Raw genomic sequence first — 58,301 nt, forward strand, 5'->3', positions numbered from 1 at the left:
CCCGACACAAAACAAAGATAGGAAGAATAATAAGAGAGCACTATGGCTCCATCAGAGCTCTTTAATGACCTGAAACTCAAAAAGGAATACTACAGAAAGTGGAAAGATGGCCAAATTGCTAAGGAGGAGTACAAAGGAATAGTACAAGCTGGTAGGGACAAATCAGAAAGGCCAAGGCATAAAATGAGTTACACCTAGCAAGAGACATAAAAGGCAATAAGAAGAGGTTATTTAAATACATTAGGAGCAAGAGAAAGATCTTGGAAGGTGTTGGTCCTCTACTTAGCGGGGAAGGAAAGAAAATCACATCCAAAAGGCTGAGGGCCTAAGGCCTGTTTTGCTTCAGTCTTCACTAAAAGGTTACGGTGACCAAACACTCAACACACTTACCACTAACAACAGCGGGGAAGGAACAAGCCGAAATAGGGGACGAACAGGTTAAAGTCTATTTAGAGGAGTTACATGTATTCAGGTTGGCAGGGCCTGATGAAATTCATCCCAGGCTACTTAAGGCTCTAGTTGAAGCAATCTTGGAGCTGTTAGCAATAATCTTCGGGCACTTGGGGAGGACAGGTACAGTCCCAGAGGACTGGAGAAGGGCAGACATAGCCCCTTTCTTTAAAAAGGAGAGCAAAGAGGACCCAGGGAATTATAGACCAGTCAGCCTAACTTTGATACCTGGTTTCAGAATAGCAGCCGTGTTAGTCTGTATCCGCAGAAAGAAAGGGAGTACTTGTGGCACCTTAGAGACTAACAAATTTATTTGAGCATAAGCTTTGATGCTGGAACAAATTATTGAACAATCAGTTTGAAAGAACCTGGAGAATAATAGGGTTCTAAGTAAAAACCAACATGGATTTGTCAAGAAAATCATGGCAAACCAACCGAACTTCCTCCTTTGACAGGGTCACTGGCCCAGTGGCTGGGGGAAGCAGTGGACGGGATATATCTGGATGTCAGTAAGGCTTTTGGCACAGTCCCACGTGACATTCTCCTAAACAAACTAGGGCAATGTGCTCTAGATGAAATTACTAGCCGGTGGGTGCACAACTGGCTGAAAGGCCGTACCCTAAGAGTAGTTATCCAGGGTTCACTGTCAAACTGGAAGTGTGTATCTGGTGGGGTTCTGCAGGGGTCAGTCCTGGGTCTGGCACTATTCAATATTTTTAGTCATGACGTGGATAATGGAATGGAGAGGATGCTTATGAAATGTGCAGATGACATCAAGCTGGGAAAGGTCACAAGCACTTTGGAGGCAGGATTAGAATCCAAAGCGACCTTGAGAACTGCAGAACTGGTCTGAAATCAACAAGACGAATTCAATAGAGACAAGTGCAAAGTACCACACATAGGGAGGAAAACTCAGATGCACAAGTACAAACGGGGGACTAACTGTCTCGGTGACAGTGCTGCTGAAAAGGACCTGGGGGTTGAATATTGAATATGAGTCAACAATGTCATGCAGTTGAGAAAAAGGCTATTCTCATTCTGAGTGTCTTAACAGGAGCGTCGTATGGAAGACATGGGAGGTCACTGTCCCGCTCTGCTCAGCACTGGCGAGGCCTCAGCTGGACTCCTGTGTCCCGTTCTGGGCGCCACACTTTAGGAAAGATGCAGATAAATTGGAGAGAGTCCAGAGGAGAGCAACAAACCTGATGAAAGGTTTAGAAAACCCGCCGTCTGAGGAAAGGTTAAAAACCAGGGCATGCTTAGTCTGGAGAAAAGGCAACTGAGGGGCCCTGAGAACAAGCTTCCAATATGCTAAGGGCTGTTGTAAACAGGACGGGGATCAATAGCTCTCCATGTCTACAGACAGTAGGCCAAGGGGTCACTCCGCAGCCGGGGAGATTTAGGTTAGAGATTGGGGCGTTGGCTACACTACCACTTTTGTTTCGAACACTTTTGTTGGTCAGGGGTGTGAAAAAAACACGTCTGACAGACATAAGTGTCAGCGACAGAAGCGCTGTGTGGACAACGCTGTGTTGGCAGGAGAGGCTCTTCCAGCGACACAGCTACCAATGCTCGCGGGGGGTGGTTTAATTGTGCTGACAGGAGCGCTCTCTCCTGCTGGCAAAGAGCGGCTCCACAGCAGACTTTACAGTCTGGTACACTGTGCTGCAGTCAGGTCCATAGTGTAGACATAGCCTAGGGAAAACTTTCTCTCTGCGTCATTGAATTCTGGAATAGGCTCCCAAGGGAGGTTGTGGAATCCCCATCGGTGACCCTCGGTACACCCTGATTCACACCGTAACACATTACTGGAATAATATCTGTACAAAATATGCCTCATGAGCGATCACATGAAAGCTAATAATGCGCCGGTTGTTAGTATCAGTGTAAAAGGCAAGAGTTAATGTTCCATGTGAAGTTAGGGATTCCCTCTGTTTGATGTTACTTGACCAAGTTTAAGACAAGACAAGCCACCCTAGGTAAAGGTGATAAACAGGGCTGTCCTAGACAGAGGAATGTGGGTTTACCTCAATTTACATATTAGCAGTAAACAAAGCCATCGAGCTAACATAGCTGGGGTTATCCTGATCCTGAACTCGAGAGACAAAGAATTATTAACACGGCTCCTGCACCCAAAGAGACACAGGAGACTGAATCCCCAGCAGGCCTGGGATGTAAACCAGAGGCATTTGGAATATAAGGAACAGAAAGCGACTCCATCTTTATCCTTCATTTAAGGAGACAAAGAATTCTTCTGTCGGCAGCCCTCTGATAAGGCTGCCTTTTTTATGCTTACCTGTGGGCTTTTGTCAGCTTCCCCTTGAACCTAGCTTAGAGCCCTCCTCGCTAGGTTTCTGAGTCTGTGTCCTCCATCTCCTCCCACTGACCTCCTGCCTGGAACAGCATCCCATGGTCACGGAAGCCAAAGCCCTCCTATCAAGGTTTCTTCCCCACTCTGAACTCTAGGGTACAGATGTGGGGACCTGCATGAAAGACCCCCTAAGCTTATTCTTACCAGCTTAGGTTAAACGCTGCCACCACCAAAGTGTTACACAAAGAACAGGGGAAGTGCCCATTTGGAAACGTCTCCCCCCGAAAATATCCCCCCAAGCACTACACCCCCTTTCCTGGGGAAGGCTTGATAAAAATCCTCACCAATTTGAATAGGTGAACACAGACCCAAACTCTTGGGTCTTAAGAACAATGAAAAAGCAATCAGGTTCTTAAAAGAGAATTTTAATTAAAGAAAAAGTAAAAGAATCACCTCTGTAAAATCAGGATGGTAAATACCTTACAGGGTAATCAGATTCAAAACCTAGAGAATCCCTCTAGGCAAAACCTTAAGTTACAAAAAGACTCAAAAACAGGAATCTACATTCCATCCAGCATAACTTATTTTATCAGCCATATAAACAAAACAGAATCTAACGCATCTCTAACTAGATTACTTACTGACTCTTTACAGGAGTTCTGACCTGCATTCCTGCTCTGGTCCCGGCAAAAGCATCACACAGACAGAGAGAACCTTTGTTTCTTCCCCCCAGCTTTGAAAGTATCTTGTCTCCTCATTGGTCATTTTGGTCAGGTGCCAGCGAGGTTATCTTAGCTTCTTAACCCTTTACAGGTGAAAGGGTTTTTCCTCTGGCCAGGAGGGATTTAAAGGTGTTTACCCTTCCCTTTATATTTATGACACCTCCCATGGACACCATCTGCACAGCCATGAGTTCGTCTCCAGCACACTTGGGCTCCCGCCTGGCCCTTGCCCTCAACCAGGAGGATGGACAAGAACAACCTGTGTCCCTGACTCCCAGGGAGTTGGTATCTACAATCATCTCCAAATCAGTGTCACTTCCTTCCAGACTGTAATTCGCCATTATGTATGTATGACCTCCATTCTTTGTCCCTAGATGTGTGACGTTGTGATTGGCCATATTGACCCATGCTGTTGATTGTGCCCAGCTGTCCAACCAATCCAGATTGCTCTGTGAAGGGGTTCGGTCCTTGTCACTATTTACCGCCTCACCCCAAGCCTTACGTCATCTGGAAACTCTCTGAGCAATGATTGGTTTTCTTCCAAATTATTAATAAAAATATTAGATAGTGTTGGGCCAAAAACCAGTCCCCGGGGACTCCACTAGAAACACCCCCACTTGTTGGTTATTCCCCATTAACAGTTACATTTTGAGATCTATCAGTTGGCCAGTTTTTACTCCTTTTAATATGTGTTGCACTGATTTTATACAGTGCATGTATTTAAATCAGAATATTGTGCAGTAATGAGTCAAGTGCCTCACACAAATCCATGTATAGTAGGTCAACACCAATCCCTTTTTCAGACCCACTTGTAACCTTGTCAAAGAATGATCTCAAGTTTGTCTAACAAGACCTGCTTTCTAGGAAACTATATTGACTGGTATTAATTACATGGTCATAGTGATAGTCTCATATCAGCTGTTCAATAATTTTCCCTGGGTGTGATGTCAGACTCACTGACCTATAGTGACCTGGGTCATCCTGTTTACCCTTTTAAAATAATTACACAACTTTAGCTTTCTTTCAGTCCTCTGGAACTTCACCAATTTTCCAAGACTTACAAAAAATGAATACCATTGATTTGGAGAGCTCCTTGGCCAGCTCTTTTAAAACTCTAGGGTGCAAGTTATCTGGAATGGCTGATTTTAAAATGGTTAGCTTCAGCAGGTGCTGGCAGGGGAGACCTGCTGGGGTCAGGAGGGTGTTGCGCTCACCGTTGGCTGAGGTTTATGGCCCTTCCCAGGGCAGAGCGCGGGGCCAGGCTCCTAGGCCGTGGGTATTAGGCCCATGCCCAGGAGACCAGCCCTTGTCTGACCCTCGTGCTTTTTCCTACATCCCCTTTCCACCCTCTGCTCTGCACCAATTGCATCAGGCGCTCTCCAGTCACCACCTCTCCCCTTCACCATCCCCCGTCCCTCAGGTCTCCCCCCCGCTCGTCCCTCTCCAAGGTATTTCAGTGCTTGCTGGGCTCTCCACCCCTCTGACAAAGCCCAGGCCCTACCTTACTGCATCAGGAGAGATCTGCACTGCAGGTGGTCTCGGGGGTGCAGGGCAGGAGCTCACCAGCAGCCCATCACATTCCTCCCCTGCTGACTGGCAGCTGCTGCAGCCAATGGAAAGCTCAGGCTGATTGTGATGTCAGGGCAGTGCACTGGGAGGTTACAAACTCTTGACGTGCCACTCGGAGGGTCATAGAGGTGAAGGCCAGGAGGGACCTTTAGATCACAAAATCTGACCCCCTCTCTAGCCCAGGCCATTCCCTGCCTGCCGCCCAGGGACTTGTCCGGCCAAAGCATCATCCAGGAAGGCACCAGCCGGATGGGAAGCCAGCCAGTTGGCAGTGCCCGTGGCTAATCACCCGCACTGTTACTTTGGGCCTCGTTTCTCATTAGAATAGTCTGGCTTCAGCTTCCAGCCCTTGGCTCTGGTTCTGCCTGGCTCCCCTAGACTAAAGAGCCCGTTAGCACCCACTGTGTTCTCCCCGAAGGTCCTGACACACTCCAGGCAAGGCACATCTCGAGCTTCGTCTCGAAAAGCTAAACGGATGGAGCTCTGTAAGTCTCTCGTGGCAAGCCGTTAGCGCTGGCCCTCAGTCATTTCTGGGGCTCTTTTCTGTCCCGTCTCCAATTTTGCTACATCCCTAGAGAGGATCCTCCTTTCAGGACATGCCTTTCCGTTCCTTGTGGGCGTCACCCTCGCTATTAACCCTTTCGCTGCTGACGTGTGTTACTGTTTTTATTTATTATCCAGACATTGCCCTACTTGTGCAGAACCCCTGACAAGAGACGTGCTCCATCGGGTCACACAGGACACCTAGTCCTGAGCCCCCAGAGACACTGGACATGCTCGAATGCCCTGCTGAAATTCACAGCACCCAAACCCAGGTTGTTGTATGAACTAATAGGTTCTATGGTGGTCGGTTTGTGGAGCTGGAAATTATTGTTCTGAGCCTGGATCTTTTGTCCTGTGTTTCTAGCGCACCTGTATCCTTGGGGTGGAGACGCGAGGTCAGCCACTGCTGGCTGGGTTGGTGAGTGCCAACATGCACCGCTCCAGGACGCTCCCAGAGTCCCCCTGGCACGGACAAGGTGCTTTTCCGAGGGCGCTGGCGCTGCCTGCTGGAGTCTCAGGTGAGCTCGGATGGGCACTGCCAGACACCCAGCACACACGGCGCTGACAGGGCGTGGGGAGGCTGACGTCCCTTGTGTGAGGCTCCTAGAATGAGTGGGGGAGGGAATCACTTCTATTGGACCCGTTTCTGTAGGTGAGAGGGACAGAGCTCTGCCTCAGGCCTGCTGAAGAGATCTGTGAAAGCTGCTCTCTCTCACCTACAGCCGTGGGTCCAATAAAAGCTATTCCCTGCCCCACCTTGTCTCTCTAACATCCTGGGGCCGACACGGCTACCCCCCTAGAACGGGCTGTTCCTTTTTGTAACCTCTCCATGAGTGGTTTCAAAGCTGTTTAGATTCCAGCAGCCGTTCCTCCCAAGAGCACAGTTGCTAGGAGCCAGGGGGCATTTTGGGACAGTCTCCCTTTGACGGGGTGACACAGAGCGAGTCAGCCCAGGGGACAGAGCAGAGAAGGGGTGGAGAGCACTTAGGTTAAAGGAAAAGAGAAACAGGAAAGGACGCTAGCAAGCAGCCATCGGTCCTGTGGGGGTCCGAGCTCTCAGGATCGGCCCCTGCAGCGCTCTCCCTCCCTCCCGGCTGACAATGTCATCGCTAACGGCTGTCCAGGAGATAGGGGAGCTCAGACAGACTCTCCCACCCAACCTGACTGCCTCATGGAAGGAATTACTATTGCCAGAAGGGTGACAGTGGATGGCCTATGAATCAAAGGTCAAAGGTCAGGGGAAGACCTCTCCCCTCCCCCTGTATTCTTAACCCCATATTGAAGGAGTGAACCGGGTTCCAAGGTGCCAGGGTACTGGAACATGGAAATGGATGGATACAGTCAGTCCTCTCATCGCCAGTATCTGTGTTGTACGAGGTCCCGTGTGAAAGGTATCGGAGGTGACATGGGAGGCAAAGGGAAAAGCTAACCAGCAGAGATGGACGAGAAGACCTGGGAGAGCAATGAAGAGACCAGGGAAGGTTATTTCTTAGCAGCACCACGGAGGAGGGTTCCGTGTCCCCAGCCGATATATAGTGTTGGATTGGGCCCATGATCTGTGGGGCCCATGCGCTGGTCCCAGCATCCCGACCCCAGGGATCTACACAGCCCACCGGTTCCCCTCTTCCCCTCCATCTGATTCTCCCTGTCACTCATGACCCAGTCGGCATTGTCTAGGGTTAGGGTCTGTGCGTGTCACTGGGAGCCCCTCGCCCAGAGCGGTGCCGGGGGATGAGACAATGGCACAGCGGCTCTGTCTCGAGCCAGTGAAGTGCGTTCGGCAGCTGGCAGATTGTAGAGTTCAGCCTGGCAGACAACGGGGGTTGCGTCCACTTCCTTCCTGTGGCTGCACCAGGCGTGGGATGAAGGGGCATAGCTCAGATTGGGAACAGGTAAATGGATGCAGCAAACTAAAGCCCTACAACGTGACTGGAGGAACTGTTTTATTTAAGGTGGACAATCGCCCCAAGTGCATCAGTGAGGAAGACATCAGGCTGATTCCCAGCCATCCAAACAGGACATTTACCCTCTAGTATTCATCACCTTCCTCTTCCTCTCCTTCTCCATCCACACTGTCTGTCCCCACCTCCTCGTAATCCTTCTCCAGGGCAGCCATGTCCTCCCGGGCCTCTGAGAACTCCCCCTCCTCCATGCCCTCTCCCACGTACCAGTGCACGAAGGCCCGCTTGGCGTACATCAGGTCAAACTTGTGGTCCAGCCGAGCCCAGGCCTCGGCAATGGCCGTGGTGTTGCTCAGCATGCACACGGCCCGCTGCACCTTGGCCAGGTCGCCGCCGGGAACCACCGTCGGGGGCTGGTAGTTGATGCCAACCTTGAAGCCAGTTGGGCACCAGTCTACGAACTGGATGCTGCGCTTGGTTTTGATGGTGGCAATGGCAGCGTTGACATCTTTGGGCACCACGTCCCCGCGATACAAGAGGCAGCAGGCCATGTATTTCCCGTGGCGCGGGTCACACTTCACCATCTGGTTGGCTGGCTCAAAGCAAGCGTTTGTGATCTCAGCCACAGAGAGCTGCTCATGGTAGGCCTTCTCTGCAGAGATGACGGGGGCGTAGGTGGCCAGCGGGAAGTGGATGCGCGGGTAGGGCACCAGGTTGGTCTGGAACTCTGTCAGATCCACATTGAGGGCACCATCGAATCGGAGGGAGGCGGTGATGGAGGACACAATCTGACCTATTAGCCGGTTGAGGTTGGTGTAGGTGGGGCGCTCGATGTCCAGGTTCCTGCGGCAGATGTCGTAGATGGCCTCGTTGTCGACCATGAAGGCGCAGTCCGAGTGCTCCAGGGTGGTGTGGGTCGTCAGGATGGAGTTGTAGGGCTCCACCACCGCGGTGGAGATCTGAGGTGCGGGGTAGATGGAGAACTCCAGCTTGGACTTCTTGCCATAGTCAACGGAGAGACGCTCCATCAGCAGGGAGGTGAATCCGGAGCCGGTGCCGCCCCCGAAGCTGTGGAAGATGAGGAAGCCCTGGAGCCCCGTGCACTGGTCGGCCTGCGGGGATCCAGGAAAGAGAGAGGGCTCAGCCTGGGAAAGGGGCAGGCAGCCGGGAGTGAGATGTGTGTCCCAGCTCGGCTCTCCCAGGCCGTGTAGCAGAGCAGCCTGTATTGCTCAGCACCCCGCCAGGGGCTCAGTCGTCCCATCCGTTGTGCAGTAGGGCCCCAGGATTTCACAGCTGTGCTGTGAGATGACAGGAGGGCTCCGGAGGACTTTCAGTGCTCAGGAGCCCGTGGGGGAAGGTGGAAGTGTTCCAGCAGAAAGAGATTTATGGAAAATGTGTCGGCTTCCAGGACCCCCATACTGACTCACTGTCACCCGCTCTCTGTCTTTCACCCCTTGTCTGTCTTTATCCTGACTCGTGAAAGCCCCCTACACACACCCCCAACTCACCTTCTGCTCCCAGAGCCCCATTACTAATCCTCGCTTTAGTCTCCTTCTCACCATGCCGGGCCCGGGGCTTCTCTCTGCCAATACCACTAACCTCCCGGCTCACCTAGGAGCATGCTGGTGTGAGTTATGGTGGCACCAGCATGGCTTCGGCATTGGATGCGCAGTCGCGCCAGCACCGCTGAAAGCAAGCAGAGGCTGGAGGCACAGAGCCTGTCCACCGGCTCCTTTCCCTGTGTGGATGGAGAACCCATCCCCTCTCATCGTCCCCCGTCCCAGGCTCTGCCATCCTGGGCCTCCCAGGCCAGAGCCTGTCCTGGAGCTGCACTTCTCTGCCTCTTCCCTGACAGCAGGTTGGGGTCCGCTGCCCTGGGAGTGAAGGGACCTGTTCTAGCTCCCTGGGAAGGGGTGAGACAGCTCCAGCCAGTGCCCGAGACAGCTTGAATTCACGGCACACACTTGGGCACCGAGTTCCCCTGCACCCTGAGGGCATGGACAGAACCCAGATGAAGGCTGCATTAGCAGGTCACTGTGACCCTGAGGGCCGCACCTACCTGCCGTACAATGGTGCGGAGTCTAGCCATCCTCATATTCCAGACTGAGGTGTGGCCTGGGCAGGCAGTTGCAGGTCTCAGCCTTGCAGCCTTCCAGCTAGATCCAAGCAGAGAGGCCATTCACCTCTCAGTGGATCCCTGCATGCTGGGCCCTGCAGACTCCGCAGTCCAGCTGCATGTTGGCCACCACTGCTCTTGCCCCAGGCTGATGGAGGAAGCTGGTGGTGCCCAGCGAATGTGTGGGCAGCAGAAGCTGATTTTGCTCCTTCACCATCCAACCACCACTCGGCATTATCTCCACCTGGAATCCGAGAGCTTCCCAGAACCCTGCCTGCCCTAGCGTCTTTACCAGCTTCCGGATCCTGTCCAGCACCAGGTCGATGATCTCCTTGCCAATGGTGTAGTGCCCGCGGGCATAGTTATTGGCAGCATCTTCCTTGCCGGTGATGAGCTGCTCTGGGTGGAAGAGCTGGCGGTAAGTGCCGGTCCGAACCTCGTCTGGAATTCACAGCACAGCCCGGTTAGCGCCCGCCCCACCTGGAGGAACCTCGGTGCCCGTGCACACCTGAGCAGGGCTGCATGGGTTAGCGAGTGAGAGATGAAGGGCTCACGTAGCTTTGTTCCCAGCAGCTGTTCCTGTGACACTGACCAGCCCATGGACCCTGACGTTCCCGCCCTAGATGTTTGTTGCCCCTGCCGGCCCCACAGAGGGCTCATAAACCTGCTCTGTGCTATCTGATTCCAGAGGGTGGCCCAAAGAGTCAGAGCCGGGATGCAGAGCCTTTCGCGCCAGGCCAGTGGGGCTGGGTGGCTCAGTGGATTGTGACCGGTGAGTGCAAACGCCGAGGCAGGCCGTGCTCGCACAGGGATCACTAGGTCCCCAGCCCCATCCCTCCCCCCGGCACTCAGCACTCACCAATCACTGTGGGTTCCAGGTCCACAAAGACGGCTCTGGGGACGTGCTTCCCGGCGCCCGTCTCGCTGAAGAAGGTGTTGAAGGAGTCATCCCCTCCCCCAATGGTCTTGTCGCTGGGCATCTGCCCGTCCGGCTGGATGCCGTGCTCCAGACAGTACAGCTCCCAGCAGGCATTGCCGATCTGCACGCCGGCCTGGCCGACGTGGACAGAAATGCACTCCCGCTGGGGGCGAAGAACAAGGAACCGTCGTGGGATGGGGGGCCCAGCTGCTGTCTGTGGGGCATGCCGTGCAAGGACAGGACCCGCTGCAGACAGTCTCTGGGCGTGAGGGATCCCGAGACCAGGGAGAGCCACCCACCATCCTCGCCCACCTCAAACTGGGCTCGGGGGGGGGCAGGGAGAAATTGGCCAGCTGCTTGTGCATCAGAAAACCGGATTTGTTCACTGGCCTCTCCCCGGTTCTGGTGCTGCTTCCTCCAAGTTGCTCGCTGCAGCCCGGGGTTATCTTTCCTCTCCATCCCTCTGCTTCCCTGCCGGGCGCTGCCATCCTGCCTCTCGGCCCGGCACAGGGCTTTGCTTCCTCACGCTCGCCCCACATCTGGCATCTCCCGCTGCGTTCCCCTACAATTGCCCCTTCCCACCATCTGCACAGATCCAGCCCCCGTCACCTCTCCCTTCCTCCTCTCTGGCCTCCCTGCATCTCTCTGGCCCCTCTCTCCCAGCTCACCTCCCTTCCCTGGCTGCTCCTCTCCTTCCCCAGCCAGAGTCAGGCTGCCTACCCTCCACACAGCCGCACTCGCCTCCGTCTCAGCCTCCTTCCAGCCTGCACCTGCCCCCCTCCCACTGCGCGGCCCCAGCTTGTTCTGTCTCCTTTGCCCACTCCTGAATTTGTGCCGTCTGCACCCCCTTCCCCCTCCCAGCCAGCAACAGCCTCTGGACAAACGCCCGCCAAGCACCGTCCCTCTCCTGTGACGCCTCTGAGCTCTGGAGTCTGCTCTGCTCTGGGGCTGCTCCGCGTGCTTCTGCCCACATGGATCACCTTTAGGAGCAGGGACCAATCCCCCCGTGCAGCTCTCTTACGTCTAAACCCTCCCAGGGCACCACAGGAACCAGGGAGCTCAGGGGACCCTGCTCCTCCCTAGCCTGGGACTGCCCCCCACTCACTCTGGGGGGACGGGCAGCCCCAGTCCCAGGCGGGACTCACCATGCTGCAGAGGTTCTTCGATCCGACAGCAAAGGGCTCGGAGACGAAGGCTGGGAACGGGGGAGCTCCGAGCTGCGCCTTTTATAGTAACCGGGAGGGAGGGTTTGTTGTTAGTAACAGCTGCGGTGGGGTGGCTGTGCTGGGCACTGCTCATCACGCTGCCCTTTGCTGAGCTGTCTCTGGGTTACAGCTCCTTGCAACACACAGCAAGGGCCTCATAGGGCCTTGGTTACACCAAACAAATCAGTAACTGGGCCTGGCTCCTCCCTGCCACTGCCCGGGGGTCTCGTGCTGGCCCCGGAGCAGCGCCGAGCTGCATGTCTCTGCAGAGCACGGATCTCAGGGGCACAGGAACGCAGGCATCACCAGAGGGATCAGGCCTCAGGTCCTTCGAGCTCCGTCTCCTCTCTGGGACAGTGCCCGGCCCCAGATGCTGCACAGGAAGGTGTAAGAACTAAGCAGCAGCAGAGGTGGGATAATCTGCCCCTCATCCACACCCACACATTAGGTCTCATCCTGGTCTCTAATAGTTCGAGGTTGGCTGAAGCCCTGCATCCAGAGGGACCAGAGCCCTGCCACAGTCTGTTCTAACAACCTCGGAGGGGCCTGTTATCCAGAGAAATGTCCAGTCCCTTTTTCCATTTTGTTAAATTATTGGCCTCAGTGGCTTCCTGTGGCAGTGAGTTCCACCGGCTAATTAGACAATATGAAAAATATTTTTGTTTAATCAGTTTTGAATTTCCCACCTTTCAATTGCATCCATTGTCCCCTTCTTCTTGTTCTATGAGATGGGAGAACAGACCCTCCTTCTCTCCCTTTTCTCAACCAGTCAGTATTTTATAGACTTCTGTCACCTCCCTCTTTTCCATCTCCATAGGTTCTGTTTAGGGGTTGGGGTGCAGGAGGGTACTCTGGGCTGGGACCGAGGGGTTAGAGGGTGGGAGGGGGATCTGGGCTGGGGCAGGGGGTTGGGGCATGGCAGGGGGTCAGGGGTGCAGGCTCCAGGCGGCGCTTACCTCATGCAGCTCCCAGAAGCAGTGGCATGTCCCCCCTCTGGCTCCTACGCGGCGACGTGGCCAAGCAGCTCTGCACGCTGTCCTGTCCGCAGGCATCGCTCCTGCAGCTCTTATTGGCCACGGTTCCTGGCCAATGGGAGCTGCGGGGGCAGCATGCAGAGCCCCCTGGCTGCCCCTATGTGTAGGAGCCGGAGGTGGGACATGCTGCTGCTTCCGGGAGCTGTGCAGAGCCATGGCACGCACAGAGTGGGGTAAGCCCCAAACCCTGCTCCCCTGCTGGACCCATGGAGGGACACAAGCCCTGAACCTTGCTCCCTGGTGGGAACTTGAGGGCCAGATTAAAATGTCTGAAGAGCCAGATGCGGTCCCCGGGCCGTAGTTTGCCCACCCCTGAGCTAGAGGCTGGATGAGATTCTGGAGAATTGCAGCATCTTCAGCAAGGCGCTGGTGCGGCACACCTCATGCTCTGGCTGTTCCCAAGCCCTGGCCCTAGGAGCGAGGTCGGCCTATCTCTGGGGCCCATTCACGCCTCGGCCTCTCTGGGACTCACTAAGGGGGCAGCTGCCCGCTAGGAACAAGACCGAGACACCCTCCAAACTCATCTCACATGGTGGCCGCCGCACAGCCACCGGGTGGAAAGGACTTTGTCACGTGGCCAGCGTCTCTCCCAGTTCTCAGCACTGGAGCTAGATCTGACTGTGGGGAGCAGATGAGTTCCCCCTTCTCATCAATGTGTTAGTCTCTAAGGTGCCCTAGTCCTCCTTTGCTTTTTGTGGATACAGACTAACACGGCTGCTCCTCTGAAAAGTGTTCAGCAGCTGTGTCAAGTTCCCAGCGTCCTTGTTACACGCTACGGGGATGGGAACAAACACAGAACAGTGGCAAGGGACTCGGACTCCCCTCCCGCACCCCGCTGGGCACAGTGCGCACCGGGATGCCCCTCACAGCTGGGCACTGGTCATTGCATGGGGCGGGGCGTCACTTGGCAGCCCTGCAAAGGCTCCTTGTCTAGTTTAGTCGCCCGTCACACCACGGAGAACCCATTTCCAGAGCCCGGTCTGTGCCGATCACGCTCCGCCCAGCCGCAGGAGACAGCTAGCGACAGGCAATGACTGGAGACTGTGCCGTCACCCAGGCCACAGTTCACCCCGGGCAGCAGGCCGGCTAAAGGCCTCTGCTCCCCTGAGCACCGAAGCGCTCTGCCCGCGAGGAGCTGCACAAGGTGACCAAGTCAGGGAAGGAGAGTAACAAAAAAATACCCAGGTTGCTACAAGCCTGGGGCGTTCTTGGCCATGCCAGGCGGGCAGGGCTCGGCCTTGTTTGCACAGCAATTCCCTCAGCGTGCCGTGACTATGGAGACGCGGCCTGTGAAGGGGAAGGAGTTATTCCAGCCTGAGTTCAGGCAGGTGGGGCAGGCTCTGGGGGCAGTGCTCCTGGGTCGGCGACATCCCCCCCAGGACCCAGTGGCCCAGTAGTCAGCATCAGCAACCTCCCCGGGTACGACTGAGGCCTGCAGTCCTGCTGGGCGGGGAACAGCAGGGTGGCGGAGGAGTCCCTGCCAGCCAGGAGCCGTGCCTGGGAAGGAGAACGGCAGCACTCAGTGGGATGTCCTGGGCTGCGCTGGAGGCCCAGGAGGCAGAGACCCCGAACAAAGGCCTGTCTGTCTGTGCACCTCTCCCGGTGCCGAACGAACGGCCAGTGCTCAGGACCCCCGCTGTCGCTGCAGCCCAGCGGGCGTGCCCAGGAGCAGGGGCTCCGCAGGTGAGAACAAATGCAGCAGCATGGTCAGGAAAGGGCACACACCGGAGGCATGGCCGTGGGTGTCTGTGCTGCAGGAGCTCCCAGGGGCCCGTCAGGAGCAGGCTCCATTGTGCTGGGCACTGCCAACACCCTCCAGTACCCTTGACCCAGGCGCATTCTGGGTGCCCCCCACAGAGGTTCAGCCAGGTCGGATGCCACGTCCCTGCGGTGCGCTGGCAGGGGCTGCCCCAGCCTGGGGACACCCTGGTGCCCAGAGTTCGTCCCCTGTGTCCCCTCTGGAGGAGAAGGGCCATGGCGCCTTGCACGGGGCTGGAGCACCCTCTTGTGGTGGCAAGTGGCACCGTGACAGGCTGGAATCTGCAGTGGGGCTGTAGCCGTGTGGGTCCCAGGATATTAGCAAGACAAGGCGGGCGAGGGAATATCTTTTATTGGACCAGCTTCTGCTGGTGAGAGAGACATGCTGTCGAGTCACCCAGAGCTCATCTGCAGAGCTCACGAGAGCCCTGGGCAAGCTGGAACGCTGGTCTCTCTCCCCAGCAGCACCTGTTGGCTCACCCGCCTTGCCACACGAGGCTGGAGGGCAGCTCTGGAGTCAGCAGGTCCCACGGTGCCTGAGCAGGGGTCCCTGTAACGGGAATAAAGGGAAACACAGAGGAAGAAACATCTCGCTCAGCCCTGGGAGGTTACTATTGCATTTCTCTCCCTCTCGCTACAGGGGTGAGCCACTCTCAGCTCCGGCGCTGAGGAGCTTCTAAAGGACTGGGCCTGGCTTCTGGACCCTTCCTGGAGACGAAACAGCTGCAGGGTTGTCCGGCCATGGCTGGTTCAAGGCTCACAGGAGGCAGGTCGAGTACCCACCAGGCCTGGCACTGGACAGCAAGTGTCTAGTTACTTCCGATTCTCCAGTAACTTGACAGCATGGACGGATGGACAAATGTGTCCAGGAAGTCCCTAAAGCTCCTCTCTCAGGCCTGTTCTTGTCTCACTTTTGTGGCCAGGATGGGTGCATGTGATTCAAGGGAACAAGTGCGTGATTCCTTCTGGGCTGCTCAGCTGCTGGTGCAGAATCATAGACATCTAACTGGTCCCTGCGGCTAGACTGAGCCCAGCGCCCCGGACTGGAGCAGGGGAGCCCAACCCAGCCAGTTAAAGAGGGCGGGGTGGCACCAGAACCTATAAAGGGCTGCTCAGGGGCAGCTGGGAAGGAACGACTGAGAGGGGCTGAGCCCTGGGGAGGGAAAGCCACGCTGGAGTGGAGCTAGCTCCTGTGGTGAGCCCCTAGAGCAGGGGGCCAAGGGCTCAGGGAAACAGCCCTGCAGCTGCTGCGCCGGGAAGGGAGCAGAGCTGGCTGAGGCTGGGGGGCTGCCAGGAGCTGGAGTCCATAGCCCCCTGGACGCCTGTTCCAGACCGTAACTACTCTGAGAGCTAGAAAGTTTTTCCTGATATCTAACCTCAGTTTCCCTGGCTGCAGATTAAGCCCATTACTGCTTGTCCTACCTCCAGCGGACACAGAGAACAACTGATCCCCGTCCTCTTTATAACAGCCCACAATGTATTTGAAGCCTGTTATCAGGTGTCCCCCTTGCCCCCCCCCCCCCGTCTTCTTTCCTTAAGACTAACCATGCCCAGGGTTTTCAGCCTTTGCTCAGAGGTCAGGTTTTCTAAAGTTTTTATCATTTTTGTAGCTCATCTCTGGACTCTCTTCAGTTTGTCCGCATCTTCCTAAAGTGCGGTGCCCAGAACTGGACACAGGAGTCCAGCTGAGGCCTCGCCAGTGCCGAGTAGAGCAGGACAGTGACCTCCTGGGTCTTAGGTACAACGCTCCTGTTCACACATCTCAGAATGAGATTAGCCTTTTTCGCAACACACTGTTGACTCTCATTCCGTTTGTGATCCACTGTGACCCCCAGGTGCTTTTCAGCAGTGCTACCACTGAGCCAGTTAGTCCCCAGTTTGTACTTGTGCATCTGAGTTTTCCTCCCTACGTGTGGTACTTTGCACTCGTCTCTACTGAATTGCGTCTTGTGATTTCAGACCAGTTCTCCAATTGTCAAGGTCGCTTTGGATTCTAATCCTGCCTCCAAAGTGCTTGTGACCTCTCCCAGCTTGGTGTCATCTGCACATTTCATAAGCATCCTCTCCACTCCATTATCCACGTCATGACTGAAAATATGGAATAGTGCCAGGCCCAGGACTGACCTCATGAGGCCCCACTAGTTCTTCGTTGTGTGACTGCACATGTGCATTCCACTCTTGGAGTGTGCTCGTCTCCAGCCCAGTGGCTGGAAATTTGTATCTCAGCGGCTTGAGCACCCTCTGCTGCCACGTGCCACTGCATGCAGGTATAAAGGGCGAAACCATCTGTGACGGGGTACACCAGACCCCCTGAGCCCCCCTGCGGGAGGCCTCCTGGCCCTGCCACACGCTGCCCCCAAAGAGGGCAGTGGAGAGAGTCCTCCAAGCTGCCTAGAGCGGCTGTGTGGCACACAGCCAATCAGGACCCAGCAGCTGACTATAAGAAGAGCTGCAGAGCCAGTGGGAGTCCAGTTCCTTGCTGGAGCTGAAGGAGTGAGGATGGGGTGTGGCGGGCGGGCGGAGCTACAGGACCTCAGACAAGGCCGTGCTGCCAGGAGCCAAGGAGAGCGAGAAGGAGCCCAGAGCTGGCTGCGGGGTCTCCATCAGGACAAGGCCCGGAGGTAAGAGTGAAGACGGCGTGGGGAAGTGGCCCAGGGAATTAGAGCAGCAGCATGACTTAGATAACAGCAGACAGCTGCTATCTACAGTCCCTGGGCTTGGACCCGGAGTAGTAGGTGGGCCCGGCTCCCCCCAACCCCCTGGAGGAAGTGGCCTGGACAGTGAGGCACCCCAGAGGGGGAACTGAACTGGAGTGGCCCAGCTGGAGAGCTGTGGCCAAGAAGCCCCAAGAGGGCAAAGACATTGTCTCCCGGGAGGGAACCCTGGGGTGCTGTTCTCTTCCGGAGCTGGGACAAACTGAGCGACAGTGTGCAGCCACCTGCACTCGGCCAAGGGGGGGGCTCACAAGTGCGGCCACACAGGGTCACCATCCCTATTACCCCATTACACCATCCCTGACCCCCCCCTCACTTCCTCCTTAATGCCTGTAATGATTGTTGGAATCTGTTTATCTTGCTTCCGCAAGTTTTCTCAGCATCCAGATGCACAGAGTTACCTTTTCATAGACTCCTTTTTTGGTGTTACTTGTAATAGATGTGTTTTTGTTTAGTAGAAGTTTGTTTTTTGGCTCCCCAGTTCTGGGGTTCTGTTTGTTGGTACCAAGGAACACCTGGGTCACCGGGCTTCAAGCTCTGCCTTTCATGCTCTAAACCAGGCCTGTGAGTGACCCACGCTCTAGTTTTCTAATGTGTCTAGGTGAGTCTCACATTAGGGATCAATGCCAGATTTGTAGGGACTTCAAGCTGAGGACCAAGCACGAGAGAGAGGCCAGGCCGAAGCTTTCTTTGTTGGAGGCTGCTCGTGAGACCATCTTCAGTCACGGGGTACTGAGCACTTCGGACTGTGTGAGAAGTGCACCTCCAATACTGTCCCGGCCCCACTCACCCTTGCTGGTGCCCAAGAAGGAACACAAGGCTTCCAAGGATGCTGCCAGGAGAGGCAGATCACCGCCCCTAAGTCTACCACGCAAGGGGGTGAAGGGTCGGGTAGAGTGCAGGCAGAATCGAAGCGCTCCTGCACTCGCTCATCAGGTGAGACAGCACCAGGGCAGGCACTGTCAGACCTGGGCCCAAAGTGGCACTTTCATTGTCTGGAGCACCGTCTTCATCTCTTCTGCATTGGTCAGAGACTGTTCCAGGACTGTCCAGGCCAGAGGCGTAGGCAGTGGCCAGGGACTTGTTGAGCTTGTGAGTTCTGGTGTGCCCAGTGGTGCAGGAGATTCCTTCAGTGGTCCCTGTAGACTGCATGGCACCAACCTCCTCAGCGCAGCACCCAGTACATGTCATCCTCCAGCCTCCCAGAGCTCTCGGCCACCGGTGCCATTGGTGATGGCTTCTCCATTATTCCCCAGGCTCTGGTACCAGTCTCCAGCACTGACAGGTTTGGCCCCTCCGTGGTTGGGAGATGATGATTCTTCTTTGGACTCTTATGTCTCGCCACCCCTGTGACGTGTTCCATATTCTTATGAAAATATGCTTATGATATGAATACGACATAACTGAGATGTACTTTATGCAAGATGGTTCCTGTGAGAGATCATTGGAGAGGTTGTAATTTACTGAATGGGATTATCTAGCGGGTATGCCTGTATCATTTCTGTATCTGAAGTTAGGAATATTGACTATGTATCTGTATTTCAACTATGCCACTTTGGGTGATGCCCACTGCTAACACTTCAGATACAACAATGGAAAAGCCGACAGGGCGGATGGCTCATCAGCGAGGACAATGGATCGTGAAAAGCTTGGCCTTCCTGCAGATGCTCCATCCTGCCCCTGACTCGTGGATGCTGTGATCCTACAGAGTCAGGTGGTCTTGTCACCTGATCCTAAACATTACCTGGGACTTCTTGTAACTTTCCACTGGAAGGGAAGGGGGCGGGGGGGTCAAGTTTGGGAAACAAAGGATTCCTGCCTTATGTAAATCCTATTGAAGGGTGGGGAGGAAGGCAAACGGGACCCCTCCTCTCCATGGCCTGTCTGCCCAAGAAGACAGACTGCAAAAGGGAAGGCCTGTGGGTGGGGGGTCCAGACTGAGATGGGTCCAGTCTGAAAAGGAATATAACAGTGAACCACAGGAGCTTTGCAACCTGCCTGCAACAGTATCTAGGGGGAGAAATCCTGTTTGTCACCAATGTCTTTAGTGAGACTAGCTCAGTTTGCATGTTTGGTTTCATTTGTTCGTTATCTGCTTTGTTCTGTTTGTTACCCTTTTACCACTTAAAATCTGCCTTTTAGAGTTAATAAAACTTGTTTTGTTTATTAAACCCAGTTTGTCATTTCTAACTGGGGGGGGGGGGAGACGTGTGCACACCTCTCTCCACATAGAGGGAATGGGCAAATTTCGTAATAGATCCGTGGGTCTGCACCCCAAGGGAGGGGACATCTGACTACTGGAGCAAGTCTCTTACGCGGAGTCTTCCCAGAGCTGATCTGCAGCCGGGAGTGGCCTTGCCTGGGTGTGAGTTCAAGGAGGTTTTCGGAGCCTGGCTCAGCAAGACAGGTCAACGGGGGCCCAGGCTGGCAGAACAGGTAGACTCGGGGTATCTCAGCACATCCGGTGGCTTCCCAAGGGGTCCAACCCATCACAACCCCCTCCTAGACCTTACCACTCGGGGTACTAGCGAGATTCTGCTGCCAGCACTGGCATGGAAAGATGGCAAGGAAGTCATTGGGGTGCAGTGACCTTTCAGTGACCCCCCCCCCCCCATTTCCAGATCCTCCCCATGCCACTCACATTCAGTATCTTCACCTAGACCTGGGGAGTCGTCTCATCCAGCTCCTCCTGATCTGGTGCCGGGCTTGGTACCAAGCAGAAGGAAGAAGTTCAAGAGGACCTAAGGGGCAACTGTCAGAGGCCCAGCCTCACCCCAGTTAGCTTCACCCACCTCCTCCCCGGATGAAGCACCTTGCTCTGGAGTGTCTTCACCCCCACAGGGTGACTGCAGAGCTCGCCAGCAGCTCTCCAAAAGGGTTTCCTCAGCCTTGGGCAGCCAGGTAGAGCTGGGGAGTCCTCATCGTCTCACTGATGCTTTGGCCTTGGCTGCTCCATCTTGTGCATCCCAGACAAGCTCCATCTTGTCTGATTAACTAACTAGGTGATTTTGGAGCCCACCAAGATTCAGTGGCAAACTCCCTCCTCTCTCCCTCTGTCAGAGTCACCGGGCGATGCTCTGGAACTACTCTGGGGGAGCCTCCTCTCTGGGTGCAGACTGTCTCCAGGGCAAGAAACGCACACGGCTTCCACCTTCCTGGGTCTGACCTCGGAGCATTCAGCCTCCTCTGACCCTCCGTGCGCTTCCCACAGCCAGTCCGCCCAGGCCAGGTCCTGGGGAAGCCAGAGGGTCCTGCCCCCCGACTCCGCAGTCAGACGTGACTCTCAGCCAGCCAGTAAAACAGAAGGTTTATTAGACGACAGGAACATGGTCTAAAACAGAGCTTGTAGGTGCAGAGAACAGCTGGGTCTGTCTTGGGGGGGCAGGGAGGCCAGAGCCCCCTCTGGGCCTCCCTCCATTTCCCCAGCCCCTCCTCTCCTTTGTCTCTTTCCCACGCCAGGAGGTCACCTGATCTTTGTTCTCCAACCCCTTCAGTTGGCACCTTGCAGAGGAGGGGCCCAGGCCATCAGGAGACAGGGTGTCGGCCATTCTCTGTGCAGACACCATCACACTGGGCCCCTAGGGCTCTGCCACAATCACACCCCCTGATCTCACCACCTAGATACTTAAAGTCATAGGGGAAACTGGTTAAGGACTTTAAACTCTGAGATGAAATGAGGCTTCGCTGTCCCTCACTGAGCTAGAAGAACAAGGGCTGAGTCTCCCAGGGCATTGTCCTGCTGCCTCTTACTTGAGGCAGCGGGACTGGCAGGTTTTGTGGATGGGGACCATGCCCTGCTAAGGTCTTCAGGAGCAGACAGTCCTTGTGCCCTGAAAGGGTAATGAATAATGGCCACTGGGTGGCTCTGAGTGAGGGTCTTCTCTTTCACCCCTTTGCCTCCGAGCAGGGGGCCTCGGCCTCCCTGGTCCTGTCACTGGGGCTGTGATAGTCCAAAGGGACGAAGACAGGCTCGGAGGACCCTTGGTTCCTGGGCCCCGTGATCTGCTCCTGGCTATGTGCCAAGGGTCTGGTGCAGCCCTGGAGATGCAGCACGCTCTGAGTCTGGCTGTGGGGGCTGGAGGGGAGTCCACTGGCCTCGTGCGGGAAGGTGGCAGGACGCTGAGGACTCTCAGCAAAGCCACCCCCATGCCCAGTGCTCCCCGAGAGTCTTGGCCTTCTACATCCCTCGTCCTTTTTGCCCAAGCCCCTACGGCTGTGCCACTCTGCCCTTGTCTTGCCTGGGGTGTAAACGAGGTGCCAGTCCGTGTGGGCTAGCTTGGGCTAACACCTTCCAGCAGTGGGCTCGTCTGTCCATCCGCGTGAGGGAGCCAGTCTGCCAGGCCGTCCAGATGCCACCCCAACCCCGCCAGGGGAAACCAAAGCACTCTTCCCCCCTCTCCCTTCGCCCCCTCCCCCCAGTTTTCCCTGGGAAATCCTGTCTCTCATTCCTGGCTGGCCGCCAGCACTGCCATTCCAGGCCAACCGGCCCATTAAAACCTTGACCTTCTACAAAAGGGTGGAGCTGCCATCAGCCCCCTTCACACCTGTCTGCAGCTGGCACTCTCCCCACGAGTGGCGTCTGCAGGAGGCAGTCACTGTCCCTGCCTTGCAGAGACCCTGCATCCATCGGGGGCTGACCAGGGCAGAGACTTTTGGGTCGTTGGACTTTTGGGACTTTGGGTGATTTGGGGTTGCTGGACTCAAGAACCAAAGGGAAAGGGGCATGCCCCAATTTGCTTGGGGTGGGTTTTTGCTCATGGGTTGTGTTATGAATCCTGTTTGTGGTGTTTCCCCAACATAATGCCACACTGTTTCTCTCTGTTATTAAAAGGCTTTTGCTACACTCAGACTCTGTGCTTGCGAGAGGGGAAGTATTGCCTTTTGGAGGCGCCCAGCGGGGGTGGTATATATTTGTCCCAGGTCACTGGGTGGGGGCTCGAGCCGGTTTGCACTGTGTTATTGGAATGGATCCCCTAGATATTGAACCCAGCCCTTGTTGCTGCCGACTCTGAGGGGCAGAAGGGCTACACAGTTGTTCTTGTAGAGGGACCGTTCCCCTCCTGCTCTGTTGGCTGTATCCTTCTTCTGAACAAACCTGACACCTGAGGCAGTCCCGGGTGTCGCGGGCGCAACGCATCACGCTGAGAAGCTAGAAGCAGAACTTCCTGGCCACTAGGCACCAAGCCCTCACTAACTGTCACCTTACCCAGCAGGTGCCGAGCCGGAGAACGGCTGAGAGCAGAACCAGGTGATTGTCGCTGAGTGGCTGGCGCAGCAGCCCCGCTCCCAGACCTAAGGAGCAGCAGAGATCTGTGCGCCGCCGGGGGCGTTTCTGGGCCCACAACAGAGCTCGCTGTCGCCAGACACTGCTGAGTGGGTGCAAGCCACCCCCAGCTCTCCTCGTCGCAGCCTGCAACGCCAGCCCTGCAGGCCCCTGGCTTTGGGAGGGGGACGCAGCAAATTCACACTGCAGTTTTTGGACATATTTCAGAGTAGCAGCCGTGTTAGTCTGTATTCGCAAAAAGAAAAGGAGGACTTGTGGCACCTTAGAGACTAACCAATTTGAGCATAAGCTTTCGTGAGCTACAGCTCACTTCATCGGATGCAACTGTAGCTCACGTAAGCTTATGCTCAAATAAATTGGTTAGTCTCTAAGGTGCCACAAGTCCTCCTTTTCTTTTTGGACATAGTTTGTCTAATGCACGTAACAATCGTACTGCCGTGAAGGGAGCTTTGTGAAATCGCACTGTCCCGAGGCTCCGTTCCCAGCAGGCGGGGGCTCAGCAACCTGGGCTCCACAGTGACCTGTTCACCGCATCCCCCGCTGCCCCGACAAGCCCTGGAGTTGGAGGCCTCAGTCACGGCCACGAGCGCCCAAAGCCCTGGGAGGGAGAAGCCGGGTCCACAGTCCTGCCTGTGCTCACCAGATGGAGTCATTCACTGGTCTCTAACCACCAGGACTTCTCCACCTAGTCCAGGGCTTGAGGCAGGCTCAGGCAAATGGTGCAGCAGGGTGTCGAGCTGGGAATTGGCTTCCTGCCTCTCCCCCCGGGATACGCTCTGGCCCCTGGCAGGAGAACACCCTGGGCAGGAGTTCAGCACCCATCTCCCGTGGGCTGTGTGTGGAATCAGGGAGCTGAAGGGAACTCCGCCACCCCCGGCTTGTCTCTCCGGCCCTGGTCCTCCTACAGCTCCCGTCACTGGCAGCTAGTAACACCGAGGCCAAGGGCCAGCTCCATGGAGTCCCGAGAGGGGACAGAGCCGGGAGCCCGCTGTTCCGCTCCTAGCAGGCCTGTGTCACCTGCCACCCCGAGGCGGAGAGATGGTCACAGCCGTGGCAGATTCCAGCCCAGTCACTGGCGCATTTGCTCTGGGCGTCACGCTGAGAAACTGGCCGTAAAGAGAACTAGGACCCGCCACAGCCCCGGCGATGCTGGAGGAGGAGGAGTGGCCTTCGCTGCACTGAAGGGGGCAAGCTGGGGACCGTGCAGCCCTTCCCCGCGCACTTGCAAAGGCAGCAGGCCACCGGGCGTGGCTGTGTGTCACCCAGGCCAGGGCAGCAATTGAGCCTCCCCCGCAGGGCACCGCTCTTCTGTGCCCAGCACAAAGGCCTGGCCCCTCAGCGGCAGGGCAGGGCTAAGCTCTCTGCCTGTCTCTCTCATGATCCCGCAGCTCCAGGCTCCTGGCCGCACCCCTCGCCACCTGCCTGGGTGTGGGCACCCGGTGTGCTCGGGAGGGCGTTAACCCTGCAAGTGCTGGGGCGCTGCGCTGTGTCGCACCCCCGGGGCCCTGCTGAGCTGGGGACAAGTGAGAGCCCTGGGAGCCGGAGCCTCTGCTAGCTGCCTTCAGCCTTCCGCTAATGAACCATTTCCTCTTGAAGCCCTCTGCCTGGCTTGGCTGGCTGCCCGGCCACTTCCTCCTGCTCCCAACGGCTCCGAGCACCCGTGCGACTGGGCTGGTTCCACCTCTCTCCTCACACCTGGGTCAACAAACTGCTTGCGAAAACACGCACTGAATAAACGCGCCGGGGGGGGAGATCCAGAGTGCGGGGGCGGGGGAGAGCCGGGGTTCCGCTGGGGGGCCACTGTCTGCAGCATGCTTCTTCCCCAGCAATTGTCTGTGTGGGGCCGAGCTCCTGGGGGACTCTGCTTTTGGCTCATGCCTGGGATGTTCTGCAGGCTCCCTGGAGCTAGGCCACGGCTCCCAGGGGAGAGAGGCCCAGGGTGTAAACTCGCTGTAATGAACTGGCTGGCGTGTCTGTGTCCCCTCTGCCTCTGCTGTGTGCCGTTGGCCCTGTACTAACAGCGATTCTCCTTTGGCTCGGGTGGGCAGGGCCTGAGGTCTGCCCTGCCCCTCGCTGGGGTGTCCCACAAGCAACGCTGATGCAGGCCCAGGTGACCGCACGTCTGTTCCAATGCTGCAGAGCAGTCGGCCCCGACGGGCACAACGGCGCTGCCCTGCTGGAGCCGGCTCCCCGACCCCACACAGTGCAGGGCTCTCTCCTGGCTGGCCGGACGCACGTGGCCCCAGCCCTGGGAACGTACCTAGTGCTGGGGGAAAGCACATCCCGTGTTGCTTTCCTAGCCGCAGGCAGGCTCTGCTGTCGCTTGTGCAGGGTGAACTCCACGTCGGTGTCCGGTTGTTCATTTGCGGCCTGCCTTGGTGTCCCCACAGGCTGTGAAAGCTGCAGGAGAAGGGAGAGGAGAGCGTTAGCTCGCCCCATGGCACACTGGGCCTCTACCTACCTGTGGGGTGCAGAGAACATGCCGGGGAGCAGGCCCGGCACGCCCGTCCACTGCAGGGGCCCTCCACTCAGCTGGGTCTGCTCTGGCTCCTGGGGACCTCTCAGTCACACAGGGCATGCTCAGAGGAGCCTTACTACGAGCATCGTTTACTTTTCCTTGGAGGTCACTTTCATTAGCCAGCTGCCACCTCTTTCACTGCTCTGGGCATCTGCCTGGTTGTCCCATGGTGTCAGTCGCACCCTGCCCCGAGTAGGGGAGGGCTTCTGGCTCCCCCTGGTTTGTGGACTAGCCCCAATCTATCTGCTAATCCTTTCCGACTGGCTGATGGGCGAGCCGTGTTTCTCGGGCCCGGTCTGTCTGCCCCCTGCCCTCGCCCAGCCTGGCAGGGTTTGGGGGCCGGAGGCAGAGGTGGACATCGCTTTCTCCAGATGTTTTGTGATCTCCGCAACTCTCTGCATGTCACTACTGCTTTTATTTGATCTAAACCAGCAGTTAAACTGCATCTGCTCAGTATGTGTCCAACAGAGAACGTTCCTGTCAGACCAGGGGCAGATCCTCCATCTCTTGGTGGCTTCAGAGTCAGGCTGGTGCCTTCCTGCAAGATGCTTTAGTCAAACACAAGTTCTTGGGCTCATTATAGGAGTCTCTGGGTGAATTTTCTGCCCTGTGCTATACAGGAGGTCAGACTGAGAACTGGTCCCTTTCCACCTTAAAATCTATTAATGTCGGTAATATGGGTAACTGGTTTGGTGAATGGGGGAATGTGATGGACTTCAGCAAGGCTTTGAGACAGTCCCACACGGCATTCTGATAAGTAGCTGGGAAAATACAGGCTCAACAGAACCACCATTAAGTGAATACGTAATTAACTGCAAAAAAAGCATCCCCATTAATGGACTGATGTCAGAGCAGAGGGAGGGCTCAAGTGGGGCTCCATGGGGAGCTGTTCTGGGTCCGGTGTTGTTTAACGTCTTTATCAACGCCCCGGGTGGAGGACTAAAGAGCAGACTGATCAGATTTGCACATGACACAAAGGTGGGGGGGTTGCCAACACTTTGGAGAACAGAGATAAAATTCAGAGGGATCTTGATAAATTGGAGACCTGGGCCCAGCTTTGGTCCCCGCTGTATAGAAAGGATGGAGAGAAACTGGAAAGGATCCCGAGGCGAGCGACAGGGATGATCACAGGGATGGAATGCAAGTCGGACGAGCAAAGGCTGAAGGAACTGGGTATGTTCAGTTTGGAAAAGAGGAGATTGCGGGGGGGGCATGATAGCTGTCTTCAAATACTTGAAAGGCTGCCACAGATAAGATGGCAAAAAGTTTTTCTCTCTTGCCACAGGGGGCAGGACAAGAGGTGATGGGTTCAAACGACAGAGCAGGTTTCGATTAAATCTCAGGAGAAACGTCCTCCCCGTAAGAGCAGTCCGACAATGGCACAGACACTTCCGGAGGTTGTGGAAGCTCCTGCCCTGGAGGTTTTCGAGAGGAGGCTGGAGCCGTCTGTCTGGGATGGGTGAGACCCAACAAGTCCTGCATCTCATCGGGGGTTAGACGAGATGACCCGTGCGGTCCCTTCTTACCCTATGCGTCTATGTGTTACCCAGCCATCTTGCTGTCTGCAAAATGTGCCAAAGTATTTGATGATGGTGCTTCTGAGCCCGAGCCCGTCGTAACTTCACCAGCAACAGACTAGGCCATTTGCTGCTGGCTCTCTGCACAGGGGCAATTTCACTCAAAAATCCCTGTGCACTGACTCTTTGAAATGCCTCCACAGCAGAATTCACACCCATGAGGACCCGGGCTGCACTTACAACACCCAAAAGTTGTCAGGCACTTGTCAGACTCCACCTGTCAGTGCTTGGCCTGCATTGTGCTTCTGAGAGCTTCGCAGCGGCAGCTCCTTCCACAGCTGAGTGCTGGAGGCTCCTGGGGGTCAGATTTATGGGTTTTCATTTACTGCTCAAGTACTCAGCACAGCCGGGCCTGGAGAGTCGAGTGTCTGGGAGCCAAGGCATTGGCGCCTCCCGGGCTGCGCAAGACACCACCGTGTTCCCTGTCTTTATACACAGCCTGGTCCCTCCCCAACCAAACCCCTCCTCCCCTCATTTCCACCCCCGCTCCCCCGCTCCTGATTCTCCCCACGTCCCAGCTCGCGTTCCCCTAGACCTCCCTGACAGGGGTGTGTCTAACCTGCTCTTTAAAATCCCAAGTGACGGAGATTCCACAACCTCCCTAAGCAATGTATTCCAGTGCTTCACCACCTGCAGAGTTAGGACGTTTTTCCTAATGTCCAACCTAAACCGCCCCGGCTGCAATTTAAGCCCACTGCTGCTTGTCCTATCCTCAGAGGTTAAGGAGAACAATTCTTCTCCCTCCTCCTTCTAATATGCTTTTATGTACTTGAAAACTGTTCTCATGTCCCCCCCTCAGTCTTCTCTTCTCCAGACTAAACAAACCCAATTTTTTCAATCTTCCCTCATTTTTGTTGCTCTTCTTTGGACTTTCTCCACTTTGTCCACATCGTTCCTGAAACGTGGCTCCCAGAACTGGACGCAATACTCCAGTTGAGGCCCAATCAGTGCTGAGCAGAGCAGAAGAATTACTGCTCGTGTCTTGCTTACAACACTCCTGCTAATACAGCCCAGAGTGATGTTCACTTTTTTTGCAACAGAGTTACACTGTTGACTCATATCTAGCTTGTGGTCGACTCTGACCCCCAGATCCCTTTCCGCAGTGCTCCTTCCTCGGCAGTCATTGCCCATTGTGCGTGTGCCACCGATTGTTCCTTCCTACGTGGAGCACTTTGTCGTTATTGAATTTCATCCTCTTTACTTCAGACCATTTCTCCAGTTTGTCCAGATCATTTTGAATTTGAATCCTATCCTCCAAAGCACTTGCAACCCCTCCTGCTTGGTATCGTCCGCAAACTTTATCAGCGTACTCTCTGTGCCATTATCTACATCACTGATGAAGAGATTGAACAGAACCGGACCCAGAACTGATCCCTGCGGGACCCCACTCGTGATGCCCGTCCAGCCTGACTGTGAACCACTGATAACTACTCTCTGGGAAGGTTGTCTTGGCTGACTTAACTGCTTATCACCTCAATTGTTATGTTTTCATCCGTTGGTGACATCTGCAGTCCAGCAACCTTCCCTGGGTTTAAATTCATCCTTCTTCGTGTCTGGGAAAACATCTCATTGCGGCTAGCCCCCCAGCAGCTCCAGCAGCATTCGCAGCCATGGGACCCCCCCCCTGCAGACAGCCCACTGCTGCTTTCCAAGCACCGCGTCCATTAGACCTGCTCCGAGCGTTCATGGCAACGGTGCTGTTGGCATGAATGACCTGAGAGGTTCAAATCACTCACTTTCCACCCTTCAGTTTTTCCCAACGAGAAGCAGTGAAGACATTTTCCGTGGGGTCCCAGTGACTTCATCAAAAAGCAAACTCATGCCTCTGCCGTTACAACACGGCGTAAGTGTCTGCAGAGAGACGATGCTGGGAATTCATAAGTCAGGGTGCTGAGAGAGGCTGGGGTTGATTTGTGGGGTGCTGGGTGGGTTTGATTGGCTGGGGCTCGGGACAGGTGAGTTATACAGGTCACAGGGGAGGGAAAGGATAGCTCCGTGGTTTGAGCATTGGCCTGCTAAATTCAGGGTCGTGAGTTCAATCCTTGAGGGGGCCATTTAGGGATCTGGGGCAAAAATTGGGGATTGGTCCTGCTTTTTTGAGCAGGGGGTTGGACTAGGTGACCTTCTGAAGTCCCTTCCAACGCTGATGTTCTATGAAATGAGGTCTAATAAACCTTCCTAGCAGCTGCCCAAGCCCTGCTCACTGAGTCCGAGAACGACCCGTATTGCATGGAAACGCAGGTCTGCGGGATGTTTCCGAGTGCTTCAGAAGACGGTACGTTTTTATGAAGAGTGGGAAGGAATTAGCAGAGTGGATGAGAAGTGCACCCCAGGCACCGAACACGGCTCAGGGAGTGATTTCGGGGGGCTGCCCTGTCTGCAAAGGGACCTGCCAACGGAACGGACGTGGAATGGGGCCCCTTTTTATTACCGCCTTCTCTCTGACCTTCAGAGGCGTGGAAGATTCTTCTTTGCTTCTAAAGTGTTTTCTCTGCTTGTTTCCTTTAGCAATTCAGGTCTTGTCTCACCTGGTTTTCCTGGAAGGCTCTATGGGCGACTGCAGAACTGGTAGGTTTCTGGCGTCATGGCTGCCGAAGCAGTGATCCTGGTTAGGTGGGCGAGGGGTAAGTGAAACGCTTCACGATGCTCTGCGTTCTCTTTGACTTTCTTAACCTCCATTTAACTCAAATCCCCAGCAAAGCTCCCTTTGTTGAAGGTGGAGCACTGCACGCCTTCATTGAGCAGAAGCGGATTAGGATTTATTGGTGCCCTGGACACAAAGAACATTTTGGACCCCCCAACACCCTGAGGCCCCCAAATTGTCCGGGGCCCCTGGGCACAGCTGTAGATAAATCTCTGCACTAAGCATCTTCACATAACTTTCATATGACTTGGTGTTATGTCTCTTCATATAACCTTGTATTAAGCCTATCCGCATGTAACCTCTATTTTCATACAACTTTGTATCGAGTTCTGTGATACAGGAACTTTGCATCAGATCCTTATATAGAAACTTTGTATTGAACCTTGATATAATGTTAAAGCCCCTAAGATAGTATAATTAAGGTAGAAGAAAATTGTCTTTTTGCTAGGAATAGAGTAAGATCCCCCCCCACACACACACACTTTGTAATCCATTGCCCTGTTGAATGAACGAGGTGTGAATGAGCAAGGCGTGGAAGGCCGGCACCTCCAGACAGCTGCAACCGTTGGAGAGGGGATGGGAGCCAGACCCAAGAACAATAAAACTTGCCAAGTGGGCTCGCTAAAGAAGAGCCGACATATTGACGGGCTTGGGGGTTAGAAGCCAGCACCTTCTTTTGGGAACACCCAGAGGGAAGCGGCACAAAGGACCAACGGACGCAGACCCAGATTTTGAATCTGGGACAATTTGCATGAGAGGGAAGCCGCTGTAAATGCGAGGGGTCTTGCAGAGGACCCAGGTCTCGTCTTGTCAAGATCGGAGCATCGATCCGGATCGGCAGAAGCCCGGCTCCACCCCCCCCCCCATCTAACTCACCTGGCCAGTGAAGTTAAGGGGAGCAACTAGGCCCCGGGGGCGGCGGTATCCTGGGGCAGGCCAGGCCGCGCTCTGCAGGGAGCACGCTGCAGCCATGCATGCTGGGGCCTGTCGTCTCCCCTGGCTGCACTGCTCACCAAGGATGCAGTGACTGCAGTGGGCTCGAGCCCAGTGTGGAAGGGGCTCCCCCAGACCCGCTTCCCAGACAGTGCCTTGGATTTGGACCCCTCCCGCAGGCATGTTCACAGACATGGTTTTGCTACATTGAAGCACATTCCCCCTTTGCCGGGGGGGGGGGGGGGGGGGGACACTATGGGATTGCGGTGGGGGGGTAATCTTAGGGTGGGCCTTTCATGGTACAGGGTGTTAGGACGCCCCCGCTCTAAAAACAAACCACGCCCCCTGTGCAAATCTGGAGGTGGGGGCGCGGTCAGACCCGTCATCCCGCCCGTGGGCGTGTCCCAGCCCCACCCCCCGGTATATAAGGCCGGTGCGCCAGGACTGCAGCAGGCGAAGCTTCTCACCGAGACCTCGTCGCGCAGACTCACGTGAGATCCCGGCCACTACTGCGTCATGGTGAGTGCGGGGCCCGGGGGGCCCCGGGGCGCTCGGGGACGGAGCAGCCCGGGGCTCTGCACTGACCCGGGGGCCCCGCCGCGCGCGCGCGGAACCCAGGAGTCCGGGGCCGGGCCCCGCCGCGCGCCTCCCGCCCCGGATCCTGTGCGGGACTCCGCGCCCCGCAGCGTGCGCGGTGCCCGGGCCGCGCCTGGCAGGTGCGCTCCGCGGCGGGCCCCTGTCCCGAGGGGGCTGCTGGGCCGGGCTCTCCATGGCGCCGGGCCGCCCGAAGGGACAAGGGCCCCTTGTCCGGGCCTTGCTGGGGGCCCTTGAAGGGGGCCCTTGAAGGGCTCGCGGCGCTGGGTTGGGGGGCAGAGCCCTGGCACCGCCAGCGCCCTCCTGCCCTCGGAGCAGGATGGGCGGGGAGAGGGCGACCTTGCCCTGGCCATAGGCAGGCGCCAGCGCAGTGGGGCAGCCCCGTGTGCGGGGATCCCCAGCCAGGCCCCCCCGGGCCGGGCTTGCTCCAGACGGGCAGGGGCAGCTGGACAGCGGGCGGGGGGGCTGGGGAGCCGGGGGGGGGTTGGCGCCCGGCCCGACTCGGGAAGGACACGAGGGTGCCGGGGGCTCTGCCTGCTCAGTGGGGGGCAGCGGCTGCGTCTGGCCGGGGGGTTATTAATAGGCGGGGGGCTCGCCTGGAAATAGCTCTGCCGGGCTCCTGGCCAGACTAGGAGCCGTAGCCCTGTCTCGGGGGCGGGGGGGATATTCGGTGTTTCAGGGAGCGTGGGTGAGCCTGGGGCCCCAGGCTGCCCGGCTGTACGGGGGCAGCCCCGCTCGCTGCCCGTGTCTGGCGGAAGGGGCCTCAAGCCCGCCCGCTGCCGGTCCAGTGGCGGAGCCGGTCTCCCCACCTCGTGGCGAGGCCGCGGCCTGGGCGCGCAGGTGGAGCCCGTCCCCCCCCCCCCCCCCTTCCCGGCAGCGTTTCCTGGCTCTCGCCACTCGGGCTGGGCACCGCGGGGCTGGCCGCGCTGCGCCCCGGAGGCGCCTGCAGGGGCACTGCTGGGCCCCCCCGGGAGCCCTTCGGAGGGGCCGGTAGCGCGACGCCGCCAGCTCCCCTTCCCCCCTCGGCGGAGGAGCCCAGGCCCACGGGGGCCACCCCAGCGCCATGCGCCCGGAGCGGGGTCTCGGCCCCGCCAGGGGCACCGGCGCCGCGGCGGGGAAGGGGGTTTCCTGCCGTCGCTCCCCCAGCGGGATGGCGGGAGGGAACGTCTGGCGGGTGGGGCTGGTGGCTTCACAGCCCTCCCTGGTTGGCCGGTGCGTGTTCAAATGTCGGCTGCCTGGCGACTCCCCCGGGCGGGGCCGGGGCGGTACACACAGGCGGGGCGGAGATGGTGCGTCGGCGGCCCGGGTTCCGCGCTGGCGGGGCCTGGAGGATGCCCCCCGCTCTGCTGATGCCCCCCAGTCCTGACCCGCAGCCCCCTGCGTCCAGCACCGTGGCAGGGACCGGAACGGCTGCCGCGTCGCACAGCCCCAGCTTGGGCTGCCAGCCCTGGGGGGGACCGGGCGGGCGCCGCAGAGCCCGCCGCGGGCTGCCAGCGGGGACGGGGGGTGCAGGCCGGCCCCGAGGTGGCAGCTGCACAGAGCTGGGTGCTTCCTCCTTGTGGCTTCCCCATAAACGGTTTGAGTTTGGGGCTGATGCTGCCGGCGGGCGGAGGGGCCTCCTGGGCTTGGCCCTCTGGCTGCTGCAGGAACCCTGGCTCCCGTCCCAGACCCACTGGGGCCCCCAGAGCGGGTGGCTGTGACCCTGTGGCTCCTGAGGGCCGGACCCTGCCTGTGCCCCCCACCCTGGGAGCCCCATGGCTGGTCCAGCTGGCTCCTTTGCTTGTGGGGGTGGGAGGGCCGAGTGACCAGAGGCCTCTCTCTGGCCTTGCAGGCCTGGGGGTCAGAGCTGCTGGGGGGAGGGGAGTGTTTAGGAAAGGGGGGTTCTGCATCCCAGCGCCCACCTGATGCAGCCAGCTCTGTGCGAACAGCCCCTGCAGCTGAGCCTGCTGCCTTGTGGAAAAGCTCCCTCTGACGTCCCCTCCCCGCAGCCCTCCCACGGGCCCTGTAGCGGCTCCAGGGGGGCGCTGCTCTATGCCCCTGGGCGGAAGGGCCTTATTCCCCATTAGAGCACGGGCAGGTACTGGGCAGGCTCCCTGCCCTCCGCCCACTCTGATGCCCCGCAGCCCTGCCCGCTGCTGGGTTCCCTTGGGATTGGGAATGGCGCCGCCGTGCCCAGGCTGGCTGGGAGCAGCGAGGGTGGGCCTGTAGCTCATGCATTAGGTATGTGCTTGTCAGCTCAGCACCTGCCTGACGCTGCAGTCCCGGCTCCTCCCCTCTCGCTGCAGCGAGATGGTGGATGGGAGCCAGAGCGCGTCCCAGGGACAGCCAAGCCTCCGACCTGGCCCTGGGGGGCTCCAGGCAGCAGTAAGCTGGCAGGGGCTGCTGCAGTCCTGGGACAGTGAGGGGCTGTGGGCTGGGTCCCAGGGGGATGGGCACCACTGAGGAGTTTAAGCCCAGCCCTCCCACCAAGGCACTGTGTGGCCTTGGGTGAGTCTCCCCCCCACCCCCAGGGGGGCTGCAGTTCCTCCCCTGCTCCTGCCCTGGCGTTGCTCGATGCCTGTCCTTGGCTCTGAAGGTGGCAAGTGCCCAGCGTGGTCCCTGTGGCAGGGAACTCCCACAACGCTGCGGCCAGCAGGGTGTGGCAGACACAATCCTTAGGAGTGTGACTGCTGCTGGATCTAGTGCAAGGCCTGCTCTGTGTGTGTGTGGGGGGGGCGCACTGCTGCGCTCCTCCCCCACACCTGCAGTCTGGGCAGTGCTGCAGTGTGTGTGGGGGGGGGGGGGGGGGGGGATGCAGCGTGGCAGCCCGTCGCAGCCTGCAGTGTTTCCCTGTGCTGCACGACTCGCCCGGCCTCCACGGTGCTGGGCGCCAGGGTCGGGGCTGCCGGGAGCAAGCAGCCCCTTCTCCCCCGTGGAATGGACTCTCTGCTTGAGAATCCCAGGCTCCTTCTGCGCTGGGCCAGGGCTCGGTGCTGCCCCAGGCTGGGGACCTGGTAGCGGGACTGTTCTCCAAACCAAGGTCCCTTCTCCCGCTGTGCTGACCCGCAGGCACTAATGTCCCGGGCTGTCTGGCAGCTCTCGCTGAACAGAGACCGGCGGCTGCGATCCCCCAGGAGTTTGGGGGAGCCGCGGGCCCCACCTCGCCACCAGCGCTGGCATGGGGCTCTGGGTCCACTGGCCTGGAGAGGCACCTCAATGGCCCTTCTCTCTCTGCAGCGTGAATGTATCTCAGTCCATGTCGGCCAGGCCGGCGTCCAGATGGGCAACACCTGCTGGGAGCTGTACTGCCTGGAGCACGGCATCCAGCCGGACGGGCAGATGCCCAGCGAGAAGACCATCGGGGGAGGGGACGACTCCTTTACCACCTTCTTCTGTGAGACGGGCGCCGGGAAGCACGTCCCCAGGGCTATCTTCGTGGACCTGGAACCCACCGTGATCGGTGAGTGACGGTGCCTGCGTGGGGTGGGGGGGCGCTCAGTGGTGAAGGATTTAGGCCCCCAGCTAGAGCCGTGTCTGCCTCCTGGACTGCCAAGCGCAGCAGCTGGCTTGTGCGGCCTTGGTCACTCCTGCCCACAGGGCAGCCCTGCCCTAGCTCTGTGCCAGGCCCTTCCGCCTGGCCTGGGACTGGCCTTCCCTGCTGCAGGGGGGGCTTTGAGGATGAGAAGCGCCATGTACGCTGATGCTCATTATCCATGACACAGGCTTGGTGCCCAGAGAAACCTACCCAACCGGCAGGTCTGCTCCCGCCACGGCACTGCTCAGAGCTAGACGGAACTCCCTCAGGGCAGCTGGTGCCACTTCCTGGTGTGGGCGAAATGCTGTGTCCCGCACCCTCTGCCACGCCCTGGCGGCTTCTCCAGGGACGTCCGTCTGGCAGCCTGTGCCCCAGGCCCTCCTGTTGGGTGGAGGACGGCCGTCCTCCACCCCCTGCGCCAGCAGGCCAGCTCAGTGCACTGGCCTCTGCTGATGTCCGTGGGGTGCACACAGGAACGTTCAGAGGGGGTGAGCAGCAACGCCAGGCTGCTTGGGCCAGCCCAGTGAGGCCAGGCTGGGGCGGGAGCCTGGGCTGTTCAGTAAGGGGGGTGGGGTGCAGGCAGATTCTGGTAAGGGGGGTGGGGGGGGACCACCACTGGCCTAGAGTCCGTCCCACACCCCTCCTTTCGTCTCTTCCAGATGAGATTCGGACCGGCATCTACCGCCAGCTCTTCCACCCAGAGCAGCTCATCACCGGCAAGGAAGATGCTGCCAATAACTATGCCCGTGGGCACTACACAATCGGCAAGGAGATCATTGACCAAGTGCTGGACAGGATCCGGAAGCTGGTATGCAGCCTGTCAGATGGGATATTTGTGGGGTGGGGGCTGCGCTCTGCCCAGCCAAGGAGCTGGTAAGAGGGCTCCAGCTTCTCGCTGTAAGTCCCCACAAAACATGGCTAAACATGCTCTTGTCTGGGGAGGCCTTGGGAGCTGACTGTACTTGGCAAGGGGTCTGGGACCTGGAGGGCTCCCTATCTGACACTGGGGCTTGTTCTTCCCACAGGTTGGGGGGGCTGGCGTGGGGACTGGTGGAGGTCTCGGCCAGCTGGTTCTCTATCTCTAGCCTTCTTGGCCATGTCTGGGCTGCAGCCTGGATTGGCTGGTACTTAGTCTAATGAGCTCTGATGTTTGTTCTTCCCGCAGGCCGACCAGTGCACGGGGCTCCAGGGCTTCCTGGTCTTCCACAGCTTCGGGGGAGGCACCGGCTCCGGATTCACCTCCCTGCTGATGGAGCGTCTCTCCGTTGACTATGGCAAGAAGTCCAAGCTGGAGTTCGCCATCTACCCAGCACCTCAGGTCTCCACCGCAGTGGTGGAGCCCTACAACTCCATCCTGACGACCCACACCACCCTGGAGCACTCGGACTGCGCCTTCATGGTCGACAACGAGGCCATCTACGACATCTGCCGCAGGAACCTGGACATCGAGCGCCCCACCTACACCAACCTCAACCGCCTTATTAGCCAGATCGTGTCCTCCATCACCGCCTCCCTCCGATTCGATGGTGCCCTCAATGTGGATCTGACAGAGTTCCAGACCAACCTGGTGCCCTACCCCCGCATCCACTTCCCGCTGGCCACCTACGCCCCCGTCATCTCTGCAGAGAAGGCCTACCATGAGCAGCTCTCTGTGGCTGAAATCACAAACTCTTGCTTTGAGCCAGCCAACCAGATGGTGAAGTGTGACCCCCGCCACGGGAAATACATGGCCTGCTGCCTCTTGTATCGCGGGGACGTGGTGCCCAAAGATGTCAACGCTGCCATTGCTGCCATCAAAACCAAGCGCAGCATCCAGTTCGTGGACTGGTGCCCAACTGGCTTCAAGGTTGGCATCAACTACCAGCCCCCGACGGTGGTTCCCGGCGGCGACCTGGCCAAGGTGCAGCGGGCCGTGTGCATGCTGAGCAATACCACGGCCATTGCCGAGGCCTGGGCTCGGCTGGACCACAAGTTTGACCTGATGTACGCCAAGCGGGCCTTCGTGCACTGGTACGTGGGAGAGGGCATGGAGGAGGGGGAGTTCTCAGAGGCCCGGGAGGACATGGCTGCCCTGGAGAAGGATTACGAGGAGGTGGGCCTTGACTCCTATGAGGATGAAGAGGAGGGAGAGGAGTACTGAGGCACTGGCTGAAGGACTTTCATGTTATAGTGTTAATTGCAAAATCCTTTAAACAATAAACCATCTCCTTGGTCTCGAACCCAAAGCCGAGGCTGTGGCTGTTTCTTGCCAGGTGCAGGGCTGTAGTGAGTGTCCCAGCTCTGCTGCACTGTCAGTCCTAGGCCCATTGAGCTGGCGCTGAGCAGGTCCAGTTACAGCCCTGGGGCCAGGCTGTCTTGGGGCTGGGAATGGGGTCCCAAGACATCCTGGGCAGCGAAGTAGCATGGGCCATCAGCAGGGCAGGTTGCCCCCAAACCAGATACCTGACTCCTAGCTGGGGCTGTGGGCAAGTGGTGGCTGCTAAATCCTAGGCCTGACCAGGTGCCCAGTGTGACTTGGGCTCTCAGGGATCTATCCTGCCCTCTCGCTGGAGGAGGGGTGGACACAACTCCACCAGCAAACTCCAGGTCCTGGGGGTTGCCCCCCATATGCCCAGCTGTAAGTGGCCTGCTGAGGGCAAGGGCCCTCCCAGGCTGCCCCCCACCCCTGCACAAAGCAGCCAGCATGGCATAGCCAGTTCCATTGCTTAGTGATGGGAAGCATCCTCCAGGTGACAGGACTCCCTGAGCAGGGCTGGGCCTTGGAGCCTGCCTGAGGCCATGGCCGAGACCAGGGCTGGACTAGCTACATGGGAAAAGGGGGCATGTTACTCTGCTGTCTGTGCCTCTGCAGGGAGGGGTAGAGCCTGCCCCTCCCCCAGGCCTGGCTTGGGAGGGCCCCTGGCAGTGCCAACTCCCCTGGCTATTGGCTGGGAAGGTGAGCTGGCATCTGGCTGGGCTACACGGGCTGTGCCCTGTTCCCCTCTCCTGGGGGTGGGAGGGAACCTGCCTGGGCTAGGCTCTGCCCCTGCTCCCAGGGCCCTGGGTGGTGCCAGCCATGGGGTGGGTGCTGGCTCTCCCTGCAGCCCATGGGGGAAGGGGGCAGCCTGCGCTGGGAACAGCAGGGCTCTCAGGATGGGGTTGGGGTTAATCATTGACTTATGCTGTGGCACCCGCCCAGCATCGCCCTGCTCCCTAGTAACTAACACTCCAGTGCCACCCTCTGCTGGTTGAGCCCCACAGCAACACTCTCCTCCTTCCCCCCCCCCCCCCCCCCAAAGGAGGCTGCTTGCCCCCTGGTGCCCAGGCAGGGGGGGTGGGTATTTTTTACATCCCAGAGGCTGCTTCATCCCTGCCCCATTGGCAGCCCAGACAGCCACAGCCCCTTACCCCCACCCCAGCAGGAAAGCCTCTGTCAGGCTGGAGTCAGGGCCAGACAGTTGTAGAGGCTGAGCCTATCCCCAATCCCATATGTTCCCAGGTCTTCCCTCCCCCCAGGCTGCATGAGGGGGTCACAGGAATCCCATGGAGTCAGGCCACATTCTGTGCGCACACTTTACTAAACAGACAAGCCCTGGTGGGGGCACAGACTGGGCCCCACCTCCCTTCCAGCAGGAGAAGGGGAACAGGCTGCCCCTGGAGGGGACGCTGGGCCTGGGGAGGTGCTAGGTAGAGCCCAGCAGCAGATTCAGGCAACGCTCCTGACTGAGGGTCAGAAGGCAGCATCCCTCCCCATGGCCAAGGAAATGCTGCAAAGGCCACCCCAGCTGGATTGCTGGAGGCAGCCCAGGGCTTGGGGAAGGTGAAGTACTGGTACCACCTTCCCCTCCCCAGCCCAGTGGAGCTCTGGGGTGGGCAGGAGGGAAGGGGCAGGCTGCTGGGCCCTGGGCAGCCTTGCGCCCAGGGCCTGTCCTGCCCAGGCCCGAGGCTGGCGGAGTTCCTAGCAGCGGGGCAGGTGCCCAGCGTGGTTCTGAAGTGACAGCATGTGCCAGCCTGGCACTGGTGGCAGGACGTAGCCCCACAGGGCTGGTTTTGCTTTTAACCTAAAATTCCATTTTAAAAGCCGTTCCGTGAGTCTGTCCCTGGGGCAGGTCAGCAGCTGCCCGCAGGCCTTGTGCGTGTACACCCCACTACACACACACACCAGTCCCTGTGGGCACAGAGCTGTGCAGGGCTCAGATCCGTGTGGTGTCCTGGCCACTTGCTGCTGACTGCAGCCCCTCCAGCTGGTCAAGTATGTGGGAGACGTGGGGCCGCTCCTGAGGGCTCACTGCCATCATGGAGGAGAGCAGGCGCTCCAGGGCAGCGGAATACCTGCAAGAGGCACAGCAGGTCTGTGAGGCTGGGCCCCTGTGCAGGGGGTGAGCACAGAACAGACCCCTCCCCTCCCCTCCCCTGCCAGGGGGGCAGCAGTGCCTGTTCCTCACCTGCTGCTGGGGGGCACGCGGAGCTGGTTCTGCACAGCCAGAGCCACGCTGTCGCCCTTCTGGAAGATGAGGTCATAGGGGCCCTCGCCGAACATCATGCAGTACAGCACGCAGCCTAGGGACTGAACCAGGCCAGGTCAGTCACTCCCCTGAGTTCCCCCCCTAGCCAGCACAGAGAGGGAGGGGGGAGACGGGGGGACGCCAAGGGGTTCCTTACCCAGATGTCTGTTCGCTCGTCGATAACGCAGTGACTCTCCACTGTGAAGAGCTCAGGTGCCCGGTAGGAGATGGTGCAGCGCTGAGCCGCCCAGTCCTAGGAAGGGCAGAGCACAGGGTGAGCCCCGCACCAGGACCGCGGGGGCTGGCAGGACAAGACGAGCCATTTTCCACAGGGACTGAGCCAGGCTGGGGAGGGGCTGTTCTCAGTCACTGCTCAGAGCTCGCCTTGTGCCCAGATCTCAGCAGTGGGGGCCAGGGGCTGTTCAGGGGTAGCAAGGCAGGAGGCTCTGTGACTGGTGTGGGACAGGGTTAGACAGGGCCTCCGCTCCAGGAGAGCCCCAGCTGGTGAGAGAAACATTCCCAGGACCTCTAAGACCCCACCAGCTGATCCCAGCCCTCCCCCAGAGAGGGGCTGCAGAACCCTGCACCCCTTGGGCAGGGAGCCTCGTACCTGCACGGCCATGGCTTCCCGGGAGCCCTTGACCTCAATGCGGGCCTGGTTCATGGAGCCCAGGTCCATCAGCACTGGCTGCTCCTCGTCATCCAGCAGCACATTGGTGGGCTTCAGGTCTCTGTGGGGACCAAGAGACAGCAAGTTCCCTGCAGCTTCCCAGGCCCTAGAGGGGGCACAGAGCCTTCCCCCACCAGTCCAGTGCTGATGCCCCCACTTTGACCCAACCCCCCCCCCCCCCCCCCCCCCACCAGTCCAGTGCTGGCGCTCCAGCTCCGCATGTGAGGATCTCGTGCCCAGTTGCCCACTGCGAGTGCTCCTGCAGTCATGAGGGGGACAGGTCTGGTGGCCACGGGCACTAGCCCGTGGCTGGGCTCACCTGTGTGCATAGCCCTTGGCATGAATGGCCTGCAGCCCTCGGCAGATGCCAAGGAGAATGGGGACAATCCGCTCCTCAGCCAGGAAGGTGCCTTTGTCTCGCAGAGCTTCCACCTCGCTCCACAGGGTCCCTCTCTGGCGAGCAAACAGGCGGCTGGTTAGTGGGACACTCCCCCCAGGGCACTGGCAGAGGGGGCACAGAAAGCACCTTCCCCAGCTGCCTAGCCTGCCAGCACTGGCCCACACTGGGGGCTAAGCCATGAAGGGCTTCCTGCGCCAGCTCCTAGTAAGAGCCCTCTGCTAACAGCTCCCAAGATTTCTCAGATAAGTGACAGCAAGTGGGGGGGGAGCAGAAACAGCTTTGGAGAGTGACAAGCTACAGCATCCTGGCCCAGGCCTCGTTTCCCAGCAAGCAGCTGCTCTAAGCCATGGGCCCCGCCTCATCAGCAGGGACAGTGATGCCGCACACAGACACCAGTCATCTGTGGAACTCACTGCCGTAAGAGACCAGGAGGCCCCAGGGCTCTGCCGAATTCAACAGGGGCTGGAGGGGTGTCTGGACAGCGTGGACCCCTTTCTAAAGGCTATTTGCCCCAACTCAGCACCCCCACTGCAGCCACCTGGGAGTTTTAAACTTTCCTCTGCAGCTGCTGGGGCCAGGACTCTGCTGGCTAGGCGGTTCCAGTCCCCAGCTCACAGCCCTGGCTGTGTGAGGCCCAGTGCAGTCCCTCACACCGGTGGCTCTGACCCAGGTGCAGAGCAGGGCTGGAGTAACAGCTGCCTGGAGGGACAGTAACCACCCTCCTCCCCAACACTGCCCCAGGCTGCATCTCCTACGCCCTTTGCCGTTGGCCTAGAGCGCTGGCCCACAAAGACTGCCCCTCCCAGGATGCACTGCTGCACCGGGCTCCAAGGCCAGCTGCAATCTGACCCCTTGGCTACAAACAGAGCCTGGCACCAGGCACAGAGCCCCTGGGGCAGGGGGATGAGCACCTCAGGCCGTGTCGTGGCTCCCCTGGGAGGGAGGGTGGCCTCACCCTGAGAAAGGGCAACAGCAGCCAGGCCTCGTGCTTGGGCCCTTTCTCTACCATGCAGTGGGCCTCGAGCCGCAGGATGTTGGGGTGCTCGAAGAGGCCGTGCATCTCCACCTCGTGCAGGGCTTCCCGGCAGTCCTCCTTGTCATGGCACAGGATGCGTTTCAGGGCATAGAAACGGCCGTCCTGCAGCCCCTCCACTAAGTCCACGTAGCTGAAGCCTCTGAGGGGCAGAGAAGTGTGAGTGGGGCAGGAGCAGCTCCCAACACCCCAGAGCAGGGGGGCAGAGACATCATCAAAATGGCAGATGAAATTCAATGTTGGTAAATGCAAAGTAATGGGGGAAAACATAATCCCAACTCTACCTACAAAATGATGGGTCTAAATTAGCTGTTACCACTGGGGAGAGATCTTGGAGTCACTGTGGAGAGTTCTCTGAAATCATCCACTCAATGGGCAGCAGCCGTCAAAACAGCGAACAGAATGTTGGAAATCATTAAGAAAGGGAGAGAGAATAGGACAGAAAATATCCTATTGCCTCTCTATAAATCCCTGGTACGCCCACACCTTGAATACTGCGTGCAGATGTGATCACTGCATCTCAGAAAAGATAAATTGGAAAAGGATCAGAAAAGGGCAACAAAAATGATGAGGGGGATGGAACGGCTGCCGTATGAGGAGAGATTAATAAAACTGGGACTTTTCAGCTTGGAAAGAGACGACTAAGGGGGGGATCTGATCGAGGCCTATAAAATCACGACTGATGTGGAGAGAGTGACTAAGGAAGCGTCATTTACTCCTTCCCATAACACAAGAACTAGGAGTCACCAAATGTAATTAATAGGCAGCAGGTTTCAAACAAACAAACAAAAGGAAGTATTTCATCATACAACGCCCAACACCCTTCACCAGACTATAACTGGGTTCAAAAAAAGAACTAGATACGTTCTTGGAGGACAGGTCCCTCAATGGCCATTAGCCAGGATGGGCAGGGACCGTGTCCCTCGCCCCTGTTTGCCAGAAGCCGGGAATGGGGGCCAGGGGACGGATCACTGGGCGATCCCCTGTTCGGTTCATTCCCTCTGGGGCACCTGGCCGCGGTCAGAGGACAGGACACCGGGCTAGATGGACCTTTGGTCTGACCCAGTCTGGCCGCTCTGATGTTATCTCCAGGGGTCCCTGCGCCTCTCCCGGGAGCAGGACATGCCAGAGACAACCAGGCCTAGAGACAGAGCCCCTCCCGCCCCGCAGCACGGCAAGCGGGCACACCATCACCCACTGCTCCAGCCCCGCTCCTCTCCCATCCGCCTCAGCGCCCAGGCTCCACAGGGCCCCGCTGGGCTCCGTGCCGCCTACCCACGGGCAGCCTCCCCTGGGGCCCAGCGCCCCACCCTGTCAGGGGGCCTGGACTGAGCGGAGAGCTGTTGCACCCGGCCGCGCCGCCCGCACACCAGAACACAGCGATGGGGCCGGGGTCCCGCACAGGCGAGCCCGCAGCCGCTCCCCAGGCCGCAGGCCGCAGCTGGCCCCCGGGCTCACAGCACCAGGAGCGGGGCGAGCCCCGCAGGGCAGGAGCGGCTGGGAGACGGGCATGTGTGCCCAGGCCCCGGGGAGGGCTTAACCCCCGCCGCCGGGGGAGCCCCCTCGCCAGAAACGCACCCGGCCCCGGGACACTCCGGGGCCCGGAGAGCGCCGCCCCCGGGCCGACACGCGCGGCCAACTCAGTGACGGGTTCCTGCGGACACGTCCCTCGTGGCACCTTCCTGCCTCAGTTTCCCCGGCTGTACCGTGGGGGAGGGGGAATGACACCGACCCTCCCGCCACAGGCAGCACCAGTGGGGGGGGGGAGCGGAGGCGTCTCAAGAACCGGCCGCTGCTAGAGCCCCCCCCCCCGGCACACCCCCCTCCCCCGCGCTCGGCCCCCCCCGCGCTCACCCCCCCGGCCCGGCCCCCCCCGCGCTCGCCCCCCCTGCGCTCGGCCCCCCCCGCGCTCACCCACCGGGCCCCCTGGCGCTCACCCGGCCCGGCCCGGCCCCCCCCGCGCTCACCCCCCCCGGCCCGGCCCGGCCCGGCCCCCCCGCGCTCACCCACCGGGCCCCCTGGCGCTCACCCGGCCCGGCCCGGCCCCCCCCCGCGCTCACCCCCCCCGGCCCGGCCCGGCCCGGCCCCCCCGCGCTCACCCCCCGGGCCCCCTGGCGCTCACCCGGCCCGGCCCCCCCGCGCTCACCCCCCCCCGGCCCGGCCCGGCTCGGCCCGGCTCGGCTCGGCCCCCCCGCGCTCACCCCCCCGGCCCGGCCCCCCCGCGGTCACCCCCCCCCGCCGGCTCGGCCCCCCCGCGCTCACCCCTCCCCCAGGCGCTGCAGCAGCAGGTAGCGCTGCCCCTCGATGCTGAGGCTGCCCCGCGCGCAGGCGCACAGCGCGTGGCCCATCGCCCGTCCCGGGCCCGGCGCTGGCGGCGGCTGGGCGGGGGCGGGACCCGGACCCCGGCGGGGACGTCATGACCCGCAAGCCCCGCCCCTTCCCGGCCGGCGCCTGGGCCGGAACTGCCTCTACGTCATCACCCTGCGCCGGCAGCCCCGCCACGCGGGCGGGGAGGAGGGGCGGGGCTGTGCGGGAGGAGAGGGGAAGGGGCGGGGCTGTGGGGAAGTGGGGGAGGGGTGGAAGAGAGGGGAAGGGGCGGGGCTGTGGGGAGGGGAGGGGTGAAGGAGAGGAGAAGGGGCAGGGCTGTGGGGAAGTGGGGGAGGGGAGGGGAGGGGAGGGGTGGAGGAGAGGAGAAGGGGCAGGGTAGAGGGGCTGTGGGGGAGGGGTGGAGGAGAGGGGGAGGGGTGGGGAAGGGGCGGGGCAGAGGGGTTGTGGGGAGGGGAGGGGTGGAGGAGAGGAGAAGGGGCGGGGCTGTGGGGAAGTGGGGGAGGGGAGGGGTGGAGGAGAGGAGAAGGGGCCGGGCAGAGGGGCTGTGGGGGAGGGGTGGAGGAGAGGGGGAGGGGTGGGGAAGGGGCGGGGCAGAGGGGTTGTGGGGAGGGGAGGGGTGGAGGAGAGGAGAAGGGGCGGGGCTGTGGGGAAGTGGGGGAGGGGTGGAGGAGAGGGGAAGGGGCTGGGCAGAGGGGCTGTGGGGAGGGGTGGAGGAGAGGAGAAGGGGCAGGGCAGAGGGGCTGTGGAGGAGAGGGGGAGGGGTGGGGAAGGGGCAGGGCAGAGATGTTGTGGGGAGGGGAGGGGTGGAGGAGAGGAGAAGGGGCGGGGCAGAGGGGCTGTGGGGAGGGGTGGAGGAGAGGAGAAGGGGCAGGGCAGAGGGCTGTGGGGAGGGGTGGAGGAGAGAAGAAGGGGTGGGGCTGTGGGAAGGACATAAGAACATAAGAGCGGCCAAACTGGGTCAGACCAAAGGTCCATCCAGCCCAGTGTCCTGTCTGCCGGCAGTGGCCAGGGCCAGGTGCCCCAGAGGGAATGGACAGAACAGGTAACTATCAAGTGATCCATCCCCTCGTCCATTCCCAGCTTCTGGCAAACAGCGGCTCGGGACACCATCCCTGCCCATCCTGGCTAATAGCCATTGATGGACTTAACCTCCGCGAATTTATCCAGTTCTCTTTTAAACCCTCCTATAGTCCTAGCCTTCACAACCTCCTCAGGCAAGGAGTTCCACAGGTTGACTGTGCGCTGAGTGAAGAAGAACTTCCTTTGATTTGTTTTAAACCTGCTGCCCATTAATTTCATTGGATGGCCCCTAGTTCTTATATTATGGGAATAAGTAAATAACTTTTCCTTATTCCCTTTCTCCACACCACTCATGAGTTTATAGACCTCTATCACATCCCCCCTTAGTCTCCTCTTTTCCAAGCTGAAAAGTCCTGGCCTCTTTAATCTCTCCTCCTATGGGACCCGTTCCAAACCCCTCATCATTTTAGTTGCCCTTCTCTGAACCTTTTCTAATGCCAGCATAGCTTTTCTGAGATGAGGGGACCACATCTGTAGGCACTATTCAAGATGTGGGCATACCATGGATTTATATAAGGGCAATAAGATATTCTCCGTCTTATTCTCTATCCCTTTTTTAATGATTCCTAACATCCCGTTTGCTGTTTTGACTGCCGCTGCACACTGCGTGGGCGTCTTCAGAGAACCATCCACGATAACGCCAAGATCTTTCTCCTGATTAGCTGTAGCTAAATTAGCCCCCATCATGTTGTATGTATAGTTGGGGTTATATATATATAAGTGGAAGGGGTGCAGGAGAGGAGAAGGCCTTCCACTCTGTCAACCATGAGGCTCTGTGGAAAATCATGTCAAAGTTTGGCTGCCCAAGCAAATGTATCACCATTGTAAGACTCCTCCATGACCAGATGACTGCCTCCACCCTGTGCAGTGGCTCTGCCTCTGAGCCCTGAGCCGTCTGAACTGGTGTGAAACAAGGCTGTGTACCAGCACCCACCCTTTTCTCCCTTTTCTTAGCAGCTACGAAAACACTAACCCAAGACCGGTTACCACAGGACATTGGCATCCAATATCAGATGATGGCAACCTCTTCAACCTTTTTCGTCTCCGTGCCAGAACTAAAGTAATATCAGCAACAATAACTGAACTCCAGTACGCAGATGATTGTGCTGGAGTTGCACGTTCAAAGGAGGATCTTCAAACAGCCCTTAATTGCTCTCTGAAGCTTACAAAAGCATAGGGATAACTCTGAACATCAGCAAAACAAAAATTCTCCACCAACCAGTCCCCAGTCAATCATCAGACCCAGCAAGGAAGAACTATATCAACAAAGCACATCTGGAAAAGGTAGAATACTTGCCTATCTTGGCAGTCATCTCTCACAGAGGGCAGACACAGACGTCGAGATTCAGCACAGAATTCGCAGTGCCAGCCTTGCCTTTGGCAGACTGTCTCGCCGGGTGTTCAACAATCACAACATCAGAACACACATTAGACTTTTATCAGCGTAACAGCCGTGTTAGTCTGTATTCGCAAAAAGAAAAGGAGTACTTGTGGCACCTTAGAGACTAACCAATTTATTTGAGCATAAGCTTTCGTGAGCTACGCTGTAGCTCATGCTCAGATAAATTGGTTAGTCTCTAAGGTGCCACAAGTACTCCTTTTCATTAGACTTTTAGTTTATAAAGCAGGGGTAATCCCAGCTCTCCTCTACGGCTGTGAGACTTGGGTGATCTATAGAAAACAGCTGAAAAACCTGGAACGCCAGCCCCAGCACTTTCTTCGGAAGATCCTCAACATAAAGTGGGAGGATCATCGCACTAATGTCAGTCAGGGCCTGATTAACTCTCCTGTGGGCTTGAGGCTATTAGATTTTGTGGGGCCCCCCGTATACAAGTCTTTTTCCTAATTTAAAACAAAATGATCACAATTATGGCATCGAGGCTATTAACACTATACCAAACTTGCCTTTAAATTAACATAAAGCCGTTCTGTGGTTACATTTCAGTCTTAAAACATGTAGAATAGTGGTTAAGTTAATTCAAAATAGCCTACTTCTTACCTTAAACAGCTGTTATATTAGTTTCCTTCTGGTCTTCAGGGCTGAGAAATCCTCGATAATGTCACTGAAATCCAGTTGACGAAGCAAGTCATACTCTACTGACATTAGAGCCAAATTATTCAGTCTCATCTGGTCCACGCTTGACCTCTGCTTGTTTTTCATTAGTGCCAGTTTTGAAAACAATCATTCCCTTCCAGCGTTAGTTACTGGCAGTGTCAAAAAAATCTGTAAGGAATGTCTACATTGGGAAACACAGACTGCAGACGCCATTGTCTTAAAACGTGAAGTAGTGTGTTTGCTGTTTTGTTTTCCTCGTTTTTTGTGAAGTTCCTAGATTGAACTAGTTCATCTGCAAAATCCTCTTGTAAGTCGGTGCTATATTTGTTTTGTAGTTTAATCATGTAGTTCTGATGCAGAAAGTAGATGAAGATTGTTCATAAATCCGAAATAGCCGCATACCTCTTTGTATGCTTCATACCTGCGATGCAACTCTGCAACAAGTTTATCCATAGCGACGCTGAAAACCTCCATGCAGAATTTCTCTCGACCTGACAACTTACAGTCCGGCTCTCCAGACTTGTCCTGTTGGTTTTTACGCTTCAGTTCACAGTGCTTTTCCGATTTGTGCTGTTGAGAAACCCAAAGTGTCATTTGTTTAGCAGTAGTTTCAAAGCTGTCAAACTGAACTTGTAGATCAGCCACAAAATCCTGTAAAGAGCCCACCAACTTTACAGCATTAGGCAAGTCAAGGTCAGCAGCCTGAAGTGTTTGTGGCTTGAAATCTCTGCAGAACTGTGTTCCAGAGGTTGCAAAGAAAAGCAATTTCCAGCTTGTCCATTTTCATGACCAGCGATCAAGCATCGTTGCACACTGCTTGGGTTCTGATTTGGATTGTTGGCTAGTTTTCAGAGAGATTCCTGAATATTTTCATAATTCAGCTGCAGTGCTCTTGTGGCCTGGGCATGTGCAGACCACCTTGTATCTGAAAGAGCTTTCAGCATCTCAATTCACTATTGTCATTTGGCTCTAATCCTGCAGTAACAATTTGCCAGCGAGTGGTTGATTTGGAGCAGAAATTAAAAAGTGACCGAGCAAAGGAAAAAAACATGTTTGCCTCCAAGCAGCAGTTTACGCTCATAACTGCAACTAAATGGAGAGTGTGAGCTGCGCAAGGTACCCACCCTACTAAAGGGTTTATCTCCTGAATTCGTGATTGCAGACCTTTGTATGCCCCTGACGTGCGTGACAGTGCACCCCATAAAGTTCTATGGAAATATGCTTATGAATGTATATATATGACATAACTGGAATATGTTCTATGCTACATATGCCATGTAACATATCTCTGGAAAGGTTATGATCTACTGAATCTATTCCTCCTCTTCGTATGCCTGTATCATTTTTGTAGTTGAAGTTACGAATATTGGCCGTGTATTGGCTTGATTTCTAAATAACCTTAGTAGAGCATTTGGTCAATTCCTGGAGAAAGGAATTTGCGAAGTTACGTGCCCAGTCAAGAAGCACTTAAGGAACAATGCATCTTGGAAGGCTCCAATCCACATAAGAAGTCTTCCTGGAGACATTCAAGACGCCATGTGGGCAATGGCTGCTGCCTGTAAAAACTGTTAGTTATGAATGGACATGTGACTTGCCCAGGTGACTCCAGAACTCCCTCTTGGAGCTGGACTTTGCATAGGAGAGAGGAGGGGGGTCTCCACCCAAAGGAGAGAGTCTATTTAAGCCCGTGGGAGACCCCTCCATTTTGTCTTCAGCTGGCTAAGGAGAGAGCCTCTCCGCCCCCAAGGATATCTGAAAGAAACTGGAACAAAGGACAGTAACCACGGGGGGGGGGGGGGGGGTGAGTGATTGCTGGACCCAGACTAGAAGGAGATCAGTCTGTAAAAGGAAGCTTACTGGAACTGGTTAGGTTTATCATAGAATCATAGAATATCAGGGTTGGAAGGGACCTCAGGAGGTCATCTAGTCCAACCCCCTGCTCAAAGCAGGACCAATCCCCAACTAAATCATCCCAGCCAGGGCTTTGTCAAGCCTGACCTTAAAAATATCTAAGGAAGGAGATTCCACCACCTCCCTAGGTAACACATTCCAGTGTTTCACCACCCTCCTAGTGAAAAAGTTTTTCCTAATATCCAACCTAAACCTCCCCCACTGCAACTTGAGACCATTACTCCTTGTTCTGTCATCAGCTACCACTGAGAACAGTCTAGATCCATCCTCTTTGGAACCCCCTTTCAGGTAGTTGAAAGCAGCTATCAAATCCCCCCTCATTCTTCTCTTCTGCAGACTAAACAATCCCAGTTCCCTCAGCCTCTCCTCATAAGTCATGTGCTCCAGTCCCCTAATCATTTTTTGTTGCCCTCCGCTGGACTCTCTCCAATTTTTCCACATCCTTCTTGTAGTGTGGGGCCCAAAACTGGACACAGTACTCCAGATGAGGCCTCACCAATGTCGACTAGAGGGGAACGATCACGTCTCTCGATCTGCTGGCAATGCCCCTACGTATACATCCCAAAATGCCATTGGCCTTCTTGGCAACAAGGGCACACTGTTGACTCATATCCAGCTTCTTGTCCACTGTAACCCCTAGGTCCTTTTCTGCAGAACTGCTGCCGAGCCATTCGGTCCCTAGTCTGTAGTGGTGCATGGGATTCTTCCGTCCTAAGTGCAGGACTCTGCATGTGTCCTTGTTGAACCTCATCAGATTTCTTTTGGCCCAATCCTCTAATTTGTCTAGGGCCCTCTGTAGCCTATCCCTACCCTCCAGCGTATCTACCTCTCCTCCCAGTTTAGTGTCATCTGCAAACTTGCTGAGGGTATAATCCACACCATCCTCCAGATCATTTATGAAGATATTGAACAAAACCAGCCCCAGGACCAACCCTTGGGGCACTCCACTTGATACCGGCTGCCAACCAGACATGGAACCATTGATCACTACCCGTTGAGCCCGACAATCTAGCCAACTTTCTATCCACCTTATAGTCCATTCATCCAGCCCATACTTCTTTAACTTGCTGGCAAGAATACTGTGAGAGACCGTGTCAAAAGCTTTGCTAAAGTCAAGGAACAACACGTCCATCACTTTCCCCTCATCCACAGAGCCAATAATCTCGTCATAGAAGGCGATTAGATTAGTCAGGCATGACTTGCCCTTGGTGAATCCATGCTGACTGTTCCTGATCACTTTCCTCTCATGTAAGTGCTTCAGAATTGATTCCTTGAGGACCTGCTCCATGATTTTTCCAGGGACTGAGGTGAGGCTGACTGGCCTGTAGTTCCCAGGATCATCCTTCTTCCCTTTTTTAAAGATGGGCACTACATTAGCCTTTTTCCAGTCGTCCGGGACTTCCCCGGATTGCCATGAGTTTTCAAAGATAATGGCCAATGGCTCTGCAATCACATCCGCCAACTCCTTTAGCACTCTCGGATGCAGCGCATCCGGCCCCATGGACTTGTGCTCGTCCAGCTTTTCTAAATCGTCCCGAACCATTTCTTCTTTCACAGAGGGCTGGTCACCTCCTCCCCATGCTGTGCTGCCCAGTGCAGCAGTCTGGGAGCTGACCTTGTTCGTGAAGACAGAGGCAAAAAAGGTATTGAGTACATTAGCTTTTTCCACATCCTCTGTCACTAGGTTGCCTCCCTCATTCAGTAAGGGGCCCACACTCTCCTTGACTTTCTTCTTGTTGCCAACATACCTGAAGAAACCCTTCCTGTTACTGTTAACATCTCTTGCTAGCTGCAACTCCAGGTGTGATTTGGCCTTCCTGATTTCACTCCTGCATGCCCGAGCAATATTTTTATACTCTTCCCTGGTCATTTGTCCAATCTTCCACTTCTTGTAAGCTTCTTTTTTGTGTTCAAGATCAGCAAGGATTTCACCGTTAAGCCAAGCTGGTCACCTGCCATATTTACTATTCTTTCTACACATCGGGATGGTTTGTCCCTGTAACCTCAATAAAGATTCTTTAAAATACAGCCAGCTCTCCTGGACTCCTTTCCCCCTAATGTTATTCTCCCAGGGGATCCTGCCCATCAGTTCCCTGAGGGAGTCAAAGTCTGCTTTTCTGAAGTCCAGGGTCTGTATTCTGCTGCTCTCCTTTCTTCCCTGTGTCAGGATCCTGAACTCAACCATCTCATGGTCACTGCCTCCCAGGTTCCCATCCACTTTTGCTTCCCCTACTAATTCTTCCTGGTTTGTGAGCAGCAGGTCAAGAAGAGCTCCGCCCCTAGTTGGTTCCTCCAGCACTTGCACCAGGAAATTATCCCCTACCCTTTCCAAAAACTTCTTGGATTGTCTGTGCACCGCTGTATTGCCCTCCCAGCAGATATCAGGGTGATTGAAGTCTCCCATGAGAACCAGGGCCTGCGATCTAGTAACTTCCGTGAGTTGCCGGAAGAAAGCCTCGTCCACCTCATCCCCCTGGTCCGGTGGTCTATAGCAGACTCCCACCACGACATCACCCTTGTTGCTCACACTTCTAAACTTAATCCAGAGACACTCAGGTTTTTCTGCAGTTTCATACTTGACCTCTGAGCAGTCATACAGAGTTTACTCTGTATTCAGTTTTATTTTATTTTGCTTGGTAATTCACTTTGTTCTGCCTGTTACTACTTGGAACCACTTGAATCCTACTTTCTGTATTTAATAAAATCACTTTTTACTTATTAATTAACCCAGAGTATGTGTTAATACTTGGGGGGGCAAACAGCTGTGCATATATCTCTATCAGTGTTATAGAGGGCAAACAATTTATGAGTTTACCCTGTATAAGCTTTATACAGGGTAAAACGGATTTATTTGCGGTTTGGACCCGATTGGGAGTTGGGCATCTGAGTGTTAAAGACGGGAACACTCCTGTAAACTGCTTTCAATTAAGCCTACAGCTGTTAGGGGACGTGGTTCAGACCTGGCTGTGGGTTTGCGGCAGGCTAGCAGGTCTGGCTCAACCCAGGCAGGGCACTGAAGTCCTAAGCTGACGGCAGGAAAGCAGGAGCAGAAGTAATCTTGGCACATCAGGTGGCAGCTCCCAGGGGGTTTCTGTGATCCAACCCGTCACAGTGTTACTAGCATTGTCATAACACTGACCTCCGCAGTTTGCTGTGTCAATGTCCATCTTGTGAACTGTCCAAACTGTGAAAACTGAATGACAAAGTGATTCTCCAGTATGACTTATTATTGCGAGAAATTTAAGAAAACGCTCTTGAATCTGCGCCTCTCTTGCGACACATAGCGGACAATGAATATAAGTTGATCTACGTGGGATATGTCAGGAGTGGAATCTACAATAATTGAAAAGTACTTTGCAATCTGCAACTGACTGTTTATTTCTGAAAGCACGCTGTGTCCCATTAAAGTTATAAATTCCTCACAAATCGTTGAAGAAAGGTATGAAGGCCTTCCTTTACCGGGGTTCCCATAATTTTTTATATGTTCATTTAGAAAAGGATCAAAGTGACTCAATAATTCCAAGGTGCCCAAGTGTCACGGAGTCACTGGGTGATGTTCTGGAACTACGAAGCCAGTCAGGACTCTGGGGGAGCCTCCTCTCTCTGAGCAGACTGTCTCCAGGACAAGAAGCTTCCACAGCTTCCACCTTCCTGGGTCTGACCTCGGAGCATTCAGCATCCCCTGCCCCACTGTGTGCTTCCCGCAGTGAGTCCGCCCAGGCGGGGCTCCTGGGGGGGCCAGAGGGTCCTGCCCCCCAACTCCACAGTCAGACCTGACTCTCAACCAGCCAGTAAAACAGAAGGTTTATTAGATGACCAGAACACAGCCCAAAACAGAGCTTGTAGGTACAGAGAACAGGACCCCTCAGTCAGGTCCATCTTGGGGGCCAGGGAGCCCAGACCCCGGTCTGGGCTTCCCTCCCTTTCCCCAGCCAGCTCCGAACTGAAACCCCCTCTAGCCCCTCCTCTGGCCTTTGTCCCTTTCCCCAGGCCAGGAGGCCACCTGATCTCTTTGTTCTCCAAACCCTTCAGTTATCACCTTGTAGGGGAGAGGCCATCACAGACACTCTGTGCAGACACCATCACACTGGCCCTCTAGGGCTCTGCAACAATCACACCCCCTGATCCCCCCACCTAGATACTTAAGAACTGCCTAGGGGAAACTGGGGCACCCACATAGTATTCAGAGAAAACATTAAGAACGTTCCCACTTCATCACACCAAGTAATTCCCGTTACTGGGGGATCCATCAGTTTCACTGTCTGCTCTGAAAGAAAGCCCACGCTCTGCCAGAAACTTAACAACTGCAACAACCTGTCTGAGGACCTCTTTCCAATAAGCAAGGTCAGTTTCAAACTCTTTTTTCAGTTCTGAGTCAATTTGCCCTTTGGCTTGTGTCCGAGAAATCCAGGTAAGCATTGCATCTCTGTGACTCGGGCTGGACAACGGGGACTGCAGCATGTTTCCAGTCATTAAAGCCACAACCACTGAATGCCCTTGCATGAGAGGATGAATCTCCAGACAATCAACACACAAAACAAAAAACAGACCCTGTCGATGGAGAATAAAGAAGTTACTCCCGAGGAACAGATTCCCCATTTTGAAAAGTACACGTGAAGAGGGTTTTCGATAAACACCTTTTCTGCTGTTTGTTTTTCAGACACTGAAAAATCACAATTTTTGTTTTGATTTTGTGATCCAATAAGATCACCCCATTTCACTTCCTGGGCCCCAGCATGCTGCATCCGTGCTGTGTGGGTCAAAGTTAGCTGCGTTTTTACCTTCATCACATACAGCTCTTGCACTCTCGTCCGAAACTGGCTGGCTGACAGTTGTGGCTGCTGTCGCTCCCTCACGCGGATCTGTGACGCTCGTTGACTTATTTTCCAAATCACTGATATCTGGTGCATTTGTTGGCGGTTGACTGAAATAGCCTGTCCGTATCGGTATTTTGTTTAACAGCTGTTCATCACGATTCCTTTTTAACTTCTGCACTTTCCTCTTTTGAGCTCAACAGTTGTATTTTCTCGGTTCACGTGCACCATCATCCGACAGTTTTATGAAACCCCTGCACAGACGCACAAATCCAAGCAATAAGAAATGGCACATGATTGGATTTTATCACATGATAATTATGGTCAGGAAGGAAGTTGTTTTAATAGGACGTGTTAGTGAAATAGATTTGTTCTATGCTCTTGTTTCTTTGGCTATTTGCACACGTAATTGCAATAACTGCTCATGTAAATTGGGTATGGAAGGACACATGCATTTTGCATGCAGAATTGTCCCATCTATGTTTTTAGAAATCAAGGCCCTGGCTTCAAGGTTAACATGTCATTTAGATAAATGAGGGGTGGGGGTTTTCACATCTCTCAACGCTACAGCTTCACTCTAAGACCATGCTACATTGCTTGGTGTTGGTTAGGTTTTCTTAGTGACCGTAAGAGCCAGAAAGTTTGTTTGTTTTGTTTTTAAATAAAATCTGGAATTTGGCAGGATCTCAGTCTGCTATGAGGACCCAATAATACATTACATAGGCCCAGTCTGGCCTGGCTACCCCAAACCTAGATCATACTTTTTTTTATATATGGGGTCGGCAACAACTTTTGGCCCGTGGCCCGTCAGGGTAATCCGCTGGCGGGCCACAAGACAGTTTATTTACCTGACAGGCCGCGTGCCAAAAGTTGTTGCCGACCCCATTTTTTCAAAAATATATCATTGGATTTATTTTTGTGGGGCCAGGGCCCCCCTTAGCCTGAGGCCCTGGGCTGCAGCCCCTAAGGCCCCTGCATTAATCCGGCCTGATGTCAGTGTCCTCACAGAGACCAACATCTTCAGTGTTGAGGCCCTGACTAGCCAGCACCGTCTGAGCTGGAGCGGGCACTGCGTGCGCACGCCTGATGTACGCTTACCAGAACGACGGCTGTACGCCCAGCTCACCAAAGGAGAAAGGAAACGAGGAGGCCCAAAAACCCGCTATAAAGACACCCTGAAGATAAACTTCACGAGACTTGGCATCGACACCACATACTGGGAGACAGCAGCCCAGGAGAGGGGTAACTGGCAAAGACTTGTCAGGGAGGGAACATCCACCTTTGAGGAAAATCGCCTTGCCCTGGTCATGCCAGAAAAATGCCAGAAAAGAAAGGAAAGACAAGAGTCACACAGCAATCACGGCCCGACCCTGTCTTCTAACACCACCTGCAGTGTCTGCCCACGAGCCTGCGGCCCAGGGATTGGACTCCTCAGTCCCCAAAGGACCCATAAAAAATAAAACCTGAGACAGAGACCCTCCTCGACCTCGAGGGATTACCAACGACCATCGGCCCCCTCTCTTCCACAACGCCTGGAGTCCCTCCCAGTCCCAGGTGTTCTTATAGTTAACGAAAAGGAGGCAGAGGGGATGCAGAAACCCTCCCTGTCTGCCTTTGGCTCCAAACACCAAAGAGGCCTTTCGGGGAGGTGGGTGTTAGCCCTTTTGAATTCAGATCTCTTTTCTATGGCCTCAATTCCCTCCCCTGGGAAGGGAAATTTCCCTATGCTGCCAGGGAATCATTTACCTGCAGCAAAATAAGCTAAAAGACAGTGGGATCTGAGCCAAGTGCAGGGTCACCAGCCCCTAGCACTGACGAAATCCTCAGTCAGGCCCCCAAAATCTGGAGCATGGCTTAAAGATCACGAGATTGTTGTTAACAACGATCAACCTTGGGTTCTTTCTGTTTGTCTCCTGGTTTCTGAGCCATTGTGTGTGTGGGGGGGCGGGGCGTGTTTCTAAGCTTTTCTCCCCATTCAGGAGGGCTAGAAACATACTTATTTTTCAAATGGAAGCTGAGATTCTCCCATCGTCACCTGACAAATTAGAGGATTGGGCCAAAAGAAATCTGATGATGTTCAACAAGGACAAATGCAGAGTCCTGCACTTAGGACGGAAGAATCCAATGCACAGCTACAGACTAGGGACCGAATGGCTCGGCAGCAGTTCTGCAGAAAAGGACCTAGGGGTTACAGTGGACGAGAAGCTGGATATGAGTCAACAGTGTGCCCTCGTTGCCAAGAAGGCCAATGGCATTTTGGGGTGTATATGTAGGGGCATTGCCAGCAGATCGAGGGACGTGATCGTTCCCCTCTAGTCGACATTGGTGAGGCCTCATCTGGAGTACTGTGTCCAGTTTTGGGCCCCACACTACAAGAAGGATGTGGAAAAACTGGAGAGAGTCCAGCGGAGGGCAACAAAAATGATTAGGGGACTGGAACACATGACTTATGAGGAGAGGCTGAGGGGACTGGAATCGTTTAGTCTGCAGAAGAGAAGAGTGATGGGGGATTTGATAGCTGCTTTCAACACCTGAAGGGGGGTTCCAAAGAGGATGGAGCTCGGCTGTTCTCAGTGGTGGCAGATGACAGAACGAGGAGCAATGGTCTCAAGTTGCAGTGGGGGAGGTCTAGGTTGGATATTAGGAAACACTCTTTCACTAGGAGGATGGTGATGCACTGGAATGGGTTACCTAGGGAGGTGGTGGAATCTCCATCCTTAGAGGTTTTTAAGGCCCGGCTTGACAAAGCCCTGGCTGGGATGATTTAGTTGGGGTTGGTCCTGCTTTGAGCAGGGGGTTGGACTAGATACCTCCTGAGGTCCCTTCCAGCCCTGAGAGTCTGTGATTCTATGACTCTGAGAGCTGGGGCTTTAAGAAAAACATCGACTGTCGCAAGACTCCTGCTAAAATCAGGAGAGTTGGCAGCCTGCAAGTGTCACCTCCTGCCCAGAGGAGCTCGGGGGACTTGTCGCATGAGTGAGGCCAGCTAGTGAGAGCGGATGGCACCGCAGGCCCCAGCGTAGAACCCTCTGTGTGAATACGGTGGCACCTGTCAGGCCTGCGGCACCCAAAGGGCCTGGCTCTCACATGAGCTCCCATTAGTGAGAATGGAATTACACCCGCCTGTGCTGGGGAGGTCCTGAGAGCCCCGCCGGGGCTGCTCGTGTGCGGACAGGCCTGTCCCAGCCAAGCTGGGATTCTCCTCTCCTCGCTGGGGATGGCCACAGCCCCAGGTGCCTATTTCAGCCAGGCTCCGCTCTTGCCCCGCATGGGGCTGCAGCCAGTGGCCTTCTGAACATCACCAACTGGCTGCTTTCAGCGGCCTCCGGCTCTGCGCCCGCACTGCCCTGGCTGGGCAGAGAGCTGTTTGCTGATGGAGGGGGAGGGGGTGGGCAGCAGCCTGGCTCTGCACAATCAGGGCCGTGCGTCAGCCCAAGGTGCTCTCCCGGGGGTGGCCCGATGTGGGGAGCCACTCTCTGCTGTGGCTTCATGACGGCAGGAGAGCTGTGTGCGAGGCTGGGAGGGGGCAGCTGCCGGGAGGGCTGTGAAGGGTGGGCTACCGGGATGCAAGGAGAATGCCTATTGCGTCAACATTCAGCATCTCTGGTCTCTGCGCCAGAAGGACCCTGCTCCCCCACCCCCTTCCCGTCCCTTACAGTTCAGTGAGCAGCCGGCCTGTGCTGCACCGCAGGGCAGACCCCTCACAGTGGCAGCGTGCCCCACTCTGGCCGCGCATGTCTCCTGAAGGGCGCGTAAATTCGGTCTGGAGCCCCAGCCTTTTGCCAGCCCGCCCCGAGGCGCTGGGGCCCTGGAAGCAGGATGGTGGGTTACTTGTGGTGAGAGCCAGCTCTCGGGGCCGGTTTTGGCGCCGTGGTTTAACCGCGTCCCAGACAGCAGCACGTTCCAGGCAAACGACGCAGGAGCGAAGAAGGGCGAGGCTGGCAGAGCGGGCAGTCCCGGCCATGGGCCCCACCGGCGATCGGCACTGCGATAGCGCCCGCACACCCACCAGGAGCGCGTGGTGCTCGGTGGCCAGCTGCCCCCTGGCCTTGCCGCGGAGCCGGCTGCTACTTTCCAAAGGGAGCGCGAGGGAGTGGAGGGGGAGGGAGCAAAGGGGGGCAGAGACGGGCACAGAGCAATGTCCTGGGGGGATGGGAAGCTGCCCCGGCTGCGCCCTCATTGTGAGCTGTCATGGAACATGGTGATGTCCTGCTCTGGGGGGCGCCGGGGCCAAGGCAGCGGGCAGCGTCCAATGGAGTCATGGGCCTCCCGCTCTCCAGGGAGCTGGCCTCGACCTGGTGATAACGGGGCAGCTCAGCTGGCCAAGGGGCTGCCCTGCCCCAGCCGCTGGGACACAGGACTCCAGCGAGGGCAGCTGGGCTTCACCGGGCACTGCCCCAGAGGGACGAGTGTGCCTAGCGGGCACTGCCTGTGGCTGGCACCTGGTCAGCAGCCCTGCTCCTTGGGACGGTCCCGGGGGATGCCCAGCAGAGGGACCCCCCCTCCCCGTCTGCCCCCAGCACAGACCCCCCAAAGATCGCTGCTCCCCTGTCCCCCCTGTCTGGCCCCAGCACAGACCCCCCTAGAAATCGCAGCTCCCCAGGGCCCCCGTCTGCCCCCAGCACAGACCCCCCGCAAGATCACTGCTCCCCTGTCCCCCCATCTGCCCCCAGCACAGACCCCCCTAGAAATCGCAGCTCCCCAGGGCCCCCGTCTGCCCCCAGCACAGACCCCCCTAGAGATCGCAGCTCCCCAGGGCCCCCGTCTGCCCCCAGCACAGACCCCCCTAGAGATCGCAGCTCCCCAGGGCCCCCGTCTGCCCCCAGCACAGACCCCCCTAGAAATCGCTGCTCCCCAGGGCCCCCGTCTGCCCCCAGCACAGACCCCCCCCAAGATCACTGCTCCCCTGTCCACCCATCTGCCCCCAGCACAGATACCCCCCTCCGAGATCTCTGCTCCCCTGGGCTCCCGTCTGCCCCCAGCACAGACGCCCCCCACAAAATCGCTGCTCCCCTGGGCCCCCGTCTGCCCCCAGCACAGCCCCCCTAGAGATCGCTGCTCCCCTGTCCCCCCATTGGCCACCAGCACAGACCCCCCCGCAGTGATCGCTGCTCCCCTGGGCCCCCCATTAGCCCCCATCACTGACCCCCTAGAGATTACTGCTCCCCTGGGCCCCCCGTCTGCCCCCAGCACCAACCCTCCAGAGACCTCTGCTCCCC

General features: G+C 56.8%; 3 protein-coding genes and 1 long non-coding RNA gene across 4 annotated transcripts; 2 read left to right on the plus strand and 2 right to left on the minus strand.

Moving 5' to 3' along the window:
• Positions 1 to 7,529: 7,529 nt before the first annotated feature.
• On the minus strand, positions 7,530 to 11,841 carry LOC102934360 (tubulin alpha-1D chain). The gene is made up of 4 exons (XM_037912812.2): positions 11,677 to 11,841; positions 10,472 to 10,694; positions 9,905 to 10,053; positions 7,530 to 8,608 (listed from the first exon to the last, which is right to left on the minus strand). The coding sequence occupies exons 1-4, from the start codon at positions 11,677 to 11,679 to the stop codon at positions 7,625 to 7,627; spliced, it is 1,359 nt and encodes a 452-aa protein (XP_037768740.1). The 5' UTR covers positions 11,680 to 11,841; the 3' UTR covers positions 7,530 to 7,624.
• Positions 11,842 to 16,943: 5,102 nt separating this feature from the next.
• On the plus strand, positions 16,944 to 19,409 carry LOC122462279. Its single transcript, XR_006284749.1, has 2 exons — positions 16,944 to 17,149; positions 17,873 to 19,409. It is a non-coding gene; the product is annotated as an uncharacterized LOC122462279 (long non-coding RNA).
• An 11,095-nt stretch (positions 19,410 to 30,504) lies between these two features.
• Positions 30,505 to 36,531, plus strand: LOC102933217 (tubulin alpha-4A chain). The gene is made up of 4 exons (XM_037912322.2): positions 30,505 to 30,717; positions 34,009 to 34,231; positions 34,966 to 35,114; positions 35,472 to 36,531. The coding sequence occupies exons 1-4, from the start codon at positions 30,715 to 30,717 to the stop codon at positions 36,444 to 36,446; spliced, it is 1,350 nt and encodes a 449-aa protein (XP_037768250.1). The 5' UTR covers positions 30,505 to 30,714; the 3' UTR covers positions 36,447 to 36,531.
• A 1,313-nt stretch (positions 36,532 to 37,844) lies between these two features.
• On the minus strand, positions 37,845 to 43,331 carry STK16 (serine/threonine kinase 16). Its single transcript, XM_037912323.2, has 7 exons — positions 43,156 to 43,331; positions 40,816 to 41,035; positions 39,780 to 39,913; positions 39,401 to 39,521; positions 38,948 to 39,043; positions 38,731 to 38,852; positions 37,845 to 38,617 (listed from the first exon to the last, which is right to left on the minus strand). The coding sequence occupies exons 1-7, from the start codon at positions 43,239 to 43,241 to the stop codon at positions 38,479 to 38,481; spliced, it is 918 nt and encodes a 305-aa protein (XP_037768251.1). The 5' UTR covers positions 43,242 to 43,331; the 3' UTR covers positions 37,845 to 38,478.
• Between the last annotated feature and the right edge of the window lie 14,970 nt (positions 43,332 to 58,301).

This window comes from Chelonia mydas, chromosome 11 (assembly GCF_015237465.2).
Source record: "Chelonia mydas isolate rCheMyd1 chromosome 11, rCheMyd1.pri.v2, whole genome shotgun sequence".
Lineage (NCBI taxonomy): Eukaryota > Metazoa > Chordata > Testudines > Cheloniidae > Chelonia > Chelonia mydas.

Excerpts from the sequence above, each read along its gene's own strand:
- LOC102934360 (XM_037912812.2), bottom strand. Across the intron at positions 10,054-10,471 it reads CCTGGAACCCACAGTGATTG|ACGAGGTTCGGACCGGCACT; the intron begins GTGAGTGCTGAG and ends TGTGAATTCCAG. Across the intron at positions 8,609-9,904 it reads TGGACAGGATCCGGAAGCTG|GCCGACCAGTGCACGGGGCT; the intron begins GTAAAGACGCTA and ends GGATCCCCGCAG.
- LOC102933217 (XM_037912322.2), top strand. Across the intron at positions 34,232-34,965 it reads CCTGGAACCCACCGTGATCG|ATGAGATTCGGACCGGCATC; the intron begins GTGAGTGACGGT and ends CGTCTCTTCCAG. Across the intron at positions 35,115-35,471 it reads TGGACAGGATCCGGAAGCTG|GCCGACCAGTGCACGGGGCT; the intron begins GTATGCAGCCTG and ends TTCTTCCCGCAG.
- STK16 (XM_037912323.2), bottom strand. The coding sequence starts at position 43,241 with ATGGGCCACGCGCTGTGCGCCTGCGCGCGGGGCAGCCTCAGCATCGAG. Across the intron at positions 41,036-43,155 it reads CTGCAGCGCCTGGGGGAGGG|AGGCTTCAGCTACGTGGACT; the intron begins GTGAGCGCGGGG and ends TCTGCCCCTCAG. Across the intron at positions 38,618-38,730 it reads CGCGTGCCCCCCAGCAGCAG|GTATTCCGCTGCCCTGGAGC; the intron begins GTGAGGAACAGG and ends TGCCTCTTGCAG.